Source organism: Mchenga conophoros, linkage group LG16 (genome assembly GCF_057382185.1).
Source record: "Mchenga conophoros isolate Kocher_MC1m ecotype Shallow Benthic linkage group LG16, M_conophoros_male_GT1.1, whole genome shotgun sequence".
Classification (NCBI taxonomy): Eukaryota; Metazoa; Chordata; class Actinopteri; order Cichliformes; family Cichlidae; genus Mchenga; species Mchenga conophoros.
Genome location: NC_140541.1, coordinates 1,880,122 through 1,932,624, shown reverse-complemented (window position 1 = coordinate 1,932,624; position 52,503 = coordinate 1,880,122). Strand labels below are relative to the sequence as shown.

Genomic DNA, 52,503 nt, shown 5'->3' with positions numbered 1-52,503 from the left:
AGGACTTGACAGGCTCAGAAAAGTCAAAAATAGTGAGATATCTTGCAGAGGGATGCAGCAGTCTCAAAATTGCAAAGCTTCTGAAGCGTGATCATCGAACAATCAAGCGTTTCATTCAAAATAGTCAACAGGGTCGCAAGAAGCGTGTGGAAAAACCAAGGCGCAAAATAACTGCCCATGAACTGAGAAAAGTCAAGCGTGCAGCTGCCAAGATGCCACTTGCCACCAGTTTGGCCATATTTCAGAGCTGCAACATCACTGGAGTGCCCAAAAGCACAAGGTGTGCAATACTCAGAGACATGGCCAAGGTAAGAAAGGCTGAAAGACGACCACCACTGAACAAGACACACAAGCTGAAACGTCAAGACTGGGCCAAGAAATATCTCAAGACTGGTTTTTCTAAGGTTTTATGGACTGATGAAATGAGAGTGAGTCTTGATGGGCCAGATGGATGGGCCCGTGGCTGGATTGGTAAAGGGCAGAGAGCTCCAGTCCGACTCAGACGCCAGCAAGGTGGAGGTGGAGTACTGGTTTGGGCTGGTATCATCAAAGATGAGCTTGTGGGGCCTTTTCGGGTTGAGGATGGAGTCAAGCTCAACTCCCAGTCCTACTGCCAGTTTCTGGAAGACACCTTCTTCAAGCAGTGGTACAGGAAGAAGTCTGCATCCTTCAAGAAAAACATGATTTTCATGCAGGACAATGCTCCATCACACGCGTCCAAGTACTCCACAGCGTGGCTGCAAGAAAGGGTATAAAAGAAGAAAAACTAATGACATGGCCTCCTTGTTCACCTGATCTGAACCCCATTGAGAACCTGTGGTCCATCATCAAATGTGAGATTTACAAGGAGGGAAAACAGTACACCTCTCTGAACAGTGTCTGGGAGGCTGTGGTTGCTGCTGCAAGCAAAGTTGATGGTGAACAGATCAAAACACTGACAGAATCCATGGATGGCAGGCTTTTGAGTGTCCTTGCAAAGAAAGGTGGCTATATTGGGCGCTGATTTGTTTTTGTTTTGTTTTTGAATGTCAGAAATGTATATTTGTGAATGTGGAGATGTTATATTGGTTTCACTGGTAAAAATAAATAATTGAAATGGGTATATATTTGTTTTTTGTTAAGTTGCCTAATAATTATGCACAGTAATAGTCACCTGCACACACAGATATCCCCCTAAAATAGCTAAAACTAAAAACAAACTAAAAACTACTTCCAAAAACATTCAGCTTTGATATTAACGAGTTTTTTGGGTTCATTGAGAACATGGTTGTTGTTGAATAATAAAATTATTCCTCAAAAATACAACTTGCCTAATAATTCTGCACTCCCTGTCAAGGCGTTACAAACGGCGTTACTTTTTTCAGTAACGAGTAATCTAACTAATTACTATTCCCATCGTTACAACGCCATTACAGTTACTAACAAGAAAATGCGGTCTGTTACTATTTCAACAAACAGACGGTTGAAGCTGTTTTCAGTTTACCGCATCTTATATCAGCTGCAGGAAGTAGCTGTAAGTAATCTGGACGCTGCAGCTTTAAGCAGCTGCGCTCCCGCGGACGGTGATCACGATCTCTGTCTAGCACAACACCTGGAGCTCAGGGTGCTGCTGTTTGACTGAGGAAGAATAAAGTAGTCGTGGTAAGCCAATCACATGACCACTTAAAGACAAAGCAACAAGGTGACATATACCAGTTTATAAACTGTGTTGATAGGCCACGTAAAACCAGAGTCATGATAAACTATATATACGCGGCGTTTTTTCCTCAATAGTTTCGTCACGTTTACTGTCTAAGGACTGCGCAGCGAGCACTCTCTGCTTATGAGGAAAAAAAAAACAAAACAAAAAAAAACCAAGGGAAGTTTTAGGAGTAACGGCGAGAGAGAGAGGGAGAGAGAGAGAGAAAGAGTTTTGAGATGTGAGATTTGTGACGTTTAGCGTGTTTGGAGTGTGTAGTTAATGTGTTTTCTTGTGTAGTAAGTGTGTAGTTCTGTGTTGTGTGTCAGAACAATGAGGCGATTGCTGTCTCCAGGTAAAACAGGAGTGATGCACCTGCTGCTGTCAGACCTGCAGGTATCAGGCTGTGATGTTCTCACAGTGGCACAAATAATTTGTGGCATCTTATTGAAGAACAGCTGATTGTTCTGTAAATAGTTTGAAATGGTTATCGAAAAATCAAGGTAGAAGGTAAATGAATGCAAATAACTTTGACAATTTATATAATTTATATTTGCATTTAAAGTTATGAAATATGATTCATTAAACATGCTTGTGGTTGTTACAGTAAAAAATATCACTTTTTCTACTCTGGTTTTATGTGTTTTGACTGATTGTAGATCAATTGTGTTAATACAGTTTGTCAAAATGAAAACATGACTGTAAATTCAGACACGTGAGGTTGTGCTGAAAAGGATGAGACCAAACAAAGTAAATAGTTTTTAAAGGTAAAATGTGGAGGGAAGATCAAAAGTAGTTAAAATGGACAATTATACCCTGGACCCCAGAGGGTTAAATGTTTTTTTAAAAGTAATGCAATAGTTACTTTTCAAGTAATTAATTACTTTTAGAATATTGTAACTCAGTTACTTTTTTGAAGAAGTAATGTAGAGGTTCTTTTGGTTTGGAAGGAAAAATAAGCAAAAAAAAAAGTCCAAAAAAGTGATTTATTAAACACACACTGATAGTACAAGTGTGGGAAGACGTCTTCATCCCACTGCCCTGTTACAGCAAACTTTATAGCCATTTATGACGTCAGAAGAATTCCCCTATCTCCTCTATCTCCAGAACAACAACATTTTCCCAGAATTACAACCAGATGTTTTCAATCATCAGTATCTAAGAACATAAACAATTGTGTATCGAGTGTGCAGTTATGTGAGATTGTCGTCCAGGCCAAAGAAAGTCCAAGTGTCCTTATCTGACCAGGAGGATGTTGCAACAATCTGATGTAATCAATTGGTTACTGTGGTCTGCCTGGAGCTGCAGCTATGCTGGTGGTTTTTTGCATGATAGAATATTACAGAGGAATGTGTCTTATTCTGCGTGCTCTAGAATACAAGATTAAGCAGATTTACTCAATGATAAATGATACATGATAATACTGATGATAAACTAATACAGACTAATGAAGTAATGATGAAATAATGACAGTGCATGTAAATGATAACAAAGTGACAGTAAAATAACATGTTTTTCTTGACAACTCCTCCTCTTGGGCTCGCTTGCGAGTCCAACCTAACAAACACGTTATAACACTTATCAACCCCAACATCCCCGTTATTTTCCAATTTTCCTACAGTTTCATGATCACTGTACCCAGGCTCTTTTACTTTTACTTTAAACTTCGTGATAAGCGTATAAAGTTATGAGTATAATAGTATGCGATTAACGTACAAACTATTACGATTCCTTTAAACTATCAATTACTTTAGACTAGAGCCCTAGCCTATAAGGAGCCTGGAATGAATTGATGCTTAGCTCGTGACACTCCTCTTCTTTCTTCGTCTCCCCAGGTAGACTACTGGGAAGAACCGCTGCACAGGGGGAGAGGATTATTCTGCCTCTCTGTTCCCCCCTGTGTTACTTTGGGCAGAGCTTATCTCGAGTAAGCTTTCGTCAGCCCCTGCACATTGAGACCAATGGAACCAGGTCTCCCCCTTTCCCTTCAGTTGAACCGCACTGGTGATTCGAGCCGTCACCTCGAATGGCCCCGTCCACCTCGGGTCTCTCCACTTTCGCTTAATGACCTTCAGCCACACCGCCTTGGCGTCGGGGACGGACCTGTCCACCGCATTCACCCCTGCTCCAACCTGTTGTGTGAAACTAGACACAAGAGCTTTTAATTCTTTCCAACATTCAGCATGCTTTCTATTACTTTTTATACTTTCTTCCGCCGGGACTGTTATCCAAGGACCTGGAAACTGTCGTCCTGTCAACAGCTCATATGGTGTGAAACCTGTGGATTAATTAACACAACATCTTATTATCATCAATGCAATTGGCAGGGCTGCAACCCCATTTAGCCCCGTCTGAGCAGAAATTTTGGCTATTTTATTTTTCAGGTTTAGATTCATTCTTTCCACCTTCCCCTGGGACTGAGGATGATACACCGTCCCAAATCGGTGCTGCAACCCCAGCTTCTGTTCTACTTCTGCCAAATCTTTATTTTTAAAGTGAGTTCCATTGTCTGACCTAATTCTTTTGGGAAAACCATGCCGGGGGATGTAATGATTGATTAAACACTTAATCACACTTTTTGCATCCTCCCTCTTTGTTGGCCACGCTTCGGGCCACCCTGTCAGCGCATCCACACTTACCAGCAAACTCCTCCCGGTCCCACATCAATCATGTCAGTGAAATCAATGACAATCTCTTCCCCTGGTCTTTCTGGAATGGGGAATTTACCTGCCTCTGGTTTAATCACTGGCTTTGGATTGTGCCTCCCACAGATCAGGCACGTCCTAGCTTTTTCCTTAATCATATCCCTCAAAAAGGGAGGCCACCAATGGCACAGATGTCTCTCCATCTGGGCCACACCCACATGGCCAAGCCCATGTGCTTCTGCAATCTTCTGTTCCGCTAGGTTGGCTGTCAACACCGGTCGTCCGTCAGGTCCTCGCCAAAGACCTCCTTCTTCCCATGCTCCTCGAGTCTTCCAGACCCCCTTCTCTTCCGGGGCCGCCTCCTCTTGGGCCTTCCTGGCCTCCTCTAACATGTTGATTCCTAGTTCTTGCCGTAGTGCTTTATAGCCGGCTACCTCTTTCGCCGCTCGATCGGCTTCCTGATTTCCTCTGGCCACCATGCCAGTCCCCAAGGAGTGACCTTTACACTTTATGATACTCACCTCCTCTGGGTCTCCCCACTGAGACCTGTACAAGAACGTTACACATTCTCTCTAAAACAATCTCCTGCCAACCTGTAAGCTTGTGTAAAACATCAGTCAGCAGTTACATGTTAAGCTCATTTAACTCCCAGCTCCACCTGGAACCTGTATCCTGGAAAACTAATCTGTTAAATCAAACATCTTATTTATAACCAACTATAGATCATGAAAGTGACAAAGTACTCAGCACAACAGACAAGTATCACGTTCAGGATTTCCCAAATCATTACATCACTATTATTGCCGCAATTTATTTTATCCCGAATTTAATTAGTGACTTCCCTTAAGCAATGTCACTCCACTTGTTTTATCACTATGAGCCCCCTAGTAAACTGTTCCATAGAAACTGCATCCCTTATTTGTTTTCTCATGTCACTTGTCTGTTTTCTACTGAATCCTCCGCATGCACTCTTAACAAAAGCAAAACAAACATTATCAAACCACATTGATCGTGTGGTGGGCAGGCGTCGGCCATCCACATTCCAGAGGTGCCATAAAAACACCATAAAGTTAGCCATCCATAGCTGTAGAAAGAATGCTAACCTTCAACATTTTCCCAACAACACAGTGTAGCAGCATCAGCAACTCATAACCTGTAATAAAGAAACAAACATCCACCAATTGTTCTGTTAGAAATCAAATCACATGAAGAACTGTAATGCTGTAGAAAAAATGGAAATGTTAGCGCTGCGCAGGTGTGTACACACTTTCTCACAGTTATCTCTGTGAGCAACACAACACAAACCCCTGAACAACCACCCTGGTAGATTCACAAACACAGAAAGGAACATTTAAAAGTTAAATCGTCATGCAACCTCAGATGTCGCTGTCATCTTTCTGCTCCTGTAAAAAGAAACACACCTAAATTCATCCACCCTTTTGTCCTATCTAGGTGGAGGTTAACCTTGAGTCATGGTCAAGTCTTGTCAGCTTTTACCAGTCAGTCCGTTTGTTTTTATTTCCAGTCTTTCATTCATTCACCCATTCATTCATCCATTCTTTCTTTCTTTGCTGATAGTGGAAACCATCGCCTCATTTAGATTTCCGCCCTCAGCAAAATGACGTCATTTCAAAAAAAAAAACAAGAACTTTAGATCGGATTACCTCGCTGAATCCTTCTTAGGCAGGGGCCCTCATTTTCTAATTGTCCCAATAAGTGGCTTTCTCCAGAGCCCATTTTAATGTGGAGAAACTCACTTGCAACAATTTTCTCGCCGACGTGTAATGCTTGTAATTTCCGATGTGCAGATCTGCTTAAAGAAAAGATTCACAACCAAAAATCAGTGCACTGTTCAAAATATGAATCAAAAATCAAAAATAAAGCTTTAAAACAAAATTAAATAAAAAGAAGCCCTCTTGTGATCCAGAGATCTTCTACAACGGAAACAAAACCCCATTTCCACTTTAATCAATTGAGTTTAAACATATAAGCAATTACTCCTGCATAAATTTCATCATAGCTAAATGCTGCCTACAACCAACTCCTGTGTGTTAACACTAACTTCACTTTACCCTCACATTTCCTATGTTATAACCTGTTTTTGATATAGCTCTTTTTATTTCATTTTGCTCCTTTTAAGGTAAAAATACCTTCTAATTCTAGTTTATCAGACGTAACCAAAATATATGCTTTCCTTCCTCTTTGGTCCGTCTTTAAGTTCAGTTAAAAGCTAAACGAATTTGAGGCCTCTTGCCTGGAATCAATACTCTCATGTGTGTTTCTGGACTCTGTGTCTGTAAGCGTGTGCAATCCTTCAATAACTCATATCATCCTCACAGTAGATTGGCCAATCATAGCGCTGGCCAAAGGCTCGTGACCCTCAAGAGACGAATTGAGCCACAACTCCTTTAAAGGCACAAAATGCAATATGTATAAAAATCATCTCTATTTATAAGCTCTCCCCTTTATCCTAAAAATAAATCTATGTAATATCTGTATGTGTAAGCCTACCTTATAACCACTACTTCTAAAAATCAAAAAAGAAATCAAACCTGTTCTCCTTCTTCAACCCTCACTCATTTTCCCCAAAGCATATCTTTTTGTCAACGTGTCCCACAATTTCCCTCTAAGATTTGCATACAGCTTTAAAACCACTGGCATTGTATCTAATAAACAGGATTCAGTTCACTTTACTCCTTTAACCTTAACATAAAAATAACAGTTTCTGTTTTACCATATCCAAATGACCAAAAACCCAAAAGTCATACAATGATCCCAAATGATTAAACAATTAAATTATTAAACCCTAAATTCCCCCTTTATTTTGACACATTTCCTTTATTTTGACACATACCCCCTTTAGCATTTGGCATTCTCCCAACAATACCAGTATACTATAATCCCATAATCTAACCCCACTCAATAAAACAGAAACTTTCTCTGGTAAAAGCAAATTGTTTGTCCACATTTATTCCTCCCCTCCTTCATCCAGTCACACATTCACTCACATGCAGTCACACCATATTTTGCTAATAGCGGAGCCTCCCGCGCAAGTGATCAGATTCTCCACCCTCAGCAAAATGAGCTCCTTCATTTTTATTTTCCTGTAAAAATAGTTCCTTAGGTTTTGGACTGGATTGACTCGCTACAATCCTTTTAGACAGGGACTTACGACCTGATCAGGTCCCCACAGGTAGCTTTCTCCTCAGCCAGTTGTAATCTGGAAAGCCCACCTTATATTTGCTCTTGCCGAGAATTTGTCAGCGCTGTTATTCACTGTTGCAGGCCTGCTTAGAACAAAAACGAGAAAAAAGAGAGCTGATTATTAGCTCATAAAAACACAAAACAAAATCACCTGACAGGTTTTCTCTAAGTGCACTGTTACAAAAATAATGGGCCCCTCTCAGACATGTCCATGTTTCCTAAAACTCCCTCTATTAAAAACAAAAACAACAACAACCCGAACCTCACTGACAGAATCAACCCATCACCACAACCTCAACAACCTCAAACACACAAATATTGCCACCGCAGTCCTGACACTCCCGGGTCAACTCACATAATTTCACCTCCTCAATACACCGAAAGTCTTGTTAAAACCACACAATTTGCACACAACAATCACCCCCTTTATGCACTTTAACATACTTAGATTCAACATAAGACATAACCCCCTTACGACAACATATAATCATGCAACTTCCTCAACTTCAAACTCAAATGCATTCTATTAAACATTCACACCATTCTATCACTCATACAAACAGCAAGCTGTTCTTCATTGCGTATGTTTGTGTTCTTAGCCCGGTTTAATCAATGTCTCTGCATTAATCTCTATGAGCTTGTCCTTGTAAGGTAAATGCATTTTCTGCTTGTGTATGTGAATTTGCATATGTTACTTTTGCAGTGTTTCAGACTCCTGCACATTTCTCCACTTAAGCCGTCAGTTTTCTTTCCCAAATTTGCTAACTCAAATTTTAAGTCCCCACCTTATTAACAGCATTCCTGGTCCTCAGCCAGAAGTTAGGGCCCACTTGTCAGGTTTATGGAGACATGGCGCTGTGAACAATTCAACCAGAAACTTGCCTTAACATATTCAATCATGTTGACCTATAACTTTCTTCCGACCGCTGCATGTGGAGAATCGATCCAGGTCTGTTTTGCACCTGAAGAAACACAACTGAGACATTTTATTATTATCACGAGTACTTAAACTACCAGTTTCCCTCTCTCTGGTCAGACATACCAGCTTATGTCATGTGTATAAGTGTAAGCAGGTCTTCATTGCTTTTCCTATGTATTTTTGTTAATGTTCAGTGAGTGTAAGCTGCTTTCTTCATTGCCTCTGTATGTTATAGTCAGGATTAATTCATGCATCGTTTCAGTGATTTCTTAATTCAAAACTATCTGTGTTTTCCATTCATTCATGTAATTGTCAGTTATTTTCTCTCTTCATTTTACCTTCTTTTTGTTTACCTCTTTAGTTTTCTGGTGGACATCTCTAAACACCATCATGAGTTCAGGTTTTCATTTCACTCCAATTATACCCTGTATTCTCGCAGTCGAACTCGTCCGGCTTCACCTCTCACTGGTCCCTGTCCTCTTCTCTCAGTGTCCTTTTGTTGTCTTGAATTCTCCAGCAAACACAGTCCGTTTCTTATCTGTTTCTCTTCGGTATTTTCCTTTTGGATTAAGTCCCAGCCTGAGTTTTTCTTTGAAAGAAGCCTCTAATGTCCATTCTTATATTTCAGTACATAACTGAAACCGATTTAGTCGAGGAGGGTACTTGCACTTTCGCCGTCCATGTTTCATCACGTGGTTTCTTCTTTTCTGTTGATGCTTTCAGTCGTCTCTTTCAAGATTACTCCAAGCATGGCAAATCTGACAATCAGTGTCCAGTGCTTTCCCACCGTTCAACTGCCCAGCCTGTAATTCACAGTGCATGTTCCCATCTCGTAGTTCCTTCCATGCTGCTGGTCCCTTCAGTTTGGTTTCAGTGTTAACGGTTCAGTTGCACTGTCTTTTGGCTGCTTGTAAATTCTTCTCCAGTCCACGATGTTCTGTTGGTCTTCATCAGGAGATTAACTGTCCTTTGAGCTTCTTCTCAGGATGGGGACAAGTGCGAGGTCAAGCTCTAAAACTTTAAGCCAAAATCTGGCCTGTTTTCTCCCAATTATGCTACTCTACTGGTTTTGGCGCCGTACTCAAAATTCCAGGTTGAGAGAAGTCCACCTTTATTTATCTGTAACCTGTATTAACGCACTAAAACATACGATTAATATCCTTTTCATTTCTTTTTCTTAAAACCTCCATTCGCTTTATCTGCCTAGAGTTTAACTCATCTCTCTCCTTGTATGGGCATGCAAACTTCCTGTCACACACACACACTCACAGCCCCCACCTTTTCTTGGCCGCGGCTCTCATGCACTTCACAACTTCTCAAGCTGCGCCACAGACTGCAGTTTCTCTACTTTTTTAAAAATATAAAACCAAACACACTCTTTATTCAATCATCACACACTCAGCTTCTGCATTAAATCATTTTCACAGCACACGCAGTTATAATCAATGTAAGCACTTTACACAGCCGATTCACACTTTATTTATATAAACAAATAGAGAAAAACAGTTTTCCCCCATTTTCCTTTAATACTAAATGGGCACATGCGCGGCCCCCCCTCTCTCTCTTTCTCTGCTCATCCACACACTGCGGGGTTAGAAGCCCCCCTCCTTGCAGCTGCTCGAGACAGAGAGAGACTCGCTTTTCTTTTTTCTGCACCACCACAAACACAAAACCAAGTCTATACATGCAAGCTTTTTTAAACAATATAAACACTTCTCCACCGGTATTTACACTTTATTTACATACACGGGCCAGTATAGACATAAACACACCGCATGCCAGAACAACGTATCTCATTTATTTCTCTCTTTATTTCCATACCGATATTCCTAACTTTTTGACTAATTTAAAAGCTTCCAAGCCCAGGCCTCGCCTTGCTGGTCAATAAACCCCGCGTCGGGAACGCCCTCTCCGGCCGCGGTCAGATTTCTAAACACTAAAGTAATTTATAACCGCTTCCCGCAGGTGAGAGAGGAAGGAGCTCCACGTCCGGCGCCACACGCTTTCAGCTATACTTAAAGCTCACCAGTCCCCTACGTTTGAATGGTAACGGCCGGGTCTCACCCTTTCAATCAAAAAATGCAGTATATTAAGGCCATCACCCTTAGATTTGCCTCGCCTGTTAACGGGAGTTCGAGCCCCGCGGAAGGCTACTCCGGGCTAAAAATAACCACGCGTCCGCAGCTATTAGTCGGTGCCAAACGCTGAACGAAACTGCACTCTACGGAGCTGCGCTCCGGTCCTAAATCAATTTATATACTTTTAAAAGCATCCGTGTGAGCTCTCAGCCCTCCAGTTATCCCTTGATGCCCGAACCGCGTTCTGCTGGACAATTTAACCGAGTACCCTGAACTAAAACTTGCCTGACTGACGCCACAGTCAACAAATATAACACATCAGTTTAAGCCCATTTTGTTCACTTAACCACACTACCTATTATCTTAAAATTCACCCCAGAATTAACAGCAATAACTCAAACTTTTACCACCAATTATCCTAATTAAATAAAATCACTATGGACAGAACTCAGCAGAAGGCCCCCCTGAGTGAACATTCAATTTAGTTTAACTTCCAATTTAGTACCTTTGGATAAAAAGCATTCAACAGGTGGTACTAACCTTTCATACCGCGGTATTTCACTCAGATGGATGGCTCTCTCCTGGGTTCCCTCCCGAGGAGCTCCGCTCACAGCGCGTCCTTCTTTCCCTCCAAACCGGGTTTCGGCACCAAAATGTAAAGGTTCTTTTGGTTTGGAAGGAAAAATAAGCACAGACGGAGTCCCGGAAGTGTCCAAAAAAGTGATTTATTAAACACACACTGATAGTACAAGTGTGGGAAGACGTCTTCATCCCACTGCCCTGTTACAGCAAACTTTATAGCCATTTATGACGTCAGAAGAATTCCCCTATCTCCTCTATCTCCAGAACAACAACATTTTCCCAGAATTACAACCAGATGTTTTCAATCATCAGTATCTAAGAACATAAACAATTGTGTATCGAGTGTGCAGTTATGTGAGATTGTCGTCCAGGCCAAAGAAAGTCCAAGTATCCTTATATAACCAGGAGGATGTTGCAACAATCTGATGTAATCAATTGGTTACTGTGGTCCGCCTGGAGCTGCAGCTATGCTGGTGGTTTTTTGCATGATAGAATATTACAGAGGAATGTGTCTTATTCTGCGTGCTCTAGAATACAAGATTAAGCAGATTTACTCAATGATAAATGATACATGATAATACTGATGATAAACTAATACAGACTAATGAAGTAATGATGAAATAATGACAGTGCATGTAAATGATAACAAAGTGACAGTAAAATAACATGTTTTTCTTGACAGTAACTAGTAACTATAATTAATTACTTTTTCAAAGTAACTTGCCCAACACTGGTAATGACAGTAAAGTTGAATCCTAAACATCTAAACAAAAGCTGCTACAGGAGAAGTTTTAGAAGGCCAGTAAAGAGAGCGTGGAGGCAGATGGAGGATGCCAAGTCCACTGAATCTACACACTTCCTGTTTCCACCTCATCCTTCCAGTGCTTTACAATGGCTGTATCCCAACTCAGGGTCTGCAGCCTTAAAGGCTGCATTTTAAGGCTGATTACGTCACAGCGACGCAACGAAGGCTGTCCCAATTCAAAGGCTGCTCGAAATGCGGCCCTAAAATGCGTCCATCATTTCCCTGAATTTTATCGATGTGGCAGTGTAGACTTCATGGCCCAATACAGCCCAGAATGCATAGCGCAAAAAACGGCGGAAGAGGGGCGCCCAAAGAGTAAACTTTAAGTAAGTACTGAATATTATGTCACTTATTTATGTGCAAATGTTTAATAACGAAGAACATGAAAACATTCCTGTTGGCCACATGTCGGCAAAGTTATGTGACATTAGTGACATTTGTACTAACTTGGTTTTAAAGCCTTTTCTTTAAAATATACACCGTTCAATAGCTGAGCTTAATCTTACAGAGAATGTGATGATTTTATTTTTAAAGTAAGCACTGAGACAAATTTAGTAATGCAAACATATTAAAAGAACAATATTTGTGTCTTATATATAACACAGTTATATATAAGACACTAGCTGCCGGACACTGGCCCGGTGGCGCCAGTGTCCGGCAGCCTCGCCTCTGTCAGTGCGCCCCAGGGCGGCTGTGGCTACACTGTAGCTGCCATCACCAGTGTGTGAATGTGTGGATGATTGTGTATAGTGTAAAGCGCTTTGGGGTCCTTAGGACCAAGTAAAGCGCTTTACAAATACAGACCATTTTCCATTTATATACACAGAGAAGATTTAAGGTGACAGGAAATGTAAATAAATGCAGCTTGAATCTTTACTGCAGCTCAGTATTTGAAACAGAGTCATTCACTGCTGTAATAACTAATAATGATTGAAATTATAACTTTAATATTGGCCATATTATATTTACATTACCAAAGTAAGATGACTTTAGTCTCATGAGCAACATGAGCTAATTGTTATTTACTAGCTAATCTTAAATGACTGTTCAGTACAGAAATGACGCCCAATAATCATGATTTCACAGTCCTGTGGTCTCAGCCTCAGATACTCAACTAATCAAAGCTCATGTAGAAACAAACAAACAAATGAACAAAAGATTTTCTCCTTCATTTCTGTCAAACAAAGCTGTATGAAACGTTTCCAGCTGTTAGTATCATGGTTGCTAGGCAACCTGGGCAGCGCGACAGAGGCTAGACCGTCCCATTTCAGAAGCCTCGCACTTCCGGCCTTAGCGGTCTTTGAGTACGCGGCCCTTGTGGACCGTTAAGGCTGCATACTTTAAGGCTGCAGACCCTGAATTGGGATGCAGCCTATACTCCCTGCTCTCTCTACCACAGCTGCCTTTGAACTTGCCTGGGCCAGGTCTGAGTCCAGCTTTGCCAGGTCACATGACACAGGGGTGTGCTCTGATGTCAGCAGGCAGGTCAGTGGAGCCCTCTGGTGATGGATATATGGCAGTGAAACAGGAGGAGGCCTGAGAACAGACAGCAGGCTTAACTAGCAGGACAAAGTAGCATGTGGTACTTGAAGGAGTCATCACAGCCAATCAGCTCTCAGGAAAATGGAACATCACATACATTTTCTCTTCTTTGATTTTCATCAATGTATTTCCTTTGATAGATTTTCTGTCAACACTAATGCCTGATTAGAAGCTCATAGGCAGTTCCTGTCACTCTACAATAAAACAATGAAGAGGCTGCGCTCTCTGCCCTCCCACTAGCTGACACAAGTAAACTGTGCTAAGATGCCCTACATGGACTAAGGTTCTTGGCCACATACATATAGATTTTCTTGGCTGTAGAAATCCTTGCCATGAAGCTCCCAGCGCACATTTTTGATGCTTCTGTTTGTGGCAGAGCAGGTTTGGAGCTCTGCAGAGCCTTGGTGACTTTTACTGACTATGCACCCCTACCCACATGTATGATTTAGATTTATACTTATGTGGCAGCTATTCACTGACTTGACAAAGTTATTTTAAATGATGTCATCAATTACACAAGTTTGTTTCCATGAAAACTAAAAGTGGGGAGATTCTTATGGGCTCAAAATGTGGTCATAAATATTTTGTACTTGTAAATCGGTTTTGTACTTGTAAAAAAGATTTGTATGTGTAAAAAAAATTTGTGCATGTGTAAAAAAGATTTGTATGTGTAAAAAAATTTGTGCATGCGTAAAAAAGATTTGTATGTGTAAAAAAGATTTGTGTGTGTAAAAAAGATTTGTGTGTGTGTAAAAAAGATTTGTGTGTGTGTAAAAAAGATTTGTATGTGTAAAAAAAATTTGTGTGTGTAAAAAAGATTTGTGTATGTGTAAAAAAGATTTGTATGTGTAAAAAAAATTTGTGTGTGTAAAAAAGATTTGTGTGTGTAAAAAAGATTTGTATGTGTAAAAAAGATTTGTGTGTGTAAAAAAGATTTGTGTGTGTAAAAAAGATTTGTGTATGTGTAAAAAAGATTTGTGTGTGTAAAAAAGATTTGTGTGTGTGTAAAAAAGATTTGATTGGTGAATGTCATGTCAATCACAAATGTAACAATCCAATCAGAGAACAGATGGGTTTGGCTCTCGGAGGGACGCTTTTTTTGAACTGCAGGTCTTTGAAGGGAATAAATGCCCTTTTACATGCCAACCCAGCGTTTTCCTTCATCACCACGAAGGAAAACAGTCTGTTGTCGTCCGAATTTGGTGATTGTTGTTTCACAGGTCTACGTGTTTAATACAGGGACTTCCACAGCCTTTTCAACAGCGCTGCGGACGCAGGGGGGGCAGGCAGTGTTTTGGAAATGACAGTCTTTGTTACAAAGCTTTCTTCGTTATGAATTAGCATACATGATTTTATTGAACATTTGAAGAACTAGCAAAAAAAACAGAAACTCTTGTAGTTCACATAAAGTCAGCGATAAAAACGACAAGGAGCAGGTGCATCTAGTACAGGTAGAGCTGCTGCAAAAACCCACAGAGCCCAGCAGCCAGCAACAAATTCTAGATCCTTTGCTTTTAGTTAGCTATTAGCATTAGCAGCACATCCTGCGTCCGATGTGAAAGGACTTTTATGCTGCGCACTGTGACTCACAGCAATGGTCCCGGGTCAGCCCTGACTTTGTGTTAAACTAATCCTAAAGTAATAATGGTATTTCTAACCACTGACATACCACAACTTTATCTTTTCAACAGCTGCTGAAAGTAAGGGGACCTAACTGCTATCGGATATTTATATAGAGATTACCCTTCAAGGACCTGCAGTTCAAAAAAGTGCCCCTCCGACAGCCAAACCCATCTGTTCTCTGATTGGATTGTTTAATTTGTGATTGACATGACATTGACCAATCAGCTTAAAGGAAGAAAAATAGGGTCAAAATTCGTATTTGTAACTTGCAGGGGTTTTTTTGGGCTAAGTCCACACACAAATCTTTTTTACACACCCACAAATCTTTTTTACACATACAAATCTTTTTTACACATACAAATCTTTTTTACACACGCACAAATCTTTTTTACACATACAAATCTTTTTTACGCACTCACAAATCTTTTTTACACATACAAATCTTTTTTACGCATGCACAAATTTTTTTACACATACAAATCTTTTTTACAAGTACAAAACCGATTTACAAGTACAAAATATTTATGACCACATTTTGAGCCCATAGATTCTCAAAAAAAGGAATGAGACGTGTAATTTGACTTATTTTGTTGTTTTGTGTGTGTGTTTCTCTGTGTGAAGTTTTGATGTGTATCTGAAAAACACAATTTCGAAAACACTGGAAAGACCTCAAAGACATTTTTCCTTTACTTTCTATGTAAACAAAAAATTTGATTTTATTTATTTTCTGCTGTGTTTTACTTGCATCTATTTGAAAGAGTGAGTGTAAACACACAAAAAATATATATTTTATGTGCTGGAATGTGTAGAAAATAGGTTTAAATATTAAACAAATTTCTTCCAGTCAGAGAATGTTGCATATAATTAAATTTTTGCTTGATGCATAAAGTTAAAAGGTTAAAACTAATAAAACAAGTTTTAAAAAGAGACTTTTCCATTTGATTACATTTTGTATGATGGATTATGTAGAAAAAGTAGAATTGGGCTGAAAGATCTATCGCTTTCTTACCTATTCAGGTTGTAAATCGTGTTTTTAAAAGTAACTAAGTAACTAAGTAATTAATTACTTTTAAAAATAAGTAATCAGTAAAGTGACTGGATTACTTTTTTGGGGACGTAATCAGTAATTAGTTACTGATTACTTTTTTCAAGTAACTTGACCAACACTGGTGCACAGTGACACAAAACTCATTTAACAACGCAAACTATTTAAAAAATGATGTAGGCAGATCAAGGCAATGTTACAGATTCAGTAAGAACGGAAGTTTATCCTAATCCTTTAAATATGCAGGGCGTCACACTAACACCAGGGAAGGAGCGTGGGGGTGGCTTACTGGGTTGTTTTGTCAGAAGCCCGGGGTCTTTTGGAGTGTAATTTTTTCATAGTTAGATGCCTGGCTGACAACTGTATAAAACAAAAAGTACACACAATATTCGAAGGACATAGTGCACACCGTGGGAATTTACGACTATGCGTGAATCCCCCCTGATATTGGTATGATCCGAGCTCAGGCACTAAGTGACTGAGCGAGGGGGCGGGGCAGCTGCTGCCAGCAGTGAGTGCGCTGTTGGAGAAACGGAGCCAGCCATACTAAGGAGAGCTTAAGTTTGACCAGGTACCAAAGCAAATCATTCATACCGTACAAATAATGTAAATATGACGGTGAATCACGAAAGATTGATATCAAACTGATCACTTGACCAATATTACGTTACTTGCTCTTCAAGTGAATCAACAAATGGCGAAATGAAAAGCCGAACAAATGCTATTTTTTTTAGAGTCTTAGCTTACGTGTGTTTATTTCATATTTTCAGTTCTTACCCTCCCCGACTAAATCGGTTTCAGTTATGTACTGAAATATAAGAATGGACATTAGAGGGTTCTTTCAAAGAAAAAACTCAGGTAAATGTTATTTTATATATTATGCTTTGTATGTTGTTCAGTATATTTCTATGCAAAACAAGAGGGATTTCAGTACACAGCAGGATATTCACATTTGTAACCAGATATTTACATACACTTTAGGGAGAAAACATAAAACATTTTTACTGTACAACATCAATTTAGAGTATACTTTTGTTTTAGATAAATATTGAAATATCTTTTGAATTAGTTAAATGTCAGAATAAAGAGAGACAGAGCTGTCTATTTTTTATCACTTTGATCAAATTTAGGAGTACATATACACTAAGTTTGTTAATTAATAAGAAAACTGCAGACGATTCCATTCTGAGCTGAAGAAGCTTCTGATAGGTTAGTAGAGTCCATGTGAGTAAATTGGTGGCACAGCTGTGGATGCATATAAGGCAAAACACAGAGCCTGTTTCTTTGACATGGGAAAATCAAGAGATGTCAACCAAAACACCAGGAAAAGAACTGTGGAGCTCCATAAGTGTGGCTCAATTTTGAATACAATTTGGTGCCATTTACAATTAAGAAATACAGACAGTTTCTCTCTTTACTCTTAAAGTTAACAAATATGTTTTTTATATTTATCAATCTAAAAAAAATAAACATTTAGTCTGATTTGATGTTACAATTAAAAAAGTGTTTGTGTTTTTATCTGAAGAGTATGTAAATATCTGGTTTCAACTGTATATTTGATGATTGTCAGCACAAAGAGGGAGAGGGAGGAACAGAGAGGGAGATGGAGAATGAGGACAGAACAGAGATGGAACAAGAGCAGGTGAGACTCACATGTTAGTCAAATGGTTGTTTACCAAAAGTATCACCGTATCATAGGTACTCACGTATCTCGTACCTAGTGTTTCTTTTTAGGTTTGCTATTTTTCAAATTCTATATTTATTAAGTTCTGCAGGCTTGTTTGCACAACAAGGCTCAATAATTATATAAACTTTTCTAAATCTAAATAGTGGACTTTGGTAGAATTAAAAAAATAAGTGTAGTGCAGGTCTATGATGATTTTTAGTGCTACTATCATCTAGTTCTGATTCTGGTTTTGTCTTTGTTAAATCCTCAGTAGTCCTGATTTTGAACTGTTGTAGTCCTTTTTTAATTCCGGATCAGTTCTGGGTCTGGTTGAATTGGGGTTTAGTCCTCATGTCTTGATACAGCCCCGATTTTGTTCTGCCTTGCTGCTTAATTAAAAAACTAGTTTAAGGTGTCCTGCACATGTGATACATATTTTCCCTATATGAAGTCATTCTTTTTTGAACAAAACTCAAAACAGAGTCTATTAATCTTTCAGTCATTTCTAACCCCCCCCCCCCCCAAAAAAAAAAAAAAAAAAAATCCCACATGCATACTACCCTTTAGGGCTAAGCCCCAGGTGTTTCAAATGTCTGGCTCCGCCTCTGACTAACACAGCTGCTTATGTCCAGCATCGCTCTGTTATTATCAATTTGATTCGAAACGTGTCCAGTTTAATGTCTTAAACTAAACTGGCATTAAAGCTTCAATGAACTAAAGTGGTCCCTCTGAGTCAGCACCCAGAAAGCTCGTCTCTTTGAAAAATGTGGCCATAAATACGAGCGCTGCTGGGATCTTAAAACACTGGGGCTAAATCCAGACCTGAAATCTTTGTTTCACTCAGTAACAGCACCTTTTTAATATTATTGACTATATGTTATAGTCACATTTATATAAAATGTCAAACATCATACGTTAGCTAAAGGTTGAAGTCACAGAATTATACTGAACAACAATGCAATTTGAGTTTTTCTTGTTTGTACTTTATATTTGATTTACTGTAAGCAGCGGGAGTAAAAGCTAAAGAAAAAATAGTAAAGATATGAATGAATCTCTGCTCTTACAGCTTTTATAGTATGGAATCAGAACGATGCCACCTTAAAACGAAACCGAAAAAAATATTGAAACCGAAGAAAAATATTGTAACTGAAATAAATGTACTGAAAAATCTTGTATTGAAACCAAAAAAAAAAATTGATAGTGAAAAACAATTAATTGAAAAAATTTTTTTTGTTTTCGCTCACAATTTTTTTTTTTTCGGTTTCAATCCATTTTTCGGTTTCAATCCATTTTTCGGTTTCAATCCACTTTTCGGTTTCAAACCATTTTTCAGTTTCACTCTGCTGGCACTGTTTTAGTGTACGGGGGCGCGCTGGGGGGCGGGGATTCCGACCCGCATGTATTTGCATATATTATAATGCTGACCAATGACTGGAGAAAACACTGACGATGCGGCTGCGGTCATGGACAAACTCGCACGTGTCTGTTCGGGAATGGCAGATGCCGAGAGGTCCAGCGTTTACATTACCAACTATTTCAAAGTGACAGCCTGAGGTGTTCTTCAGTAAATTGGACTACCGGACAGGAGGACCTGAGGCCCCACCGCATTATTTTTGGTAAGTTAAATGTGTTAAGCTAATCCGTAATTTAGGTCCTTAGCTAGCTACCTAAGGACCTAGCTAGCTAAAATGAGCACTCGGCTGTCGGGGAAACTTGTTTTGTAAAGTTCGTTTAGCTAACCCGTGCAGGTGAATGAATTTACCCTGACTAAAGAAATCCAGAGAAACGCACCGGGCTGCTCAGTGACTAACCACGGTTACTGTACTTTTATTATGAGTATTATACTGTAAGAGCAACAGGCTGGACTCTGATTCTGCTCCTGTGCAGACCTGATTATTAAATATGTGCAAACAGCAGCATGTTTTCTGTCGCTTTCCACATGTGGAAGGACATTAACGCCAACTTTTAAATTCCCCTCATTAGTCAATAGCTACGGATTAAATAGCAAAGCCCGATACTTATGTACTGAAACCAACTACTTCCGCTTGTCAGCTTAAGTTAAAATGTTACATTTTTCCCCTGATTATTTTTTTAGCTTTTTTTTTTACTGAGTTTGTTACAAATATTCAGGTTAAAAAACTGTCCAAATTATTTTTAATGAATTATGTTCACAAAGCCACATGTGCAGTACTCTGTACAGCTTGCATCCTTTAGGACAAATAATTTGAAACATTAATATTTCTTGTTCAATACTGAGCTGATAACACCTCTGTATGTTGTGACCAGGATGCAGCAGCAGACTGAACCTCGACTGAAACCTGCTCCATCATCTCATCTTTGCAGATGTCCATTTATAAAGCATCAACAACTCAAAGGTAAACATGATATTAGAAAATGTGTTAGTAAGGCCTTTAAAACAAATAAAAAAAATAAACAGCTGTCGGCAGAACTGTAGGACTGAACAACTTCAGATCCCGAGTGTGAGGACTGAGAAGGATCAGCTCTATTTCTGATTTGAGAGATAAACTTGATATTTCAGTTTGTGATGATTCTGTTCTGTTTGTGATTACAGGAGCTGTCCTCAGATTCAGACCTCAGCACCACCCAGTGACAGCAGACAGATCATCCTATATCTATCTTTGTAGTAACTCCAAAATTAACTGAAGAAAACAGTACAAAGGTTAAAGTACCACATGTGCTGTCAGTGAAAGCTGCAGCTGTTTTATTGATAAATTTAAAGACAAAAAGTCAAAAGGATTAATCACCCCTGTAACTGTGTCACTATACATCAGCATTAACAGTACCTCAGTTTGGTGTTTCAGAAAACTGCTGATCTCAGACCTGCACAACTTCTGTTTTAAACACTGAATGTACTCAGCTACATGAAGACCACATGTTTTCTCTGACACAATTAAATAAAACCTGATTAAAGTCAAAGGTTGTTACTTGTATTTGAACTAAAAACTTGTGATCTGGAATTCTTTCACTGTTTTTTGACAATAGTGTGTTATTTATCATAAAGTAATTCAGAATCAGAATCAGAATCAGAGTAAGAGTAAGAATTAAAAGTGCTAAGTAGATAGATAGATATATACATGATATATACATGAGTGCAGGTGGTGATCAGTGCCAAACATGGAATGATACAGTGAACACAGCGTAGGGTCATGTGTTAGTGGTGGGAACAGTCATACGGTTATTGTTCATGTGTCCAACAGCAGAGGGGAAGAAACTGTTCTTATGGCGAGAGGTTCTGGTGCGAATGGACCGGAGCCTCCTGCCTGAGGGGAGCAGGTCAAACAGACTGTGTCCAGGGTGAGAAGGGTCAGCTGAGATCCGAGCTGCACGCCCCAGTGTCCTGGAGGTGTACAGGTCCTGCAGAGATGGGAGTCTGCAGCCAATCACCTTCTCAGCAGAGCGCACAACACGCTGCAGTCTCTGTTTGTCCCTGATAGTGGCTCCAGCGTACCACACGGTGATGGAGGAGGTGAGGATAGACTAGAGTAACCAGTGAGCACAACATATATTTAACTTTCTACAGGACTTAAAGCTATTACTATAGTCTATAGCTATAGCTATTACTTACCTGCACTACTGTATAGTTCTGTGTAAATAATCATTCTGTACATATGATAATTTTTAATCCTACAACTGTTTATAACTTGCATAGTTCACATTTCTGTATAGCTGTATATCTCAGATTTCTGTAAAGTTATTTATTTCATATTCTGTATAGTTTTTCATATTTATATCCTGTTCACAGCCTGTACATAGTTTGTACTCACTACAGCTTGTACATACTTATAGTTATAGAATATTCTTAACATACTTCATACCGTGTGCATTGTAACATACCATAATAGACCCATTTCTGTAATATACTTACATATCTATATTATTGCTAATATATATTGTAATATAGCTATATCACTAAAGCACTCCTGGATGGATGCAAACTGCATTTCATTGCCCTGTACCTGTGCATGTGCAATGACAACAAAGTTGAATTCTATTCTATTATATTATGTAAAAGTCCAGACCCTCTGAGGATTATCTGAGTACTTCTAATATTACACAAAGCAAAGGTCTCCATCAGTGTTTATGAAATGCTGGGTTTATCCTTCTTGTGAGGGAGCTGCTGGTGAAGATCACGAGCCCTGCTTGATCCTGGTGACGAGTTTCAGTCTTCCTGGTGTTTCTGAAATGATGCCTCTCACTGTGGGTCAACAGAACTTCTGGCACAGGACAGCTGTAATGAAAGAAATTGAAGTTTAGAAAAAAAAAAATCTTGGAAATGCCCTAAATGTGAGAAGCAGATTTTGTATTTACTTTTCTTTTGCCAATCAAAATAACAAAGTATCATTTTCACCACACAATTACTAACCTTGTCATCTCCTGCACTGTCTGTTTTGGGCTCTGGGCTCGTCCTTCCCAGCGCTCATGAGACTGCTTTGATGCACTGTGGTATGAGGTGCTAACCTGTTGACAGTGTTGGGAAGGTTAATTTTAAAATGTATTCCACCAAAGATTATAGAAGTAATGTATTCTGAATACTTTACAACTACATGAATGTACTAGTGCTGTGTGATTTATTACTATTACTGAAGGCTACTCGCCATACCAATACCAACTAGATGTTAAAATCTTAATATGAATGAGTAACAGTAGGTGGACATTAGGTAAGGCTGCACTTTTTGCAGCGATCTCGTGTAGAAAACTATTCAGCGCGTATATAAAACAGGTCCGCGCCTCCGAACCGTAGTAAAGGGACCTCTGGCTAATAGGTCGGGTTCTGTGTCGGGCTCGTAGCTGAAAACTAGCTTTACTTTGTTGTCTGGGTCAACTTTGCTAGCGAGAGACAGAGAGAGGCGTTGAAAGGCTGCTTATTGTTTCGGAGGAAAACATGAACATGGTGTACAGTCGAGTCTTAACAGCTTACTTACAGCTGGGCTCGTCAGGCACTCTTTTTGGCTTTAGTGGTTATTATTATATTTACATGCTTCCAGCTCCTGTTTCTGCCCGGTGACAGCTCGTACTTTTCCTTTCTCTCCCTCCCTCGCTCACAGACACATAACGGGTATGGCAGTCCATTCTCCCTGCAGCACGGACTACACTGCCCATGAGGCTACATTGTTTAGGGCGATGCCTGTAACACTCTGCTATTGCCTTCATATTAAATAATGTTTGCATAATAATTTTTAGAGGCTCTTATTGCGTGTTTTGTTTGGGTTTCCACCGGGGTGGAATTACCAAAAATAGAGAGACCATAGCCTAACATATGAAACAGGAAAACACCGCCATGTAATCCATTTATTTCAACAAACTAACTGTATTCTCAATATCACCTATTGAACAGTAACTGTAACGGATACATTTACTCATATTTTGTATTTTAAATACGTAACGCCGGTGCATGTATTATGTTACTGCCCAACACTGCCTGTTGAGATCCTGAGATCCGCTCCTAGAACACCGGCCTCCAACTCCTGAAGAGACACGGGTGTCCCTAAATTTAGCAAATATTAGCTTCAGGCTAGCTTGCTACGACGAATAGGCTAATACCAGCATTTTACCACAACTTCACCAGATGTAGCTAAAAAAAACTAAACTAATATCCAGCCCAGTGGGACAGCAAGAAAAGATGACAAAAAATGATTACTTACTTGCGGTTTGGAGGTTCAAGCTGAAATTGAAGCAGCCATTGAAAGATGGGAAGAGAGAAAGATGGCAGCTTGGTCAGCACTAGTGGCCTCTATAATGTATGCAAATACATGCGGGCCGGAAACACCCCCCCCCCCCCACCCACCCCCACCCCCCAGCGCTCCCCGGACGCCAAAACAGTGCCAGCAGATTGAAACTGAAAAATGGTTTGAAACCGAAAAAATAAAATAAAATTGTAAGCGAAAACAAAAAAATTAGTTTCAATTAATTGTTTTTCACTATCAATTTTTTTTTCGGTTTCAATACAAGATTTTTCAGTACATTTATTTCAGTTACAATATTTTTTTTCGGTTTCAATATTTTTTTCGGTTTCGTTTCAAGGTGGCATCGTTCTGATTCCATATTATTGTGCCGTGATGTCTGCTTTGAAACTGTCCTCTTGCTCGTCTTTTGGATGCTCACCTCTTCTTCACCTTTCCTGTTCCTTTCACCAAACTGCTGCACTCTTATTCTCTGCTCTCGTCTCCTCTTCTGGTTACAATTAGAATGCAGTCAGCATGTGCCAAACAAACTCGCTCCAAATCGATCATGTTTGATATGATGATGACGTTTTTAACATCTTATTTATCAACTTATTTAATACATTGTATCGATCAATTATTAAACAAATATCAGACTGTAGAAAAGCCAATAATAATGCACTGAGCAAGTTCATGCCATAAGAGCTAAATGGCCATCAAAGAAAATCCTGAATGCCTGATACAGGACAGGCCAACATTGAATGCAGCCACAGATGGACATCAGTCAGCTTTCTGCACTTTCCACCCGATCACATCTGTCCTCAAAGTCATGTCACTTCCTCTGTGGTTAATTTATGTTTACTTTTACATTTGCAGTTAAAATAAATTATTTCCTATGGACTGCTGGGTTATCTTGGTTTATTTAAGTTAGTATTTTTAAAGGTGCAGTCAGTCATTTTTTAGGTTACCTGATAGAAAAAAGCATCTTGTACTCATAAACAAACATAGAATAGTGGATAACAATGACAGATTGTTAAACGTGTCATTGGTCACTGCTTACTTTCCTCATTCTTTAAGCATTACTCATCCTTAGTATGTCATTTATAAATACAGATATACGTTCTTAGAAAGAACCACTTCTGAGCCAGATCTCCTTACTCCAAGGAGCTTTTCTGAGTTACCATTGTGCCAGAGGAGGAGGACATCCACTACTTCTTTCATGTCACCTGAGTTCACCTGTGGGAAAGCACATATTTCTTTGAATTCAGGAGTACTAGGGAACTAATCTTGAGTGATTACTGAATTATCTGACTAAAGCCAATCAACCAGAGAAATTCTAAACTCTTAAACATCCAGAGATGTCTGAATTTATGTCTGCACCTTCCCACTCCAGATATGAAGGATCATACCTGTTTTACCTCCGGTGTTGTGTCAAAAAGTGATCGTCTGACAAAAACTGATTTCCAATGTCTTTACTTATATTGGTAAATAGACTTTAGTGAACATGATTTACAAAAGGCTATATATCAAATTTAATAACGACCCATTGTTTCCAAGTATATTTATAACTCTGTGTTATTGTAACTATATGAAAACAAACCCAGTCCTTTTGGGACACTTAAAATATGTTTAGAGAACTATTATTATATTTATTGTAATTTCTGCTGTCCTCTTGGCCAGATTACTCTTTAAAAAAGTAATTTTAATGTCAAATGAATGAATAAGAAGTAAAAATCACTGCCAAAAAGTGATTGCAGCTTCTACCTTGTGACAGGAATGTTGTTTGTGGCACAAGATGACTCGATATCACTCATGAGGGATACATTTGACATGTTTCACATATGTCAAATGGGGCGATCGTGGCTCAAGAGTTGGGAGTTCGTCTTGTAATCAGAAGGTTGCCGGTTCGAGCCCCGGCTCGGACAGTCTCGGCTGTTGTGTCCTTGGGCGAGACACTTCACCCGTTGCCTACTGGTGGTGGTCAGTGCGCCCCAGGGTGGCTGTGGCTACAATGTAGCTGCCATCACCAGTGTGTGTGTGTGTGTGTGAATGGGTGGATGACTGGATATGTAAAGCGCTTTGGGGTCCTTAGGGACTAGTAAAGCGCTATATAAATACAGGCCATTTACCATTATAGACCAAAAAGTTGTCTATAGCAGTTTAAATATGATCAACTGGTTTTTGACAAATACCGAAAATGAGTTTATGGCAGATATGACTTTTTGACACAGCACGATCTGATTTCCTCGTGTCAGCGTTGTTCCCACATCATCATAATAAATGTTGTTCCAGGGTCCACATTACAAGTAACCAATCACCTTCTTGTGACGTCATACTTTTGCGACTTCGAAAAATACCCGCCTTACAAAAAGAAATGTTCTTCGAGAAATCGCCTTTTGTCCGCCGATCCAGCAATTTCAACCTTTTGTCGTCCAATCCAGCAATTTCAATTCCTCTCAAGATACTTTTCTTTAATAAACGGTAAGCATAATACATGTTTTCCTTGAAATGGATAGCTGTTTGTTTGCTAGTGATAGGCTACTTGCGAACCAGTGTTCTCCAGACAGAGAATTGCGTGTCAATGTATTATGATTTATTATGAAAGTACAGGTGAATATACCTCCCCCGTCAATATATTATGATATATAATAAATGTACAGGTGAATAAAGCTGTCATAACAATGTCAGGCAAAATTGCAGTAGCTTCCCTGATCATTTTACAAACATAAGTGAAGAGAATCTGGACTAAAAGGCCTAGACTTATGGTTGTGTGCTGAATCTATGAATCAAACTATCACCTGGAAACATAATTAACTGGTCCATAGCTGTGAAACTGGACATGAGTTCTTGATTCTATGGAGATTAACAGTAATCCAGAAATTTACAAATTTGTCCTGGGACATCGCGTAAATGTTGTCCCAGGGACATCGCGTAAATGTTGTCCCTGGGACATCGCGTAAATGTTGTCCCAGGGACATCGTGTAAATGTTGTCCCTGGGACATCATGTAGAAGTTGCCCTGGGACATCGTGTAGATGTTGTCCCTGGGACATCATGTAGAAGTTGCCAGAGACATACCATATGAAAGTTTAGCTTCTTTTAGCCCCTGTTTGTTTTATATATATATATATATATATATATATATATATATATATATATATGTATATGTATATGTATATATATATATATATATATATATATATATATGTATATATATATATATGTGGCGTGGGTGTGGTCCTTGGCCAGCTGCAGAGGAGGGGTGACGCAGTGAGCTCCCGGGGCGGCGCAGGGGCGGGGTGAACAGGTGTGCTGGGATCTGACAGTGATTGTGTCTCTTTATATGTTGGCAGTGACAGACGGAGAGGAGACGGACGTGACAGCAGAGAAAGAGAGCGCGGGAGTATATGTGTCCACGTACAACCCCGAGTTTAATAAAAAGTTCTGCATTGTCAAAGTCGCTCCGGCTGGTATTTCTTGGGTGCACCGTTACAATATATTTTTAATATTTTATTTAATATTTACATTGTATTGCAAAAAAACCCAAAAAAAGTTAAAATGAATTAATGAATATTGACTAATTAAACCTTCGTTATTTTTCCACCAGAAATGGACGATATAATTAGAAGAAGTGTTCTGAATGACGAAAAAAAAAGAACTGGAAAAGATACACAACTTTGTGTGCATGTGTCACAATGCCGGGAGGACCCATTCAGTGTTGTGTTAGAAAAATTGAACTCATTAACCCTTCATGGACATTATAATCAGAATCAGAATCAGAATCAGAATACTTTATTGATCCCTGGGGGAAATTATTTTTTGTTACAGTGCTCCATTTTAAACCAACATTAAGACAAGACAGACAATACGCTAACTAAGAATAGTACAATATATACATATATATACATACATACATACATACATAAGTCACTTATAAATAAATATTTGGAAAAGAAACATGTGTAGCTGTAGCAGCAAACAGTGTGTTAAGTGGATGCGTTGTACAGGGAGATGGCCACAGGCAGGAATGATTTCCTGTGTCGTTCAGTGGTGCTTTTCGGTAATCTCAGTCTCTCACTGAACGAGCTCCTGTGGCTGACCAACATGTCATGGAGTGGGTGGGAGGTGTTATCCAACATTGTCTTTATCTTGGACAGCATCCGCCTCTCCGACACCACCTTGAGGGAGTCCAGCTCCATCCCCACAACATTGCTGGCCTTACGGATCAGTTTATTAAGTCTGTTGGCATCTGCGACCCTCAGCCTGCTCCCCCAGCATGCAACAGCATAGAGGATCGCACTGGCCACCACAGACTCATAGAAAATCCTCAGCATTTTCTGGCAGATGTTGAAGGACCTCAGTCGCCTCAAAAAATAGAGACGACTCTGGCCCTTCCTGTAAAGTGCTGTGGTGTTTTTAGCCCAGTCCAGTTTATTGTCAATGTGTACTCCAAGGTATTTATAGTCCTCCACAATGTCAACACTGACCCCCTGGATTGAAACAGGGGTCAAGTGTTTCCTGGTCTTCCTGAAGTCCACGATCAGTTCCTTGGTCTTTGCCACGTTGAGCTGCAGATGATTCTGCTCACACCACGTGACAAAGGAGTCGACCACAGCCCGGTACTCTGTCTCATCATCCCTGCTGATGCATCCAACCACCGCAGAGTCATCAGAAAACTTCTGAAGATGGCAGGTCTCTGTGCAGTGGCTGAAGTCTGTGGTGTAGAGGGTGAAGAGGAAGGGGGAGAGGACAGTCCCCTGTGGTGCCCCTGTGTTGCTAATCACCTTGTCAGACACACACTGTGGGAGACGTACATATTGTGGTCTTCCTGTCAGGTAATCAACAATCCAGGACACCAGAGAAGCATCCACCTGCATCGCTGCTAACTTATCACCCAGGAGGGTCGGCCTGATGGTGTTGAAAGCACTGGAAAAGTCAAAAAACATGACCCTCACAGTGCTCGCCGGCTGGTCCAGATGGGTGTAGACACGATTGAGCAGGTAGATGATGGCGTCCTCTGTTCCGAGACGAGGCTGATAAGCGAACTGAAGGGGATCCAGATGTGGTCTTACTATGGGTCGCAGCTGGTCCAGGATGAGCTTTTCCAGGGTCTTCATGATGTGGGAGGTCAGTGCCACGGGCCTGTAATCCTGGGGGCCACTGGGACGTGGCGTCTTTGGTACAGGGACGAGGCATGATGTCTTCCACATCACCGGGACCCTCTGCAGACTCAGACTCAGCATAAACAGTTTATGAAAGACTCCACACAGCTGGGGGGCACAGGTCTTGAGGACAAGGGGACTCACTCCGTCTGGTCCAGCAGACTTGCCTGAGTGAAGTCTCCTCATTTGCATCTCAACCTGGTATTGAGTGAAGGTGATGGGTGGGGGAGGGGTGTCAGGACTCTCACAGGAGGCAACATGTGAAGAGAGAGGCTGGCACAGTGGTGTGGCTCTGGATTCCAGGCTGACTGCAGGTGAGGTTGTGGGGGTGGGAGCAGACACTGTGGTGTCGAATCTATTGAAAAACAGATTCAACTCATTGGCTCTATTCTCACCTCCCTCAGTTCCCCTGCTGTTGGTTGGCCTGAATCCAGTGATGGTCTTCATGCCCCTCCACACCTCTCTCATGCTGTTCTGCTGGAGTTTCCACTCCAGCTTCCTCCTGTAATTTTCCTTAGCCTCTCTGATCTTGTCCTTTAGTAACACCTGGATCTTCCTCACCTCCTCTTTGTTGCCCCCTCTGAAAGCCCTCTTCTTGTTGTTGAGGAGGGCTTTGATGTCCTTAGTCACCCACGGCTTGTTATTTGGGTAACAATGAACAGTCTGAGCTGGAACAATGGAGTCGGTGCAGAAAGTTATGTAGCCTGTGATACACTCAGTAAGCCCATTGATGTCCTCGGCGTGAGGCTCACAGAGTGTCTCCCAGTCGGTCACCTCGAAACAGCCCTGTAGTTCCGCTATTGCCTCCTCTGACCACCTCCTGACAGTCCTGGTGGTCACAGGTTCCCTCCTCACAATTGGCACATAGCGGGGGGTGAGGTGAATCAGGTTATGATCTGACCTACCAAGTGGGGGGAGGGAGGAGGAGCTGTATGCATCCTTGACGTTAGCATACAGTAAGTCTAAAGTTTTCTCTCCCCTGGTGGGACAGTCCACATATTGTTTGAATGTTGGTAGTGTATTGTCCAGTGATACATGGTTGAAGTCACCCGAGATCACAATAAAGGCACTCGGGTGCTGAGTCTGTAGCCGAGCTATGGCAGAGTGGATAGTGTCACATGCAGCTGTGGGGTTAGCAGAGGGGGGAACATAGACAGCCACCAAGATGACGTGAGAGAATTCCCTGGGTAAATAATACGGCCTGAGTCCAACAGCACACAGTTCAGTGTCCGGGCAACAAATCCTTTCTTTGATTGTTATGTTGGCAGGGTTACACCACCGGTTGTTAACTAAAACAGCAAGCCCACCTCCTTTACGCTTACCGCTAGCGATGCTGTCCCTGTCCGCCCGAACAGTGTGGAAGCCTTCCACGGAAGCATTCTCATCGGGAATGACCTGGTGCAGCCATGATTCGGTGAAACGCATCAGGCTACACTCTCGGTATTCCCTCTGACTCCGTACCAGTGCTGAGAGCTCGTCGATTTTAATTGCCAACGATCGCACATTTCCCATCACGATAGACGGCAGACATGGTTTAAACCTCCTCCTCGCTTCGAGCCTCCGCTGTCTCACCGTCACCTTTTTTCTTCTCTTCTGTCCTTGACCTCTGCATCCCCGATGTGTTTTCCTCCAAATTTCAGCTGGTACTTCTGCGGGCCTGGCCAGCGAGCCGGCCGGCATCAGGGCGATCAGCTGATCTCTGGAGTAAACAGTCCGTGCGTGTAGGAGATGTGCCGCGGTCCCGTTCCATGATAAAAGTAACAGTTCCACGGCCACCAGAAGAACAAAAACTCTCTCAATCCACATGATTGAGTAAGAGATAGAAAACGGAGGAAAATACAAGTCAGAAAAAAAAAGAATACGTAAGAAAAAAGAGCTAAACTAAGAGAAAAGCAGGAGCGACTGTAACAGGCTGCACGCTGGTTGGCGCATGCGCACTGGAAATATAAATGTTTAAATGTGGCCTCAGGTAAAGACAGGAAAAGAGACTATTACAAATTCAACTGCATCAGAGCTGGAAAAAAAAGTCGAAACAGCTACAGAGCAGTGGGCTGTAAGGCCTATGTTTCATTTAAAGTACTCAAATGTTGGAAAGACCACACAGTCATCGTGCAGCGTACATATGATAAGCATGATGGGCATGATCCTTCGGACCTAAAAGACGCACATTTCAACAATATTTCCAGTGATTTGAGGAGGAAGATTGAGGAACTGCTTTCCCTTGGAACTAAGCCAGCCATCATACTAACCGAATGTCATAAATGGGCCAAAGAACATGGACACAGAGATCTTCACAACAGAGAGCATTTTGTCACACCACGTGACATTGACAGTGTTAGAACCTGCATGATGAGGAAGAAGCACTTTAACTGTGGAGACAGTCAAAGTGTACATACCTTACTTAATGGAAAACATCAAGAACATGTTCTCTTCTATCAACCATACACATCTGACCAAGAACTAATGATTGTTTTGCAGACACCTGTAATGAAATCAAACATGGAGAACTATGCAAAACAGTTAGTATTTGTTGACACCACGCACTGCGTTAACCAGTATTCATTTCCCTTATTCACACTTGTTGTAAGAGATGATCATGGGCATGGAGTCCCTGTGGCCTATGCTATTGTCAGCAACGAAAGTCAGAAAACCCTGGAAACTGTTCTTGGAATAGTTTGTGAGCTTTTCACAACTTCCCCGAGGTAAATAATACATTGACAGCTATTAATTTTGAAATAATTCCTTTTCAAAAAAGTTATAACATGCCAGAATCTAATGCTATAGCTGCAGCATGGGCTGCAAAAACTTTCCTTTCCAGTTGTTAAAGTTATTCCTATAGGCTGTATGCAGTATTTTATATATCTACTTGTGAGTTGAAATGTTTAATTTGGCATTGAAGTGGTGCTTTGAGATAGCAAAAACATTTTCATACTGTTTAATCTCATTTAGTGTTTTCTTTTTTTCTGTAGAGCATTTATGGTTGACAAAGACTTTGCGGAAATAAATGCTTTGCAGAAGGTTTTTCCAGAGTCAGCTATCCTTCTATGCTGGTACCATGTCTTGCAGGTAAACCACATTGTTTTCTTTTCACGTTGTCTAAGATGGACCTGAAACACATTTTTACAACAGGGTCCTGTTGTTATGATTTGCCTCATTGTGATATTCACCTACTCAGGTTAATGAATATAAAGGGATAAAATGTTGAGTGACTATGTCCATCCATTTAAGACCACAGTGCACTCATCTTCTGGTGGCTGCTTCCCAAAGCTCTTTTTAACATTTAAAAATACGTTTGCCTGGTTGATTTCTGTAATGCACAGGTCCTCTTGTCCAGTGAGTGACAAAGTTATTTTTGGACGTCAGCTTTCTTTTATGCTTTTTGTACAGCTGCTCCTCTGTCTCTCTCTCCAGATTAACTTTTTTTCTCTTACATTCACAGGCTGTTAATCGATGGCTTTCAAAATCAGAGTCCGGGGTCCATGGGCTTTCTAACACCCAAAAGAGAAATGAAATCATTTCTTTCTTTTGTAAGCTGAAAGCTTGCACATCTGTAAGTGTAATTTGTCTATTTCACATTTTGATTTCTTGATTACACTAAGAGCATAATAACTTTCAGTTGCTAAAAAAAGTTACAGAGAGATACAAAATAGATTTTTGAAACAATTTCTAAAACTGGCTTCTTATCTTGCTTATCAAAACAAGTACTTAAGCTGTGCAGACCATCATTGTGTCACCCACTGTGCAGTAGAACTTGTGAGTGGGATTCTTTCACAGACAGATGCTGAAACCAAATATGCTTATAGGTTTAGTGTTCCTTCTTAGCCATTGTAAGGTAAGAAATAATTGCTTCTTAATACAAAAAGACGACATATTATTAATAACTTAAAATTCTTAATGTTATTCAATAAAAGGAAAAGGGCTTCAATACATAATATTAAAGATTTCAATAGGTCTGTTAAATGGATTGAAATATATTCTGTTGCATCCAATTCTCTTAGGAGGACGACTTTAAAGCCACATCAGTTCTGCCAGACATTTAAGCAATACCCAAGTATATGCACAAGTAGACTTTTGTGTGACATTTCAAAGGGACTGCATCCATTACTTCTGTTTATTGAAACCTAAAGCTGAATAGCTGTCTTAACTTTCTGCCAAGGAACAGATGAAAAGAAATTGTTTGGTCTCTCAAGCAGTTGTTATTTATGTGTGTTATTCATTACTTTGGCTTGGTTGCTGTTTTTGATACAAATTCATCTGTGCCCATTGTAATATTTTCATATGTTACTATTTTTATATTGCTATGCATTATAAATAAAGGATTACTTATTACTATTAAAGGTCTGCATTTGTAATTGTTGGTATTATTTATAAAATATGCGCTCTTAAGTTTTTTGCTCCATAAAACGATACCTGTCACTTTTTGGACATAGAGTATCAGCTGTTGAGAACCCCCGGCTCATACAAAATAGAAGTAAAAGGTTTCAACATCCAGCCTTTTTATGATTAAATACAAAGTGTAATAAATGAGTTATTGGGGTGTGATTTTGTTAATAGTTAGTCTTAAGTATAAGTTTAATAGTAATGATGAGTAAGAAAATATAGCCAGAATAATGGAATGAGACTAATACCTGACCTCACACTGAGATTTGGTATGAAGTGGCATGTTTGTGCTAATGCTGACATTGGGGCTCAGAGTTCCTCTGTGTGTATATATTTGTGAATGTTAACTTGGCTAATGTCCAAGGGTTTGACTGCTTTCCTGTTGGATTGTATCACACAGAACAGGGATAAGAGCACCAGTGGCCGTGCACACCCTCATCTCTCTCCTTCACCCGATCATTAGTGTTGGAAACCGGCATTAGCTCAGAGTAGATTAGACTTCAGTATAGTGCAAGTGATTTGATTTTATGATTATTTGATTCAGTTTTTTCTGTGTTCAAGCTCAATTACTTTAATAAAATATGTTGAATTCAAACAAATAAATAAATAAACAAATAAACTGTGGACATTACCCTTTTAAACCTTTCTGAAACAAGACAGGTAAAAACCAGTGTATAAAAGTTTACATAGGTATAAATAGCTCTAACACTTTACTCCAGCCTGGCATCCACATATGTGGACATCAGATTTTGGGTTATTTAGACCAAAATACTAAATCTTGATCAACAAGTGCCTGAGTTACAGTTACGAAGACATTATACTGCAACTGTTCTATCGAAATTTCAAATGAATGTCCTCATATGTGGCTCTCATTTTTCTCAGAAACAAAAATTAGGTAAAAAAAAAAAAAAATCTGGTAATTCTTTCTTTTTACATTCATCGGGTTCCAATCGGCCCAAATATCAAAGAGAAATTAAAAATGCATGCCATGGAAGATTTCGGGTCTTAGGGGGTTAAAATGACCAGACCCCTCCGGCCTGTTTTCCAGGCCACTAAATTAAACCCAGTCAATTACCAATTGCACAGAATAAAAACCTACGAGGTCCACTAATAGAATAGAATAGAATAGAATAGAATAGAATTCAACTTTATTGTCATTGCACATGCACAGGTACAGGGCAACGAAATGCAGTTTGCATCCATCCAGAAGTGCTTTAGTGATATAGATATATTACAATAAATATTAGCAATAATATAGATATGTAAATATATTACAGAAGTGGGTCTATTATGGAATGTTATAATGTACACGGTATGAAGTATGTTGTGAATATTCTATAACTATAAGTATGTACAGGCTGTAGTGAGTACAAGCTATGTACAGGCTATGAACAGGATATAAATATGAAAAACTATACAGAATATGAAATAAATAACTTTACAGAATCTGAGATATACAGCTATACAGAAATGGGAACTATGCAAGTTGTAAACAGTTGTAGGGTTAAAAATTATCGTATGTACAGAATGATTATTACAGAGCTATACAGTAGTGCAGTTAAGATAAGTGAGATATGTGGATAATTCTACAGAGGCTATATAAAGTGCTGGTGGTTGTGAGTGGTGGTTCAGTCCATGTTATTATTCTGTGTTTGAGGGTACAGTTGTCCATTGTGGGTGTGTGTATGTTCAGTCCATGTTTTAACGTGGGTCAGATGTCAGGAGGCAGAGTTCAGGAGTCTGACAGCTGTGGGGAAGAAGCTGTTCCGGTACCTGGTGGTCTTAGTCCGGAGGCTCCTGTAGCGCCTCCCAGAGGGCAGGAGGGTGAAGAGTCCATGTGATGGGTGACTGGGGTCTTTGATGATTTTCCCAGCCCTTTTCAGACACCGCTTCCTGTAGATGTCTTTTATGGCAGGAAGTGGTGCTCCGGCGATGCGCTGGGCAGTTTTCACGACCCTCTGCAACGCCTTCCAGTCCGAGGCAGAGCAGTTCCCGTACCAGACTGTTATACAGTTGGTCAGGATGCTCTCGATGGTGCAGCGATAGAAGTTCACCAGGATGTCTGAGGACAGGTGGTTCTTCCTCAGAGTCCTCAAGAAGAAGAGGCGCTGGTGAGCCTTCTTGACCAGCTTGGAGCAGTTGGTCGTCCAGATGAGATCCTCAGAGATGTGGACTCCCAGGAACTTGAAGCTGCTCACACGCTCCACAGCCATCCCCTTAATGTGGATGGGTGGATGTGGGTCAGCATTCCTCCTGTAGTCCACGATGAGCTCCTTGGTCTTCTCGGTGTTAAGCAGCAGGTTGTTTGTGTCGCACCACTCAGCCAGACGATCCACCTCCTCCCTGTAGGCGGCCTCATCGTTGTCACTGATGAGGCCAATCACCGTGGTGTCATCTGCAAACTTAATGATGGTGTTGGAACCATCAGCAGGTCTGCAGTCGTGGGTGAAGAGGGAGTAGAGGAAAGGGCTCATCACACAGCCTTGTGGTACACCGGTGTTCATTGTGATGGTAGATGAGCAGTGGTTATCCAGCCGGACATGTTGGGGGCGGTTGGTCAGGAAGTCCAGTAACCATTTGCAGATGAGGGAACTGATGCCCAGGTCTGTCAGTTTCCTGATGAGTTGTGAGGGGTGGATTGTATTGAATGCTGAACTGAAGTCTATAAACAGCATTCTGGCGTAGGTGTTGTTGTTGTCCAGGTGTGAGAGGACAGAGTGCAGTGCGATGGAGACTGCATCCTCTGTGCTCCTGTTCTGGCGGTATGCGAATTGGTGGGGGTCCAGGGTGGGGGGGAGACAGGATTTGAAGTGTGCTAGGACCAGTCGCTCTAAGCACTTAGTGATGATGGGGGTGAGTGCTACTGGGCGGTAGTCATTGAGGCAAGATGGGTTGGAGTTTTTGGGTATCGGGACGATGGAGGTGGATTTGAAGCAGGCCGGTACCACAGCGTGGGCCAAGGACAGGTTGAATATGTCTGTGAGCACTCCTGCAAGCTCCCCAGAACACGCTCTGAGAACACGCTCGGGGATGCCATCAGGACCTGCAGCCTTGTGGACATTGATCCTGCTCAGCACCGCTCCTACATTGGTGGGGGAGAGAGTCAGAGGTTGGTGGTCTGGCGTCACGTCTGCTTTGGTTGTGGTTGTGGGGTTCCCTCGCTCAAAGCGAGCATAAAAGTTGTTGAGCTTGTTGAGGAAGGAGACATCAGAGGATGCGGGGGAGGGTTTGGTGGTCCTGTAGTCTGTGATGATCTGGAGTCCTTGCCACATGCGTCGGGGGTTGGAGTTGGAGAAGTGTTCTTCTACCTTCTTTTTGTAATGGTGTTTGGCTTTTTTGATGCCCTTCTTTAGATTAGCCCTGGCTGTACTGTAGGCATGTGCATCTCCTGACCTAAAGGCGGTGTTGCGGGCCTTCAGGAGGAGACGAACATCCCGGTTCATCCAAGGCTTCTGGTTGGGGTACATGGTGATCCGTTTCTGGGTGGTGACACTGTCTGTGGTTTCGGAGATGTAATCCAATACAGATGAGGCGTACTAGTCCAGGTCTGTGTGCGTGAACATATTCCAGTCTGTGTTTTTAAATCTGTCCTGGAGCACTGCGTCTGTCCCCTCTGGCCACACTTTAATTGTCCTCACAGCAGGTTTCACACGTTGGATGAGTGGTGAATACCGAGGTGTCAGGAACAGGGAGAGATGGTCTGATTGTCCAATGTGGGGGAGGGGTGTTGCTTTGTAGGCTCCAGCCAGGTTGGAATACACATGGTCTAAAGTCTTGTCTCCTCTGGTGTGGCAGGAGACATGTTGGTGGAATCTGGGGAGGACTGTCTTTAAGTTGGTGTGGTTGAAGTCGCCAGCAACAATAAAAGCAGCCTCGGGGTGTTTATTCTGGTGTTTGTTAATGGCTGCAGAAAGTTCTTTCATGGTGTTTGTTAATGGCTGCAGAAAGTTCTTTCATGGTGTTTGTTAATGGCTGCAGAAAGTTCTTTCATGGCCAACCTAGCATTAGCGTTGGGGGGGATATACACGGCAGTGAGTATGATAGAAGTGAGTTCTCTGGGGAGGTAATAAGGTCTGCATTTGATCATTAAAAACTCCGCATTAGGTGAGCAGTGACTCTCAGTAGTAGTGGAGTTCATGCACCAAGCATTGTTAATATAAATGCACAAACCTCCACCTCTGGTCTTGCCGGAGTCATCTGCTAGCCTGTCGGCTCGGTGTGTGTGGCGTCCTGCTAACTCGATAGCATTGTCCGGGCAGCTGTTGTTCAACCATGTTTCGGTGAAAAAACATGACATTTGAGTCCATAATCCGTCTGTTGTTAGTGATGGAGAGCCGTATCTCATCCATTTTGTTTGCCAGAGAACGGACATTGGCGAGGAAAATTCTGGGTAAAGGCAGCCGGTGTGGTGTTAGCTTTAGCTTAGCCTGTAGCCCGTAGCCCTCCGCGCCTACCTCGCCTTTGTTTACGATCCCGGCGCCGTCTGCGTGCACTTCCGCCTGGCCAGGGAGAGTGGGCAGCCTCCGGTGTTCTGGAGATCTCTGGGATGAGTCGGAGATCGGCGATAAAACTGTTGGAGTTATGAGTCCATGGAGTTATGGAGTTATGGACTATAATAGTCCAAAAGTCCAAATCTTTAATAGAAAAGACAGGCAGAACTCAAACAAACAATAATCCAAACGAGGAGCTTATATACACACTGGAAAGTAAATAATTATAAGTTATTAAATCAGACTAATTAAATACAGTAAAACTAATAAGGGAAGACGAACACACGGGAAATAAAAATGACAACAGTGTAAACATACCAAAACTCAAAATAAAACAGGAAAGCTACTACAAACCAAGTGTGACACAAATACATTCATATTGAAACATATGTGATAATTTTCTTTCTTTGTAGAATTTTTAAGATATGTGTTAGAACAGTCATTATCCTGTTTGGATTAGGAACCAATCATTTTTGCCAAATAGTTAACACAAACTTAGAACAACAATGAACAATTTTCAAGATTCTGATTTACAGAACAAACAAAAGTCACAAAAGGTTTCATTATTTAAGAGACAAGATCAAGTTTTTCACACAGGAATGAAATGACAGAATCCAGTGCAGCGGGGCCAAAGGTGTGTGTCAGCAAACTGAAGGTTGAGGAATCAGTCAGCTCATGTTTAAGGTTGTGTTGGATTTTGAGAAGAGTCTGTCTGTTATTAGAAAGTAAGATTAACAATGTTACACCAATAACCCAAATACGGGGAAATGACAAATAATACCAAAAAAGATACAACTTTCATATTGTTTTACTAACTTACTTTGTCATATCAGCACTTGAATGGTCGATGCCTTTACAGACCATGTCTGTTGTGACATCACAGGCCAATCTTCCGGCAAACCCGAGGGCTAGCTCCCCAGCCTCCTCTTCACTCAGAACACTAAACACTGTTACTTTAGTTTTGGCCTTCTTAGGCCTGTCAAGAATCATTGCGGGCAGTTTGGCTTTACGGACCTAAAAAAGAAAAAGTGCAAACACCAAAAGAGCAGAGAGAGACACACACACACGCACAAAGTTAAATGCTTTTGTTTACATGGTGTAATTGTGTATATGTTGCAGCAAATGCACAATTTCCAGCCACATTGTCACTTCATTGATACGAGTAACCCGGATTTATTTCAGGTGACATCAAAGTCACGAAATGTATACCTACCCCAATCAAACCTCTGAAAACATGAACTGACATGTTCTCTGCGTTGATTCTGCGCTTGATCTCGTCTTCTGTTATTGTGTAGGTTTTCTTTTTTGAGCTTGGTACAGATAAGCGACCATGCACTCTGTAAACTGTACTAGTTCCTTCTGAATCAGTTTGGAATTCTGTATCTGCATCGATCCTGTCAACATCAGCAGCAGCAGCATTATCTGTACTCAGACTTGTGCCGTATACTTCTGCTTCTTTTTCTTTGTCTTCAGTCTGTGTACCTTCATCTCTTTCAGTCTGTGTACCTTCATCTCTGACTGTCAGTCTTCCTATCTCACTGTTACTTGTCGGTTTGCTGCAGATGTCCTCTCCCTTAGGAACTTTTCCTTTGTCATTCGCTGCCTGATGCTTTCCCTGATGACATTCTTCACTGGCTACTTCTATTGCTCCTCCTGTATAGCCACCTACTATGCTGCACAACTCCTTTCCCTCTGCTGTGCTGCACTGTGCTGTTACATAAAGAAGAATGATATAAACAGCACTATATCAATTTAATTGTGAAGAGAAATCCCCACAATACGACACAGTTATGTCTAAAATAGTTTTGTGTAAAAACTGGATCTTGAAACGTCCACTTTAATTACACAGTCCTGGTGTGCAAAGGCAAAATTACGAAAAAAAATTTCACTTTAAACATTTTTGGACATTGTTTAGTTACAGTTGTGGTCAAAAGTTTACATACACTTGTAAAGAATAGAATATAATGGCTCTACCGAGTGTCCCGTTATTTCTAAAACTCTGATTTTTCTCTGATAGAGTGATTGGAACAGATACTTCTTTGTCACAAAAAACATTCATGAAGTTTGGTTCTTTAATGACTTTATTATGGGTTAACATAAAAAAGTGATCACATTTGCTGGGTCAAAAATATACATACAGCAACATGAATTAGCAATTTTGGTGACTTAGAAAGTTGTCAGTGAACTGAGCTTCATAGCATGGCCTCTTAACTTCTTGCGAGTGATTATGAGTGACTACAGTTGGTGACTTCTCTTAGGCCAATTAAATAGGGCTCATTGGATACAAACGCCCACAAACGCTACAATGGGAAAGTCAAAGTAGCTCAGCATGGATCTGAAAAAGAGAATTTTTGACTTGAACAAGTCAGGAAAGTCACTTGGGGCCATTTCAAAGCAGCTGCATGTCCCAAGAGCAACAGTGCAAACAATCGTTTGTAAGTATAACGTGCATGGCACTGTTTCATCACTGCCAAGATCAGGAAGAAAACGCAAGCTGCTGCTGAGAGAAAATTGGTCAGGAGGGTGAAGAGTCAACCAAGAATCACCAAAAAGCAGATGTGCCAAGAATTAGAAGCTGCTGAAACACAGGTGTCATTGTCCACAGTCAAACGTGTTTTGCATCTCCATGGACTGAGAGGCTGCTGTGCAAGAAGGAAGCCCTTGCTCCAAAAGCGGCACCTTAAGGCTCAACTGAAGTTTGCTGCTGATTACATGGACAAAGATAAGACCTTCTGGAGGAAAGTTCTGTGGTCAGACAAAACAAAAATCGAGCTTTTTGGCCACAATGCCCAGCAATATGTTTGGAGGAGAAAAGGTGAGGCCTTCAACCCCAAGAACACCGTGCCTACAATCAAGCATGGTGGTGGGAGTATTATGCTGTGGGGCTGTTTTGCTGCCAATGGAACTGGTGATTTACAGAGAGTAAATGGGATAATGAAGAAGGAGGATTACCTTCACATTCTTCAACATAACCTAAAATCATCAGCACGAAGGTTGGGTCTTGGGCGCAGTTGGGTGTTCCAACAGGACAATGACCCCAAACACACATCAAAAGTGGTAAAGGAATGGCTAAATCAGGCTAGAATAAGGGTTTTAGAATGGCCTTCCCAAAGTCCTGACTTAAACCCCATTGAAAACATGTGGACAATGCTGAAGAAACAAGTCCATGTCAGAAAGCCATCAAATTTGACTGAACTGCACCAATTCTGTCAAGAGGAGTGGTCAAAGATTCAACCAGAAGCTTGTGGATGGCTACCAAAAGCGCCTAATTGAAGTGAAAATGGCTAAGGGACATGTAACCAAATATTAGCACTGCTGTATGTATATTTTTGACCCAGCAGATGTGATCACTTTTTTCTGTTAACCCATAATAAAGTCATTAAAGAACCAAACTTCATGAATGTTTTTTGTGACAAAGAAGTATCTGTTCCAATCACTCTATCAGAGAAAAATCAGAGTTTTAGAAATAACGGGACACTCGGTAGAGCCATTATATTCTATTCTTTACAAGTGTATGTAAACTTTTGACCACAACTGTATATTGTGACTTACTCTCACAGAAGATACAGATGCCACAAACAGACTTTGAACAACGCATGTGCTTGTATGCACCACATTTCTGGCACTGCACCTGTGAATTAAAAAAAAAAAAAGAAGAAGAAATAAACAAACAAAAAACAAATGAACAAAGTCCATTATATAAACAATCTATATGGCTAAGGACATGTCATAGTGTACCCGGTCTTTGGCTGCAATCACACACCAGCACTGACTGCACTTCCTAGTTCGTTCTGCAAAATATAATTTGTTTAAGTACAAGTTACATTTTCCAATGTTAGAGAAAAAGAAGGCGGCTAATTTTATCTTTACCTATTGAGGAAAATAAGTAGTGGCAAAGTCGGGACCTGGGCTTTGTGATTTCAGTGTTGTACTCCTCCACTTGTGTTTTACCGTCAATGAGAGATTGGGGAAACTAATAATTGACGAAGAAGAAAAAAAAAAGAACAAAAAGAATTAGATTAACAAAGAAATGGGGTTTTTTTTACACCCCCCGAGAAAAAAAAAATAGAGCAACCAAAGCCAAATCATTACTGCTGAAATGGTTCAATCTACAACAAAAATTGAGATTTTACCATCCTGCCTCTAAGGCTTTAAAAACTGAATAGACAAAAATGTAAACATTACTTATATAGGTTAAAGCTATAGTTTTCAGTACCATTATGACATGCACTCCACATGAGTTCCCATCCTGTTGATGTGGGTGGCTCACATGTGACAAAGTCCACTCTCCAGTGCAGCCTCTTGCTGAAGCAAATGAGCTGAGAGATGGCAGTTATTACAAATAAAAAGCATATAGAGAAATCAATAACCACGTTCGGTAATGATTTCAATTAAATTAAATATGTTATGTTAAATATGTTAATTAATTACCTCCAGTTTTTCAACACCGCACTTTTTCTGACCTCCGACTCGCCAAATGAATTCATATAGGCTATGGTCCTCTTGGGTATGTCACAAAACTGTTTTGTAAAAAGATGGATATGGTAGGCTTGGGCCTTGAGCTTTCCTAATGAGGGACACTGAAAAGTATCATGCACTAGAGAGAGTGCAAAATCTGTGCAACTTACAAACAAGGTCCAGTGGCTGCCGTTTTCCAGACAGGCTCCAATCAATTTCTCATACATCTGAAAGATGTTTTTCTGGAAATAAAAAGAATGTGACAAGTATGTTTTTCTGTCAAGAATGACACTGCAAAACTGCGAAAGCTTGTCAGGTGAGACTTGTAATTAATTCTGCAGATACACAAACATATAGAAAGTGTCATTTTTTGTTTACATTAATTAAGTTCTATAGTGTGTACGAAACAAATCAAGACCACAGACTCAACACGCACCACTCAATTTTTGGTTTTCTTTATCAGTTGGCCAAGACAGAAATGTTTTAATCTGTGTGCATTGCTTTTGAGCAAGTCTTTACACAGAAAAGGTTTCAGAAAGGTATTTTTCAGGTTCTTCTGACAAGGCTTCAATTTTGGAAAATGCTGTTTGTTTATAGTGGCAACTTATAAACCCTTTGTGATAAGAACATAGTTACCACAGTCCAAGTCATACCTTCAAAAAGTATGCACTTTGTGCTCTTGTGGACCCATCCAAAATTTTTCCAGTGATTTGGCTTGGTATTGGATAAATGTGAGGGAAATTCTATAAAAATAACATAAATACACTTATGTTTTCAAATACATTACAAAAAACGTAAACATGCTATGTCATTATGATCAAACAAGCTTTTCAACATACCTCACACTGCAAATAGATTAGGCCATCTATTACCTTATAAAACAAATAAATAAATACATATAAATAAAAACAGAACTAGGCTTGATTCATTAAGTAAATTGTACAATAAAGTGTATTTAAAGCAGAATTTAACATTAGTTTTATGACAACATAAAAGGATTTTTATGTCAAGAGGTACTTCATCTGAAATGTTTGTCTAGTCAAACAGGGATTTCAAACTTGAAATACCAATAGAGTTTGGTCCAGCTACTCCCACAAGCTAATCTGTGAGAAAGCATATGCTGTAGTCAACAGATATCATTTTCTTTTTGCATGCTGCAACCATCATCCATTTCAGTCTTCTAGGAGCTTTGTCTGGTTGTAGTTCTTTTTTCTCCTCCTCTCCCCTCATCTATGAATTAAATTGTTTTCTGACCTTCCTTCCCAATGGGATGTTTAAGCAATATATGTATGGTCAGAAGGGGGTGAAATTTTCATTGCAGTTGTACGTGTAACATTGCATGTGATAATAAAAGGCTTGATTGGTTGATTATTCAACATGAGTTGACATTTACCTGACATTGTGAAGGAGTCACAGTTTCTGTAAGGGTGTAAGAACATAACATGTGGATTTGTTACACTTCTTTTTCACAAGTTAATAACAATCAATAATTTTCATTCCATTATTAACAAGCTATCACACGATGTCCCAGGGACAACATCTACACGATGTCCCTGGGACAACATTTACACTTTGTCCCTGGGACAACATTTACACGATGTCCCAGGGACAACATCTACACGATGTCCCAGGGACAACATTTACGCGATGTCCCAGGGACAACATTTACGCGATGTCCCTGGACAAATTTGTAAATATCTGGATTACTGTTAATCTCCATAGAATCAAGAACTCATGTCAAGTTTCACAGCTATGGACCAGTTAATTATGTTTCCAGGTGATAGTTTGATTCATAGATTCAGCACACAACCATAAGTCTAGGCCTTTTAGTCCAGATTCTCTTCACTTATGTTTGTAAAATGATCAGGGAAGCTAGTGCAATTTTGCCTGACCCAACCCCCGGGCCACGAAACACCCAAAAAGTTGGGGAACGCTGGTCTAGAGAACACTGGTTAGCTAATGCTGTCGTCAAGTAGCCTATCGCTAGCAAACAAACAGCAAGCCAAGTGAGGAACATATGTATAATGCTTACCGTAACACTGGTTAGCTAATGCTGTCGTCAAGTAGTCTATCACTAGCAAACAAACAGCAAGCCAAGTGAGGAACATATGTATAATGCTTACCGTTTATTAAAGAAAAGTATTCTAAATTGACTTCAAATTCGGCGGACAGGCGGCGGTTTCTCGCTTCTTCACTTGTATTTCGAAATACTCGAAGGCGGGTATTTCGAAGTCGCAAAGGAATGACGTCACAAGAAGGTGATTGGTCACCTGCAATGTTGAAACTGGAACAACATTAATTATGATGATGTGGGAACAACGCCAACACGAGGATATCAGATCGTCCTTTTGACACAACACCAGCTAACTGACAAGACTTAGTTAAAAGCTAATATTATGGTTGAATATTATTGCACCTAACCTTGGGCTCCAGTATTCTGAAATCCCCACTTCCCCTCTGATAAACCACATGATTATGTAACAAATATGTCAGCTTAGAAGAAGAACAGAGGACAGTTTATTCAGGGTGTGACAGCACTTTACCACCTGTGGCCAACATATCATACAAATTTCTGGACTGGAGCACGTACATCCTTAAAAACTCCAGGACTTCATCACAGCCTCTCTCACATCTGCTTCACATGTGTAGTTTACAGGAAACTTAAATAACACTGGCTGAATATGTTTGTAGCAGGATAAAATTAGGGTCCCTTATATGAATGGGATTTAAACAGGGAGAAAGAAGAAAATGTTGGCATCAGTTCCAACACTTCACTTAATTGAGACTCACTTGTGTTTAACCTTGGAATATGTGAACAGATTACTTATTGAGTCCTTTCTCAGTCCATGGGTTGTAAAACCGCAACATCCTCCATCCGTAGTAAGAGAAAGCGTCTGTGGCAATAACCAAAATGTCTCCATACAGCCTTCGTGAATAAGAAAATGGGTGGCCAGGAATTTTTTTTTAATTTTTAAATTGTATAGAGCTAAATATGAAACGTGTCTGTGAGTCCTTCAGTCCAAATACTCAAGGTCGAGAAGAATATACAGCAGCCGCTGATCCCTCAATGGCACCAGTAAGACGGCAGGACAGCAGGGCCTCTTCCTTAGCAGAAAAGTCTCCTCCACTGCTAGCAGGAGAATGACACATGCGTATTTTAAAGGTACTGCGTGTACAGATATCACCGTTGGCTCACACAAGCTTGCTCTGACACAGCTACAGACCTTGGCTGTGTCCCAATCCAGCGACCGCACGCTCCTGAGTACACATTTTGAGACCTATTACTTCACAGCGACACGACGGCTGTCCCAATCCAAAGTGTACTCCAAATGTGCCATCGATTTCCCCAAATTTGAAGTGTGGTCCGGTGTACACTTCATGGTCCCATATATCCCACAATTCATAGCGCGGTGGTGGGTGTGGATAATTTTCCCGAAAAATACGGCAGAGGGCAGAAGCGGAGCGGCCGAAGAGTAAACTTTCAAAAGTAAGTACTGAATATGATGTCACTTATTATGTGCCAATGTTTAATAATGAAGAGCATTGAAACATTGCTGTTAGCCACATGTCGGCAAAGATATGTGACATTAGGGATGTTTGTACTAACTTGGTTTTAAAGCCTTTAAAATATACGCCGTTCAATAGTCGACCTTAATCTTACAGAGAATGTGATGATTTTGTGGATAATTAAAGTCAGTCATATATCCACAAACACAACAAGCTGAAAGTCAGTGATGCTGCTCGGTTTGCAGTCCTGAATATCACGGCACAAGCAGGATCCACTGCACTGTTAATGTTAGCTATGTTATATTGCTGCCTCGGTGGTGTCGAGCCAAACGGACTTTAACGTGTGTTTGAACGAGCTGACAGTTCACTCGTTAAGCTGAAAGAAAGATGCTTCAATCACAGGAGTCACACATGTGTCCACTGTACCATCTGGGAACTCTTCTTGTTTAGCACTCGTAATAACACAAACACTAAATCCTGCTTCTCTGGTGCTGTTGTGTAGCAGTGTGTACACCTGAGACTGTCACCTGTCTGTCTGTCATGCACTCTCTCTCTGTTTCTTTCTCTCTGATTGTGGAATAAAAGTATGAACATGTGTTTATAAGTTACACTTGTGTTTGAATCCTGCAGCTTATCACACATTTGATTTCCATGTGTGACGACTGCAAGTGTCCAGAGTGAGGACAGACTGAGGGACCCACTGCTGCACATCATCTGTGAGGCTTTGCACCCCTGATGATCCACCAGGACAAACTCAGCAGTGTGTGAGGAAGAGGAGGAGGAAGAGCCAGCAGCAGCTGACAGATGGAGAGAACAGACAGACTGTTCCCTGTTTGTGAAGGACTGCTAGGAAAGTTTAACATAACTGTCTGTCCTGAATCAGTCTTATTAGGTAATGTTCAAATAATGTTATCATCCCAGTGTTTCCAGTGTGGGAGAAAGTACTCAGGGCCTTCAAGTTACACACTATGAAAGGCAGCAACAAGTTTAATGTTCAGAAACCTAAAGTATGTATCAGCAGCAGAATGGAGCTAAAAAAAAATGTTTGTTTCAGTTCTATGAAGCTTTGAGTATTTTGGATCAGTAGCACTGCTGTGTTTGTTGCATCATATTGCTGTGATTGTTTATATGCTTTATATATAGTTAGTTCAAATGCACAACATAAATGACAACTTACTGTTCACTGAACACACATCACTCACTGAGTTAGGTCCTTCTTGCACCTTTTTAAAAACACATCCCTTTAGCTTACATCTTGAAAGTAGTGCAAGCCATATGGGTTTATATTCCAAACAGTGACACACGAACTTGATCACCAAAGTCCGCTTAACATGGCTGCTAATTTTCAAGCTTACTAGCTTATTCACGATTAGCACATCATAACATAACCAAACGATAACATATATAAAGAAACAATATACGTATAAAACACCAATTCTTACCTAGCAGGAGAATAAATAATCAGTATTTTAAGGCTACTGCATGTACAGATGTCACTGCTGGCTCACATGAGCTACCTCTGAGAGTTTACTCCCCAGCTGACTGTCGCGAAAGAGTCGTAAATCACCGGCATTGTAAAACTTTAAATTATTCCAGGGCATGTTAAAAACAAAACACCAAACAGATGGACTGGATATTAAACGGTATCAAACGACTAAATGAACACAGGGTTACAATTACATTCTACCATCGTCACATCGAGAGTTTATTCATTAATCATCAGAGTTCAACAATGTGACATCCAGTTGAAAAGAGCTTCAGTAACGCAAGCCAAAACAGGCTAACAGTAAATAACAGCACAAAAACAGCTGTGCTTATCGACAGCTCGACAGTTCGACATATCCTCAACAACTCACCTCAGTATGGCTGCCATTGGTCACATTTTAACTGTCCGTTTTACAGCCTCTTACAGAAAATGAACGCTTACACGGTACACCGTACACATATACAGTATATTGATTTTATTTGGTTTTAGAGTTTAACCTGAAATCTTTTGCTGCTGAGCAGCAGAGCTCCAAAGCTTCCCCTGTAACCATGGTTACGCAGAGGCGTAACAGTGTTCCAACAGTGACGTCACATACCTGTGTCAGACTGATACCTGGATCAGTCTGAAACTTTTATTGGCACTTTTCTGCTGAGATCCGGAGCTCGTGGGCCTGGCGGCCTGGGATCAGATGAGCTGCTGTGTTTTTCATGGAGAAAAAATAATTAACATGGAATAACGTCAGTCTCAGATGGGAAAAAAAAAGATGCAAGAAAAAGAGGACAGCAGATTGAGAAGAGATTTCTTCAAACGGTAAGGAGCTTCTACCAAGTGATATTTGATAAGGTTAAAACTTCAAGCTTAAATCTAATGTCTAGATTCATGCTAAACTTTTCTGATTACTCAGTGAATCTGTTCATATGTTGCCGTTTTAAGCTATCGGGTAATTTCATGGTGACAAATGGCTTTGACAAAAAAAAAATGCAGGATTAATTAAAGGCTAAATATGACTGCTAGGTTAGGACGTGGTTAGGAGCAAATACTTAGGAGAGACAGATATTTTGCTCTGATAGAAATCTTTATTAGTATTTATAGAACGGAATTTGAATGTGAGGGTGTGCTGGGAACGTCTAGCAGAGGCCCCAGTCCGCGAGATCTTCAACGCACACCTCCGGCAGAGCTTCAACAGCATTCCGAGGGAGACTGGGGACATTGAGTCCGAATGGACCATGTTCAGCGTCTCCATTGCCGAAGCTGCTGCATTGAGCTGCGGTCGCAAGGTGGTTGGTGCCTGCCGTGGTGGTAATCCCCGAACCAAATGGTGGACACCAGAGGTGAAGGGAGACACCAGGCTGAAGAAGGAGTCCTATCGGGCTTGGTTAGCCTGTGGGACTCCGGAGGCAGCCGGCAGGTATCGACAGGCCAAGCGGAATGCGGCTCGGGCAGTGGCTGAAGCAAAAACTCGGGTGTGGGAGGAGTTCGGAGAGGCCATGGAAAAAGACTTTCGGACTGCCTCGAAGAGATTCTGGCAAACCGTCAGGCGTCTCAGGAGGGGAAAGCGGTGCTCTACCTGCACTGTGTATAGTGCTGGCGGAGCACTGCTGACGTCGACTGAGAAAATTGTCAGGCGGTGGAAGGAATACTTTGAGGACCTCCTTAATCCCACTGACACGTCTTCCGAGGAGGAAGCAGAGTCTGGGGATGAGGGGAATGACCCGCCAATTTCCGGGGGCGAGGTCACTGAGGCAGTTAAACAACTCCTTGGTGGCAGAGCCCCTGGTGTTGATGAGGTCCGCCCCGAGTTCCTGAAGGCTCTGGACGTTGTAGGGCTGTCCTGGTTGACACGCCTCTACAATGTTGCGTGGAGATCAGGGGCAGTACCTGTGGACTGGCAGACTGGGGTGGTGGTCCCCATCTTTAAGAAGGGGGACCGGAGGGTGTGTTCCAACTACAGGGGGATCACACTCCTCAGCCTCCCTGGGAAAGTCTATGCCAGGGTGCTGGAAAGGAGAGTTCGTCCGCTAGTCGAACCTCGGATACAGGAGGAACAATGCGGTTTTCGTCCTGGTCGCGGAACACTGGACCAGCTCTTTATCCTCTCCAGGATACTTGAGGGTACATGGGAGTTTGCCCAACCAGTCTACATGTGTTTTGTGGACTTGGAGAAGGCATTCGACCGTGTCCCTCGGGGTGTCCTGTGGGAGGTGTTGCGGGAGTATGGGGTGTCTGGCCCATTGCTACGGGCCATTCGATCCCTATACAACCGTTGTAAGAGCTTGGTTCGCATTGCCGGCAATAAGTCGGACTCGTTCCCGGTGGGTGATGGGCTCCGCCAGGGCTGCCCTTTGTCTCCGGTTCTGTTCATAATTTTTATGGACAGGATTTCTAGGCGCAGCCAAGTGGCGGAGTGGGCTTTCACTTTGGTGGCCTCAGAATCTCATCTCTGATTTTTGCAGATGATGTGGTTCTGTTGGCTTCATCGGGTCTCCAGCTCGCACTGGAACGGTTCGCAGCCGAGTGTGAAGCAGCGGGAATGAGGATCAGCACCTCCAAATCTGAGGCCATGGTTCTCAGCCGGAAAAGGGTGGAGTGCCCACTCCGGGTCAGGGATGAGTTCCTGCCCCAAGTGGAGGAGTTCAAGTATCTCGGGGTCTTGTTCGCGAGTGATGGGAGAAGGGAGCCGGAGATCGAGAGACGGATTGGGGCTGCAGCTGCAGTAATGCGGACGCTGCACCGGTCCGTTGTGGTGAAGAGGGAGCTGAGTGTAAAAGCGAAGCTCTCAATTTACCGGTCGATCTACGTCCCTACCCTCACCTATGGCCACGAGCTGTGGGTAGTGACCGAAAGAACGAGATCGCGGATACAAGCAGCAGAAATGAGGTTCCTCCGAAGGGTGGCTGGCCTCTCCCTTAGAGATAGGGTGAGAAGTTCGGCCATCCGGGAGGGGCTCAGAGTAGAGCAGCTGCTGCTCCACATCGAAAGGAGCCAGCTGAGGTGGTTCGGGCATCTGACAAGGATGCCCCCTGGGCGCCTCCTGGGTGAGGTGTTCCAGGCATGTCCCACCGGGAGGAGGTCCCGGGGCAGACCCAGGACACGCTGGAGAGATTATATCTCTCGGCTTGCCTGGGAACGCCTTGGTATTCCCCCGGATAAGCTGGAGGAGGTGGCTGGGGAGAGGGAGGTCTGGGCCTCTCTGCTTAGGCTGCTGCCCCTGCGACCCAGCCTCGGATAAAGCGGATGAAACTTGATGGATGGATGGATGGAATTTGAATGAAAACAACAAAATTTGAATGAAAACAACAGGATTAGAAGGTAAACAACGGATTTTGAACGAAAACAACAAAATTAGAATGACAAGAACGGAATTTGAATGAAAACAATAGAATTAGAATGAAAACAATAGAATTAGAATGAAAAGAACTGAATTAGAATGAAATGAACTGAATTAGAATGAAAAGAAAAAAATTTGAATGAAAATACAGTATTAGAAAAAAGAGAAAAGAACTTGAATGAGGAAAACAGAATTAGAATGACAAGAATGGAATTTGAATGAAAACACCAGAAGTTGAAAGAAAACAACAAAATTTGAATGAAAACAACAGAAGTTGAAAGAGAACAACAGAATTTGAATGAAAAGAACTGGATTAGAAGGAAAACAACAGATTTTGAGCAAAAACCACAGAATTAGAATGACAAGAATGGCATTTGAATGAAAACAACAAAATTTGAATTAGAAGAACAAAATTTAAATGAAAAAAACTGGATTAGAAGGAAAACAACGGATTTTGAACAAAAACCAACAGAATTAGAATGACAGGAAAAGGAAAAGAACAGAAGAAGAATGAAAAGAACAAAATTTGAATGAAAAAACAGTATTAGAATGAAGAGAACAGAATTTGAATGAGAACAACAGAATTAGAATGACAAGAATGGAATTTGAATGAAAACACCGGAAGTTGAAAGAAAACAACAAAATTTGAATGAAAACAACAGAATTAGAAGGAAAACAACAGAATTTGAAAGAAAACAAGAGAATTAGAATGAAAAACACACAATTTGAATGAAAACAACAGAATTAGAATGACAAGAACGGAATTTGAATGAAAATAACTGGATTAGAAGGAAAACAACAGAATTTGAAAGAAAACAAGAGAATTAGAATGAAAAACACACAATTTGAATGAAAACAACAGAATTAGAATGACAAGAACGGAATTTGAATGAAAATAACTGGATTAGAAGGAAAACCACGGATTTTGAACGAAAACAACAGCATTAGAATGACAAGAACGGAATTTGAATGAAAACACAGGAATTAGAATGAAAACAACAGAATTAGAATGTAAAGAACTGAATTGGAATGAAAAGAACTGAATTAGAAGGAAAACAACAGAATTTGAAAGAAAACAACAGAATTCGAATGACAAGAATGGAATTTGAATGAAAACAACAGAATTCGAATGACAAGAATGGAATTTGAATGAAAACAACAGAATTAGAGTGGAGACATGGCGGGGGAGGATGCTGGACAGACCCGGTGCACCTAAACGCGTATTGAGGGTGTGCTGGGAACGTCTAGCAGAGGCCCCAGTCCGCGAGATCTTCAACGCACACCTCCGGCAGAGCTTCAACAGCATTCCGAGGGAGACTGGGGACATTGAGTCCGAATGGACCATGTTCAGTGTCTCCATTGCCGAAGCTGCTGCATTGAGCTGCGGCCGCAAGGTGGTTGGTGCCTGCCGTGGTGGTAATCCCCGAACCAAATGGTGGACACCAGAGGTGAAGGGAGCCACCAGGCTGAAGAAGGAGTCCTATCGGGCTTGGTTAGCCTGTGGGACTCCGGAGGCAGCCGACAGGTATCGACAGGCCAAGCAGAATGCGGCTCGGGCAGTGGCTGAAGCAAAAACTCGGGTGTGGGAGGAGTTCGGAGAGGCCATGGAAAAAGATTTTCGGACACGGTCGAATGCCTTCTCCAAGTCCACAAAACACATGTAGACTGGTTGGGCAAACTCCCATGCACCCTCAAGTATCCTGGAGAGGATAAAGAGCTGGTCCAGTGTTCTGCGACCAGGATGAAAACCGCATTGTTCCTCCTGTATCCAAGGTTCGACTAGCGGACGAACTCTCCTTTCCAGCACCCTGGCATAGACTTTCCCAGGGAGGCTGAGGAGTGTGATCCCCCTGTAGTTGGAACACACCCTCCGGTCTCCCTTCTTAAAGATGGGGACCACCACCCCAGTCTGCCAGTCCAGGGGTACTGCCCCTGATCTCCACGCAACATTGTAGAGGCGTGTCAACCAGGACAGCCCTACAACGTCCAGAGCCTTCAGGAACTCGGGGCGGACCTCATCAACACCAGGGGATCTGCCACCAAGGAGTTGTTTAACTGCCTCAGTGACCTTGCCCCCGGAAATTGGCGGGTCATTCCCCTCATCCCCAGACTCTTCCTCCTCCTCGGAAGATATGTCAGTGGGATTAACGAGGTCCTCGAAGTATTCCTTCCACTGCCTGACAATTTTCTCAGTCGACGTCAGCAGTGCTCCGCCAGCACTATAC

At 41.2% G+C, this 52,503-nt stretch overlaps 1 protein-coding gene and 1 long non-coding RNA gene across 2 annotated transcripts; one reads left to right on the top strand and one right to left on the bottom strand.

The window, feature by feature from the left end:
• The first annotated feature begins 31,440 nt into the window (after positions 1 to 31,440).
• Positions 31,441 to 32,648, top strand: LOC146556068 (uncharacterized). The gene is made up of 3 exons (XR_014888968.1): positions 31,441 to 31,695; positions 32,069 to 32,179; positions 32,628 to 32,648. It is a non-coding gene; the product is annotated as an uncharacterized LOC146556068 (long non-coding RNA).
• Positions 32,649 to 38,554: 5,906 nt separating this feature from the next.
• LOC146556067 (uncharacterized) lies at positions 38,555 to 43,450 on the bottom strand. Its single transcript, XM_085250196.1, has 10 exons — positions 43,351 to 43,450; positions 42,797 to 42,829; positions 42,611 to 42,700; positions 42,128 to 42,199; positions 41,931 to 42,019; positions 41,716 to 41,818; positions 41,370 to 41,472; positions 41,238 to 41,290; positions 41,052 to 41,130; positions 38,555 to 39,209 (listed from the first exon to the last, which is right to left on the bottom strand). The coding sequence occupies exons 1-10, from the start codon at positions 43,399 to 43,401 to the stop codon at positions 38,650 to 38,652; spliced, it is 1,233 nt and encodes a 410-aa protein (XP_085106322.1). The 5' UTR covers positions 43,402 to 43,450; the 3' UTR covers positions 38,555 to 38,649.
• Positions 43,451 to 52,503: the final 9,053 nt, after the last annotated feature.

Excerpts from the sequence above, each read along its gene's own strand:
- LOC146556067 (XM_085250196.1), bottom strand. The coding sequence starts at position 43,401 with ATGTTATGTTCTTACACCCTTACAGAAACTGTGACTCCTTCACAATGT. Across the intron at positions 42,830-43,350 it reads TGACTCCTTCACAATGTCAG|GTAATAGATGGCCTAATCTA; the intron begins GTAAATGTCAAC and ends TTGTTTTATAAG. Across the intron at positions 41,473-41,715 it reads GTGGAGTGCATGTCATAATG|TTTCCCCAATCTCTCATTGA; the intron begins GTACTGAAAACT and ends GTCAATTATTAG.